We start from the raw sequence: 72,089 nt of genomic DNA on the forward strand, positions 1-72,089 counted from the left end.
AAAATATTACCATTTTATAAAACACTTCAAATGACTAAATAATAAGCATTAAATATATTTTATATTCTTTATATTCTCAACCTTTGTTCCCTTATTGTATTTTTTTCTCAACATGTTATCAAAAATAGCTTATGCCAAAAACAATGACTAATCTTTATCGAAAACTATAAATATATATAAAGTAAATATTTTTCCTTTAACAAGATTTATTTCATATTCAAGAATAAATTAGAATTCAAACTTTGAACCACTTAATTAAATAACACAAATCACTATCACTTATATCAATTATTAATTTTCTCCTAATTATATGTTTATAGATATACAAAATAGTGTTAGCACCCTCTTAATAATCTTTCTATTACTTTATAAAAAAAGATATTAAATAAAGTTAGATACAAATGATAATAGCTGATTTAAATAATCACGTGAAAAATTTAGATATATCATTAAATGATAATAAAGATTTTTTTAAAAAAATATATGAAGACTAAAACAAACAACAAATATATTAAAGGGTTAAAATCAAAATATCTTCATGATAAATAAAAGAGATAGAAACATATTAAGAAATTATAAATGGTTTTAATAAAACAAGATTAATTGTTTTCTTAATCTACATATTATAATCTTAATTAAATAATAAATAAATAGAAATAGATGAAGTACAAGAATATAATTAAATAAAAAAGAATGGTGAAAGATGAAAGAATACATTACATTATCATTCCTTGAGTTTTTCTCGTATTGCATGCGATACCTTAATTTTTTTAACTTTTAAGCAAGTTAGTATATATGTATAAAAGTTGTCAGTTTATAATTTTTTAAATAATAAAAATATTTAATTTAAGGACTACAGAAAAAGAAAAAAAAATATTGTGTGCAATCTAAAAAAAAAATCTCAGGATGTTAGCTAGTATAATTTACTAAATATGAAATCATTGCCCTTAAATTTTTCAACTGTAAGAAATCTGTATCCATCATCTAATTTGACTGCTTGTGTTCAATTTCAAGCATATTACTCTGCCAACACAAAAGAACTGTACCAACTAACAATTATCTGATTATTACTATTTCAAACTGCTTTTTTGTTTTTTGATACATCTGAACCACGTTTTAAATTGATCGATGATCTTAGTTTGCATGGATTAATTTATACGTTGTTGTCGAGTAAGGTGCAGCAATACCTTCAAATAAAAAATGGAAGAGATAAGTTGAGGTTTTTACGTAATTAAAAAGCCTTATATTTTTTAGGGCATTAAGAATGGGAAAAAGGACCAAATAGTAATGATGCATAATTAAATATAACTGATACTGAATCTGAATCTATCTCGATTATTCAGGATTTCAGGTATTAATGTATTGTAGTGGCTGTTCTTTATTTGGTAAAAGAGACTTTGATATTGTTATTTAACTGCTCAAAATTTTGGATCACATTTCGGTGATGAATATTAAAATGTAAATTTAGGTTTAACTCAACTCCGATTTTTATTTACTATTTTTTTTCTTGTTTGGTATGTCATAAGATGGATAATATGGTGGATAATTCTTTTAATAGATCTAGTTTAATATAAATTCTATTCCACTTTAAAATGTGAGTTTGTGTTTAACATAATCCTATAAAATCAGATAAAGGTTATTTTTCACTTATATATTATATTGATCGTCACACTATCTCTAGTCCATGTGAGATTTGAGTTTAATAAAATGACATTAAAATATGAAATAAATCATGTTGAGAAAAAAAATATATACATTATGTGTGTTCACAATTTTCAATAAAGATTAATCACACTTCTAACTCAAATTACTTTATTTTTTTATTGACAAATATTAATTATTAATCTTTTCTAATCAAGAGAGGTCAAACACGACATTTTATTTCCTTTTCTTCCTTCTTAACTACTCAATCAATTTTATATCTCTATATATCTATTTCATAAAAATACCATAGTCAGGCAAGAAATTATTATTGTTTAATATATCAGAGCAAGCTGTTTTTGGTTAACATTATATATGTGTGTTACTATTATTGAATATCTAAGAGCAAGCTGTTTTTTTTTTTTTTTTTTTGCATTATATGTGTGCGTATGTCCAAAGCTATTGCTTTTGTCTCTACTCTCTAGTCTATTAATCCTACAAAGAACTAGGTTAGTTTGGTTTGGTTGCTAACTTAAGCAGACACATCTTTGGATAATATTCTTAATGTGTATTTTCAAACAAATTCCACTGTTTTGGGAAAAACAATATAAGTATTTAATAATATATCATGCACATTCTGCATATATAATTTGGATTAAATAGGTTATATACTCTTATACGTACATTGTTATCTATATATCTATAAAAATCATTCAGCCATCATTTTTTCAATTGACACATGTCACTTGGTGTTGGTGGTGTACAAATCAGGCCGGTCATGCCTAATTTAATTATAAACGGTTACATGTGATAAATTTATTAATTTTTAAATAATAATTTTAAAAGTTATTATTACTATCATTTCCGATTATTATATAATAAGTTTATTATTTTTTAATAATTATTTTAAAAATTATTATTATAATTTCTAATTAATAGATAATATAAAAATTCAGATGCATAAAAATTAAACTCTATATCATCTTTTCCTCGTTTTGAATAATAATAATGTTAGGAAACGATTTGTTGTCTGATGGAGCAATATTGTCTCTTGTAATGTCTTTTGATAATCATTCCACGCAACGGGATGATTATTTTTTAATGCAATTACTATATATAGTTAGATTAATTATTAATTAATTTAGATCACATTCCTTCATTGCATGTAGGGTGGAAATAAGCTGAGCAGCTTGTCGAGGGCCTCCAGCTCGGACTATGTAAGGCTCGGCTCGACTTGACTTGTTTATTATAAAGATCAAGTTCAAACTTTTTAAAAAGTTTTTTTAGATAAAAAGGCCAAACTCAAACCATAAAAAAAACTTGTTAAGCTTGACAAGCCGGCTTGTCTAACTAATAATAATAATAATAATAATAATAATAACTTTATTTCATCAAATTTTATCTTATCCAGATTTTATTCTATCTAGATTTTATTTTATTCAGATTTTATTCTATCTAGATTTTATTTCGTCCAGATTTTATTTCATCCCATCTTATCTTGTCCAGACTTTATTTTATTTCGTTTATGGCCTTGGACTTAAAATAGATTTGTAAGTTTTGGGACTCACAACCTATATAACAGCACCAAGTTTTTAGCGAAGTTTTTAGTTAAGGGAGTTTTTTTTTTCGGAGAGGAGAATAATTCAAGGATTTTAGAATTTCAGTTTTTATTACTGTTCATGCATACTGTTCACGTAGAATAAAATTCATTTTCTGCAAATCATCTCTAATCCATACATTTTTTTAATATTATGCTATTTTTATTTTTTTTATATACTTTGTGCTTTAACGACTTGACTTCAATATGATTTTGTTTATCAATTATTGTTGGATTTGTACATTACTTATACGAAATTTTATAAGTTTCTTTTTTTAGTTAGTATTTCATTAGGTTTTAAAATAATTAATTAATCAAAGACGTCTTTAAGCAGACTTTTAAATAGGCTCGTGGGTCAAACCAGACTTTTATATAAGCCGAGCTGAGCCTTAAAAAAAGCCTATAACAGATAATGAGTTAAGCTCAAGCTTTACTTATTCAACTCAGGCCGAGCTCAAGCCTAGTAAAGTTTGGCTTGACTTATTTCCACCCCTAATTGCAGGTAGCCAAAAATAGTTTTTTTATAATTATTTTGTCCTCATATTTTTTTTAATATTTATGTAGAAGAAGAGTACAGTCTTGATATAACAGTTAAATTGTCGTCACCTGATATACATAGAGAGTTTCGTTTTACCTTTTTTTTTTATGCATTTCGTTTTACGTGATTGTTCATTTCATTTTCTTTGTTTAATTACTTGGTGTTTCATAGAGTTAAATGCACGTTTATAAGAATATATTAATGGAATGTCAATTTTCCCTCTAATTAAAATGTAGAATATAATATAATTAAAATGTACCAACTTCAGTCACATGTATGTTAAGATTATTAAATGTTGTAATAACTATTTAAAATCATATTTAAAATAATTTCTAACTATTTGATAAAAAAATTGATACTAATTAACATGTATAAGAATATATTTATTATGTTTGTAACCTCTGTAGTTTGGAATAAATTCGTTTTTGTTCATTAAAAAAACATTTTAAATATATATATAAAGTTTTTACAGAGGTTAAAACCGTATTTCTTACCACCTCTGCTGGTGCTATCTTAAATGCTCCAAGAACTAAAACCGTATTTCTTTTTAAATTTGAAATGTTAGAATTTTTTTTCAAATTTGAGAGACTAAAATCAGATTTTAGAGACTAGTTAAAAACATGATTAAGTTTATATACAATGGCAGACCTTTATATAGAGGGGGCATGGGCACCCCAAATATTTTTCCTCCTTTTTGGTAGGTTTATAAGATTTTATATAAATTAGGTGTGACCCCATAGCACAATTTTTTTAAAAAAATAATCCATGAAATTTTTTATAAAGAATTTAAAAAATGATTTTTTTACTATTCAGCACTCCGTAACCAGCACGTGACATGATACTGGATAGATTATATAAATATATAAATAAGATTGTAAATGAATTGAAATGTATATAAATATTCAATTCTTAAAATAAAAAAATAAATTAAAATGTATTTGTTTAGTTATTTGGTCCACCCAAACATTTTGGACAAGATCCACCTCTGTTTGTATATAATTATAAATTAATAATGAATTTAATTAGAATGTACTTATCATTCATTAAAAAACTATTATGTATAGTAAAATTAATTACTTTTGTAATAATTAATTTATAATTATATTTAATATCACTTTTAATTAATTTACCTATAAAAATTAGACTCGTCAGTAATATATATTATTGTTCAGCCACCAAAAAATTACACTTGTCAAGAAGTGTTTTTTTTTTTTTTTTTTTTACTTTTTTTATTTTTTACATTTAAAAAAAAATACGGAACATCATTTTTTTTTCTGCAAAGCGGGGAAATTGCTCTAGTCAATTTTAAACTCTTCTGTATTTTTGTTCTGTTCTTTAAAGGATAGCTTAAATACATAGCCAACTATTTTGATACTGATTAAAAAAAACGTAGTCCACACGTTTTCAAATTTATTTTTTCTCTTAATTGATATAATCATTCTGAAACATATAATTTTTTTTTGGTAGTGTATACAAATAATTGCAAACAAGATTAATTAAGTATATTAATTATATTAGTAAAAAAATATAGTAATCATATAACAAATAATAGCTGCTTTATTACATGGATCGGAATAGTATAATAAATTTAATTAGTTTTTAAAATAAATGTATTGTTATCTGATACCTAGAAAGCATACATGACAACAAATATATGTTAATTAAGTAATAGTTAAATTTGTAAAATGACTGTATATGCAATGCTGTTTTTTCTATGCGCATATGGGAGCACAACAAACACTCCCGAGTCAACCAAACCTATTAAAACAAATACCAGCAGATTCTGCTAACAAATACAAGGAAATAAAACTGAGTTGAACATCAAACAACCTCATGTCCACCGAAATGGCAAGACCATGCTTGGCCAATGCATTCGCCACATTCATTATTGGCTTCTCAAAATACATGAGAAAAAGATATAGAGAACCTGATCCAAGCAAGATTCATAATCTTTAGTAACTAAGTTAAAATGAGCATGGATCTGGATACACCAATCCACAATTAACGACACAACATTTCGAGAGTCACCTTCCACCTCAATCTGCACAAACCCTCTATCACAAAGCAAGTTGCAAGCCTTTATAATAATTAGCCCATGATTCAACTGCTAAAACTGAACACAACCTAATATTAGTCGCGAAACCAACCACAAAATGAGCATCATGATCCCTTAACAACCCTCCACAAGCAGCTCTTCCATACATTGTGCACAGTGCAGCATCAATGTTTACCTAAATATAGCCTACTCGCGATAGATTCCAACCAATACAATCACTGGATTCACTTCCTCCAGATTGACCTCCTACCTTCTTGAATAATTCGAGACTCTCTAGTACTTGTTCAATCTTCATCTGAATTTCACCGACCAAGCCCGCAGCTTCCTCTTGTCTGTTGTTGAAAATAAAATCATTCCTACTCCTCCATATAGAGTCCAAAGCAACTGCAAAAGTGCTTGTCCAATGAATTGGAAAACCTTGCCATCCATGCACCCCACTCGCCTAAGAAGAAATTGTTGATATCAGACCCAATTAACAAAGATATCTACACTTCTTGACTTCACTCCTTGCCAAAGGTTTGAATCAACTCTGGCTTGGACCTAACAGTCTTCACCCAAAGATCCTCTTTATTGCTTATTAATTTCCAAACCACCCTCATCATATCCACTTGATTCACCTTCCTCATCTCTCTGAGTCGCAATCCACCTTGATCATTCGGCAAACACAATGACGGCCCGAACGTTGTATTAATCCGCCTTCTTTGGCTAGTACCACCGGACACAAACTCCCTCCACCTTCGATCAATTGTATCACAAACAGCTTTTGGAATCACAGTTGTTTGCATAACATACGATGACAATGCTTGAAGGACAAATTTTGTGCTACTCTACTTGCGAAGGACAATAGCCTCGCCTTCCAATTTGACACACGTTGGTATACCTTATCAACTGCAAACTGGTAAGTATTGTGATTAACATTTTTATGTAGGATAGGACAATAGCCTCGCCTTACAATAGCCTCGCCTTCCGTGTACAGACATTTTGGGACCTAAGACGAAAATGTTAAATGAAATTTTTTTTTACAAGAATTTTAAAGAGACTTAGTATATTATATAAAATATCAATTTTTATATTAATCTTCTAGCTTTTTTAGCTGTTGTTTAGATGTTGTGTCAGACGCAAGGGTGCTACGTGATACGTGTTGTATTGCTGCGTACCCAGAGTCATGCTCGTGAAATGAATCGTTCCACCAATCCACTGAGATGGAGATGAAAGACTTCGTACGTGGGACGCCGGGATGTATGCGGTTTATAGGCGTTCAGAATCCAGACGATGTCAAATCCAGAGAGATTGAGCCGCGGAAACAAAGTTTGATCAATAGACAATAAGTTTCATTCAAGGGAAGGAGAAGAATAGATTTTTTTTTTTATGAACAGAAGATGAAGAGATGAAAAAACGTGAAGAATGAAGTCTGGAGAGTGAGATACGTTAGTTAGGGAATTGGGATGAGTTAAAGGAAAGTTAATAGGGATTTACTTTTTTGGGATAAATAAAATACTTTAAATGACATTAATTGTGATATTGATTAATTTTTAAAAAGATGATATTGATTGACTAATTTTTAGGGAAGAGAGAGATTCTAAATTATTTTATTTTGGTCAGTTAAAATTTGTTAATAGTTAGTAATAAAAACATTTTAGGGGCCTAAAAAAAATTTTTTTTGGGGCCTTAGGCTGATGTCTAATTTGCCTTGCGTCTTGCACAGCCCTGGATAGGAATCCCAAGGTACTTCCCCATATCCTCCGTCTTTTGAAATCCCAAAGCCTGACTAAGCTCTTCCTTAACCTGGCTAGGAACATTTGCAGAGAAGTAAACTCTTGTCTTTGCTTCGTTAACCTTCTGCCCCCCTAGCTCTCACCAAAGGTACTAAGGGTTGCTCACCTAATCCAAATCTGCCTTCGTAAACAAGAGCAAATCATCCGTAAATGCAAGGTGAGTAAGCTTTGGACCTTCTCTAGCCAATTGAATCGGTTGCCAAAACCCATTATCAACGACCACATTAATCACATGTAAAAGTCTCTCAAAGCAAAGAACAAATAAATAAGGGGACAATGAATCACCTTGACAAATTCCCCTAGCTTGTAAAAATTCCTCTAATGCTTTGCCATTTTGCAACACCTTCATTTTAGGGGAAGATATGCAATACCACACTAGCTCAACAAAACTCGTCGAAAGCCCAATATCAATAAGAATATCTTGGATGAAAGACCAACTCAATCTATCATAAGCCTCTTCTAAATCAATCTTTATAGTCATCCAACCCACCTTCCTTTTCTTGCTCCTCATGGAATTAAACACCTCTTGAGCAATGATGATGTTTTCAGAGTTGTGTATTCGGGACAAAGCTACTCTGACAAGGAGATACAAGCTTTTGGATTACTCCCATAAGCTTCCTAGCTAGAATCTTGGTTACCGTCTTATAAGCCACATTATAGAGGCTAATGGGCCTAAATTTCTTCATGATCTTTGCTCCTTCCACTTTGGAGATCAAGGATATCAAGGTTTCGTTTACGGCTCTAACCTTTGAAGGATAAAAAACATGTTCACAACCAGTCTAGTAAGAGTGTCCCCTACTACCTCCCATTGGTTTTGGTAAAACCAGGCTTGAAATCCATTAGGACCTAAAGCCTTAAACGCTCTGATTACTTCTTTGTTGGGCCACAAATCTAATCCATAGAGGGGAATGGTCATACTTTAGTAGTGTAAGGTGGTGAACACTAGCTTCTTAAAAATGTAGCCTCCATGAGAGACTTATGAGAATCTTGTCCAATCTATCCTTTTGATCCCCTTGTTGCCAAGTGAAGGGGTACCCTTGGAAGCCTACATCAATAAGGTCACATTCCTACACAAAACAACAAAAACTATTTAGACTGTGAAAGGAAGGATATGGGGAGCCCCCTTCCCTTTCATGCTTCGCCATAACAGAGTTGAAATCCCTAGCCATTGCCCAGGCTTTATCAATCTCACTAGTTATTTTTGCAAATTCCTTCAAAAGGGATTGTCTACGGGAAAAGTAAAGGGATCCAAAGACAATAGTGAGGAACCAAGGTATGTCCTGCCCTCTAGCAACCTTGATATCAACGAATTGAGAGGATGAGGTGGTCACCTCAACCTCCCAATGTCTCTCATTCCAAAGATACCAAATCCCCCCTAGAACCTCCTTCAACATCTTTGATAAAATGCTTATCAAACTTGAAACTTCTGGTAATTCCTTCTGCTCTGTTGCCATTGGAATGTGTCTCCATGAGTACCAAAAGACCTACATCATGTTTCTTAACCAAGTCATGAATCAACATCATAAACCTTTTCTTGGAGGTACCTCTACATATCAAAGTCACTACTACAAAATATAGGCTTAACATCACTACATTAACATCGATGATATTACAAGTTCCATCAAGTTATTACCTCGTATGGTTTTGAGGCAAATGCAGTTGATGATTGTGTATACCACAAGTTTAGTGGGAGTAAATACTCATTCTTGGTGTTATATGTCGATGATATACTACTTGCTAGCAATGATATAAGCTTCTTACAATAGACTAATAAATTTCTGACGAAAAATTTTGAGATGAAAGATCTTGGGGAAGCCTCTTTAGTATTAGAAATCAAGATACTAAGATATCGCTCTCAAGATATCCTAAGGTTGTCGCAAGAGAGTTATATCGATAAGGTCCTAGATATATAGATTCGGCATGAAAGATAGTAAACCAGGAGATACCCCGATAGCTAAAGGAGACAAATTTAGTCTTAAACAATGCCCCAATAATGACCTTGAAAGAATAAAGATGCAAAAGATTCCTTATGCATCAGAAGTAGGAAATCTAATGTACGCTCAAGTTTGCACTCATCCTGATATAACATTTGTAGTAGGAGTTCTGGGTAGATATTTGAGTAATCCTGAAATGCAGCATTGGAAAGCAGCAAAATGTGTGATACGTTACCTAAAGAAAACAAAAGGATACATGATCACTTGTCAGAAGTCTAAGAATTTGGAGATCATTGAGTACTCAGACTCTGATTTTGCTGGATGTCAAGATAGCAAACACTCCACATCTGGATACATATTTATGCTGGCTAGAGGAGCTATCTCTTGGAAGTCTGCTAAACAGACTCTCATAGCTTCTTCTACCATGGCCACAGAGTTCATTGCTTGTTTTGAGGCATCCAACCATGGGATATGGCTAAGAAATTTTTTCACTAGTTTGCATGTGGTTGGCGGCATTGAAAGACCATTAAATATTTATTGTGACAATAACTCAACAGTTCTTTACTCCAACAACAATAGGAGTGCAACCAAATCAAATTTTATTGACATCAAGTTTTTGGTTGTTAAAGGAAGAGTTCAGAATAGACAGATTTTCATAGAACATTTAAGGAATAATGATATGCTAGCTGACCCACTTATGAAAGGTTTGATACCTAAAGTTTTTCATGAGCACACTGCTCATATGGGAGTGACTCCTTATAGTACCTTAGTTTAGTGGGAGTCCCATTTATGTTCTATATATGCCTTATGTTTTTCAAATATTTGTATAGATTTATTTTCTATAAAATAAAGTCGAAGGTTATCATTTCATTCTGAGCTTGTTTTGTTTGCAATATTTATATTGTGTTTGGATTGATCTCTATAAAGAATAAAGTTTGGACTAGTTGGAAATGAACACGAATGAGATCACGTTGCATGTTATTTTCATGCCGCTTATCCATATTTGATCTATGTCATCAAGTATATGTGACATTGGTGATTATTGTGGCTCAATCACGTTGGATTGTGAGGAAAACTGCAATGGTTCTGTGTTACTATATAAGATGGACCAGATTGTTTAAGGAAAGTCTAAAAGTAAATAACATACGGTTGCGCGCCTAAAGAATTTTGTAATATAAATGATTAAGGTTAATATGAAGCTCAAGAGGGAGATTGTTAGGAATTTTATAATTCCTAAATAATTAATTAGTGTGTGCTACATATTATATTTATCATTTATATTAGTTATTTACATTTATGGGCTCAATAAAAGTGATATAATTTGGTGAGCCTATTGGACTATCATAAAAAATTAATATGGGCTTGATAAGCGGGAACCAATTTGGCCCGTTAGGGAATAATGAGAACTCTAACAGGTTAAAACCTAGAGCAAGGTTGTGGTCCCTAATACCCCAAAATCAGAAATTGTATTATCTTCTCCCCATCTAACGAGAAACCTAAGGTCCCAAAAGGAAAATGGTGATTTGGTTGAGGAAGAACACAAAACCAACAGTTCCTCAAACTCATCAATTTCGTTGCTTATCATGGATTCAAGTATTTTTCACAACCCCTCTTGATAAGCTAACGTAATGTGTTTCCGCTGATTATTGGTATTTTATTAAGATCCCTAAAATTACAAACATGACCTAGCAACGATTGTTTCCAATCAGAGTCAAAAACAACACACACAATGCGACTCCTTCTTCAATTCACATGAAACAACAAAAAAGCACAACACCGAAGCAATCCTTAGTAAGGAAAACAAGAAAGGCATCCTCATCAAAGAAGGCGAAAGCTAACAATACTAAATGTGAGCCTATTGTCAATGAGGTCAGTCTGAAGAAGGAGTTGTTTGAGCATATTATTGTTGGCAAGGATTTTGGACTATTTTCAAATGTAGAGCCTCTTCACTATGCAACATATGATGGAATGACTACTACTATAGACATTCCAATGGTACATTTATAATTTATCGCATGCTTTAAAAAAAAATTATCCTTACAATGAAAATTGTAATCAAAACTAAAACAAACTATATGTGGCCTTTGTAGTGGCTTCCAATGACTTTTAGGTCTCCACCAAAGATGATTTTGGATGAGGTTCACTCACTTGTAGCTATCTACATCTTCGGTAGGAACAAGGATGACAAAGATAGTGGGTATGATATGCCACTCACCTTATGTAACTAACACGTAATACCATAAAAAAGAACCTACCTATCCTTCTTGACCAATTTATCTTTCTTGTTGCAGGAAGGAAATCTTGGTAATGACCATGGCTAAAACATTTGCAGACATGAAAGCATTAAGGAGTCTTGAGCCTAAGGGTTAGGTTGATTAAGAGGTACCTTTTCGCAACAATTTTTTTTACATAACTGCATTTGCAAATTATTTACCAAAATATTATCATGCAATACTTATTTCAACACAAAAATAAAAAGTATTTATCGTTTATTAATCTAGACCAATTGTGTGTTTACTTAGGTGATCAACTTAGTAGCTTGTATACTTACTGTCAAACAACGGTCTATTAATGGGATTTCTGGATTTTGGTTCTTTCCGACAACAATTGCGGTAATACATGTTAAAACTATGTTTTTTTTCCTTGTATTTTTTACTTATTTCATATGCTATGTGACTTATTATTGTTACCTATCAACTTATCTCTGCCATTTGAAAAACTAGTAATATGCCTTAAGCTAGGCCACAACTCCTTTGACTATCATCTAGAATTTTCAAGCTATATATATGGGCAAACTTGACTACCTGGAAAAGGTCACCTTAAATTATTATTTTCAAGCCATTCTTCACGGTTGTAATATATATATCATCATGCAGTTAATCAATATTTCAATGATGATAGATTTCAGATTTTTGTTCCCATAAATGACAATAACAACCATTGGTTTCTTCTTGTTATTGATGTCTTGATCCACAAACTTATAATGTTGGACTCCAACCCAGACCCACACAAATACAATGCATGCAAGCTATAATGCAAAAAGTTGGTAAGTCGTAGTGAATATGAAATATATAACCTACCTTATGTGTTATGAAGCAGCCTTCAGACAAGCCAAACCAGGAAGAGGCAAGCACTAACCTGAGAAGCAAGAGGCAGAGCGTGCACCCTCAGCACTTAAGGGATTTCATCACAGAATATGAGCAAACATGCTGAGCTGGCAGTGTGGGATTGGGCACCTAAATGATCCTGTCGGGAATATACTTTTTCTGTTAGGATATTTTTGCAATTCTGTTATTGTTGGCTCCCTTTAGAACCTGCAAAAGGAACAAATAATTAACAAATTGAGCCTATAAATAGCTAATCCATGTAATGAATTTGCAAGCAGAAATAAAAGTTCCTTCTCTTATCTTGTTTTCTGGAGGATCCTTAGGCCTCAAACTCTAAGGAAATTCACTACCCATAACAGCTTGGTGCTTTCATTAAGCCTCCACCATGGCTGAATCCACTCGCTCAAAGACAAGCCTGGAACATATGGAGGAAGCCACAACTAAGCTTGCCTCCAATCAGCTTCATACCACCACAAACTTTGATGAACTCCTCCAATGCATCACAGCGTTGGAAACCAACTACCAAAATCCACCCACCCCCTCTTCTTCCTCAGCCAACCCTCAACCATCTTCCCCTCACCCATCATTACCTCGCATGAAGCTCGAAGTCCCTCGATTTGACGGCTCTAACCCTTCTGGGTGGACCTTCAAAATCAGTCAATTCTTCGACTACCACGCCACGCCAGAACCCGACCGTCTAGTCATCGCCTCCTTCACCATGGAAGGACCTGCGCTTGCATGGTTCCAATGGCTTACGCGCAATGGCCAAATCTCCTCCTGGTCTGCTCTTCTCCATGCTCTGGAAGCGCAATTTTCCCCTTCTCAGTATAAGGATTCCACGAGGTCCTGTGCAAATTAACACAACAAGGTTCAGTCAGCAGTTACCTTTCTCAGTTTAAGATGCTAGCCAATTGTATTATTGGCTTACCGGCACCATTTCTTCTCAGATGTTTCGTCTCGGGGTTGGCTTCGGAAATTCGCAGGGAGGTTCAGGCGCTTCACCCTTTGACCCTGGTCCAAGCTGTAGGGCTCGCGCGCCTTCAGGAGGAAAAGCTAGCCGATCAATGTCGCGGTGTCTCCAGGGGTTTCCGTAGCCGCGCCCAACTCGCCCTTGGCTTTTCCCTACCACCAGCACCACTGCCGCCACCTATTCCACCTTTATTGCCTTCCCCAGCAAAGCCACCACCTCTGAATGTTCGTCGCTTGTCCCCAGAGGAGATAACAATGCGTCGAGAAAAAGGACTTTGTTTCAATTGCAACAAGAGGTTTTCACGAGGGCATAAGTGCTCCTCTCGCTTCTCCCTTCTCTTCGCAGCTGCTGAGGAAGAGGATGAACCCTCCTGCACCAACCCTAATATTACCCCCAATATTTCAGACCCACCCGACCCAGGCCCAAATAAGCCTCTATGCTCTTGTGCGTCATTTGGCGCCCGAAACGCTGCGTTTGATGGGCCGTGTCACCCAACATTGTGTTTTCATCCTCATTGACGGAGGAAGCACACACAATTTTGTGCAAGAGAGATTGGTCCGTTCACTTGGACTCCAGGCCCAACCTACACACCCTCTCTAGGTTGTCGTCGGCAATGGCAATGAACTAGCTTGTCATCAACTCTGTCCAGGTGTTGAGCTTCACATTCAGGACCAGACGTTCATAGTTGATCTTCACGTCCTTCCTCTTTGCGGTGTCGATTTGGTCCTTGGCGTTCAATGGCTAAAATCTTTAGGGCCCGATCTCACAGATTATAATGATCTCACCTTCAAATTTTTTCATCATGGAAAAATAATTGAATTAAAAGGTCACTCTGATAGTGACCTTCATACCGTTACCCCCAACCAGCTTCGTCGCATAACTCAGACTGACAGTGCTAGTGTTTTCCTCCATATTCGTGTCCTTCACCTTGCCTCCACCACACCAGCAACTTCCCAATACCTAGAAATAGCCACCTTTCTGACCCAATTCTCCACCCTTTTCCAAACACCAACATCCCTTCCTCCCTCATGACCCACCAACCATGCTATCCACCTCCTACCTAACTCAGAGCCAATTAATGTTTGTCCCTATCGCTCTCCTTATTTTCAGAAACAAGAAATTGAAGCTCAGGTCAAGGCAATGCTTTAGAATGGGATCATACGACCAAGCACGAGCCTCTTTTCATCCCCTGTTCTCTTGGTTAAGAAACGCGACGGCCCCTGGCGTTTCTGTGTTGACTACAGAGCTTTAAACACCATCACAGTCAAGGATCAATTCCCAATCCCAACTATTGATGAATTACTTGATGAACTAGGTGGTGCATGTTGGTTTTCTACGCTTGATCTTTTGCAGGGGTATCATCAAATTCACATGAAGGAGGAAGACATTGGAAAAAATGCATTCTGCATGCATCACGGTCACTATGAATTCTGTGTGATGCCATTCGGCTTATGCAATGCCCCGTCATCATTCCAAGCTACTATGAACTGCATTTTTGGCCCTTATCTATGCAAGTTCATTATCGTCTTCTTCGACAATATACTGATTTACAATAAGACCTTTCCAGAGCATCTAGATCACCTTGCAAAAGATTTCACAGTTTTGCTCGAAGGAAACTTCTTCCTTAAGTTGTCTAAATGCACTTTTGCCCAACAACAAGTTGAGTATCTCGGACATATGGTATCTCCCATGGAGTGGCACCTGTTCCCACAAAGGTCGAGGCAATACAGGCGTGGCCAATTCCGAATTCTACACAAGGATTAAGGGGGTTCCTCAGATTTTCTGGGTTCTATCGTTGCTTTATTAAGGGCTATGCTTCCATTGTTGCTCCTTTGACTCGCCTCTTAGTCAAGGACCAATTTCAGTGGTCGCCGGAGGCACAAATAGCCTTTGACACTCTTAAAGACACAATCTACAGAGCTTCAGTTTTGAGGCTGCCGGATTTCTCTCAAACATTTATTGTTGAGACTGATGCTTCAGGCGTGGGTATGGGGGCAGTCCTCACCCAACAAAACCACCCTATAGCATTCTTCAGTAAACCCTTCTGCAATAAACTGCTCCATTCTTCAACATATGTCTGGGAACTAGCAGCGAGCACTACAACAATAAAGAAATGGCACCATTATTTGTAGGGGCACCATTTTATCATTTTAACCGATCATAGAAGCTTAAAGGAGCTCATGTCTCAAGTGATTCAGACGCCAGAACAACAAATTTATTTGGCTCGCCTTCTGGGCTTTGATTATTCTATTTAGTATCGTTCCGGCAAAACTAACTCCGTTGCTGATGCCCTATCGCGAGTCCATGAAACCTCCCAGGTCAATTACTATCATTGATTGTTCCTCATTTCACCTTCTTGCAGGATTTGAAAGCAGAGTTGTAGAATCACCCTACCTATCAGGAACTCTGACGAACTATCGAGACCAACTCCTCTACTCATTCGACCTTTGTGCTTACCCCGAACTTCATCCTACAGCAAAATCATATTTGGCTCCCACAAGGGTGTAATTTTATCCCTTTAATCATGTCCGAATTCCACTCTACGCCGACAGGAGGACATATGGGGATTTCCAAGACCTTGGCTCGCATTAACCAGAATTTCATGTGGCACGGGATGAGAGATGATGTTTGCCACTTTGTGACCACTTGTCTTCAATGCCAGTAAACTAAATATTACCACTGCAAAAGTCCAGGCTTATTGTGTCCTCTGTCGGTACCATCACGACCATGGGAGGACTTGTCGCTTGATTTCATTGGTGGCCTCCTGGCTTTCCAAGGTCACACCGTTATTCTAGTGGTGGTTGACCGCTTCTCAAAGGGAGTCCATTTGGGTATGCTCCGACCCAATTACACCGCGGTAACAATGGCCAAATTGTTCATGGAGATAGTGGGCAAACTCCATGGGATGCCAAGGAGTCTAGTTTCGGACCGCGACCCATTGTTCGTGAGTCGCTTCTGACAAGAATTATTCAAACTTTCCGACACAAAGCTTTGTATGACCTCTGCATACCACTCCCAATCAGACGGACAAACTAAGGTTCTCAACCGCGTCATCGAGCAGTATCTTCGATCATTTGTGCATCAGTAACCAGCTTCGTGGGGAAAATTCCTCACTTGGGCAAAATGATCTTATAACACGTCTGTTCATTCAGCAACAGGGCTTACTCCATTTGAGATTACTTTTGGGAAGAAGCCCCCCACCATCCCTCATTATCTCACCGACACTTCCACCATTGATGTTGTTGATGATTTTCTGGTGCATCGTGACGCAGCCTTCATCAGCTTCAAGAAGAAATTACTAAAAGCTCAGCAAACCATGAAGAAGTTTGCAAACAACAACAGGCGCGAAGTCCACTTTCAAGAAGGTGACTAGGTCCTGGTCAAGTTGCGACCTCGCCGGCAAATGTCCGTCGTCGGATGTACACCTTCTAAGCTAGCCAAACGATACTATGGGCTATTTTAGATTTTACAGAGGATTGGGCTAGTTGCATATCGCCTCAAGCTCCCTCCAGACTCAAAGATACACCCAATTTTTCATTGTGCGCTCCTTAAGCCATTTCACCACTCCTCTGACACAGATACATGTGCAGTTGACTTACCGCCGCAGTCAAAGGACAATGATCCGCTAATTACACCCCTTGTGATTCTTAACACGAAGTGGGCCACAACTGACACAGGCCCTGAATTACAAGTTGTAGTCCAGTGGCAGGGATTGCCACCTGAGGACACATCGTGGGAGCCTTGGACCGAACTGAAAGAAGCCTATCACCTTGAGGACAAGGTGCTTCTTAATGTGCAGGGGGATGTTATGAAGCAGCCTTCAGACAAGCCAAACCAAGAAGAGACAAGCACTAACCTGAGAAGCAAGAGGCAGAGCGTGCGCCCTCAGCACTTGAGGGATTTCATCACAGAATAGGAGCAAACATGCTAAGCTGGCAGTGTGGGATTGGGCACCTAAATGATCCTGTCGGGAATATACTTTCTCTGTTAGGATATTTTTGCAATTTTGTTATTGTTGGCTCCCATTAGAACCTGCAAAAGGAACAAATAATTTGCAAATTGAGCCTATAAATAGCCAATCCATGTAATGAATTTGCAAGCAGAAATAAAATTTCATTCTCTTATCTTGTTTTCTGGAGGATCCTTAGGCCTCGAACTCTAAGGAAATTCACTACCCATAACATTATGAATCCATAATATTGACACTGCAATAATTATATAAACTGATTGTATTTGTTGAAGAATTGTTGTTGCATGGTTCTTTTTTTAGTCTCAGAATCCTATAATTCACCCTCAACTTTCTGACTATCAGCTTAGTGTGCCTCATGATATTGGGGAACAATCTCCTTACTCGTAAAATGCAATGCAAAACACTTCAAAAGTTGTTTCATTTTAGTAACCTCGATATCAAAATTTAAATAAGCTGAACTTCTTATTTTACATTTGTAACATGATAGCAATGACTGTGGTGTGTGGATCTCCAAGTGGATGATGGATTCTAGTTGGTCCAATGATTATGCGATCACTATAAATCCTCAAATTATGTGTTCAATTGTGTTGCTCATCTACCTGCTTATTAAAATACTTTACCTAATTTGTGATTTTAACGGTGCCAGGTTGACAATTAGACCAAAATGAAAATTGCACTAGATCCTTTGACATCTTACAACATGACGAAAGATGAAGTTGTTTGCCATGCAGGGGAAAACCGGAAGCATTTGGAGGAAAAACACAGAGAGCTACTTCTTAATTGAAATGCTGCTTGGAGGGGGAAGACTTTGTCATGTGTGAAAATGACATGTTTCTGGTGTTGGTTGTTGCTTTTGGGACGTTGACTTGGTGCTGCTTTTGGGTTTTCTCAGTATTTATTACAATCCACTCTTCTGATTTGTAACTTTTAATTGTAGACAATTTTAATGGCACTTTTAAATTTATCAGGCAATCAGTATGTCATATTGACATATTCTGGCTCAACTGCTTTATTATTTTTTATTTTTTATATTTAATCTATTGTCCATTTCAATTCAAATAGTAGTATGCCACATAAACTTGAGGCTTAAACTTGGCTTAATATTCTTCACTTTCTGATTACCATTTTCAAACAATTACGCCATTTTTTTTAATATTCATATACAATATGCCAAATACACATAGCACACAAACTTACAACAAAACTTATATAACATAGCATACAAACTTGCAACTATAATAGGCATATTTAATTAACAACACAATTCATATACACATAGCAGGCATATTTAATTAACATACAATTCATATACACATAGCACTATTAGTTGCAACACTTCTACAATTGGTAACTCATGCAAAGAAATGTACCTACTATTCACCACCATCACACCAAAGAAATGTCCCAATTTGAATGCTCCTCTGTTGTCCACCGAAATGTCCTTGATCCTTAATATTACCCATTCATGCAAAGCCAAACATAACCCCTATCTTAATGTTTAGTTGAGCCTCAATTGAGTACCTTATCGACCCAAGTAGTCATCTTTATTTATGACTTGTACATACATAGATCATGACTATAATTTTTATTTTAGTGAACAAGTTAATGATTGATGACATACCATCTTTTTTTCTTTAATTTACTTCATGTATCCAAAAGTATAACTTTATAATTAGTTCATTGCCATCAATAAAAATAATTTTTAATAAACAAAAATGATAATTTTTATACTTAATTAAATTATTTTTCTCTTAAAATTGTTCCCAAACTATCTTACAAAATCATTTTATACATCTAAAATTAAAATTGTTGCCTTAAAAGGAAAATATATTGTTTAATCCCAAACAAAAGAAAAATATTTTCTACATCTATAATTGATAATAACAAACAATTATATGTGTGTTGTTTGACAGTATGTTATTATAAAATTGTTGTTGTAGAACATTAAAATAATCATTCTTTATGGCATTCATTGCTACAATTTTTTATGGTTGCCTTTTGCTGCAACGGTTTTTTTTTTGGGAAAAATGTAAATTATATTAAACCCAAAATGATACAATAATAAACGGGGCATACCCCGCAGTTAAAGAAAATCAAAAGCCTCCCTAATACAAGAAGACCTATATCAAGATGCTAAAACAAATGCAACAGGTGCACTTGTCTATACATAAGAAACTTAATCTTACTAATAACCTCTATTACAGAAAATTGATAATCTTCAAAAATCAGCTTGTTCCTAGACAGCCAGATGCAGTAAACTGTAATTGCTATAGCCAGACAACGTAATTTTCCTTGAACACCTGATGTGGATCTGCCCCTAATTAAAGAGTCAGTAATGCGCTGTAAAGAAGTGAAACGCCTGCGGAAAGGAGCCAAATCACGAATGTGAGCCCAAACTTGGAGAGATTTCCTGCAAGAAAAGAATAAATGAGCATTTGACTCAGCCTCATTTGAGCATAAAGGGCAAAGGGAACCCTTGTTCAAAAAAGCAACTTTGTCAAGAGTAAGCAGCCGGTTCCTTTTAGCAAGCTACAAAATGAAAGACATCTTAGGGGGGATTGCTGGATTCCATATAACAGAACACCAACTAACAGTAGGCTTGACACCTCTAATGTATTCATAGACTTTGCCAACAAGCAATTGTTCATTGGTGCTCCAAGATTGAATCCTCTTTTTGGCCTCTTCCGTACTTAGCTCTTTGGAGATAATAAAGTCCCTTATTTGAATGATTTTCTTTATCAAAACTGAATTTGATGAAGAAGTATTGTAATTTCACACATCGCTCCCTCTGAAATAGTAATGGTGAACCCACCGAACCCATAGAGAATCTTTCTTACAATGAAAGTCCCACAGGATACGGGAAAGAAGCGCAAGGTTCCAGTCCTTGAGATTAAAAAGGCCTAAACCCCCTTCTTTTTTCGGAGAACAAACTACTGACCAAGCAACCAAGGGCTTGTTTTTGCCAATATCCGCTTTGCCCCACAGAAAATTATGGCATGAAGCGTTGATCCGGTCCAGAACAGATTGCAGCAAAGGAAAAATCCCCATCCAGAAATTCACAATTCCTTGAATAACTGCTCTGATCAACTCTAACTTACCTGCATAAGATAAAGACTTCTTGCTCCATCCCTGAATCAGGCCAGTAATCTTGGAAAGCAAGGGAGCATAATGACATACATTTAATCTAGATGATAAAAGGGGAAAACCCAAGTATCTAAAAGGGAAGTCATCCAAGCTAAATCCTGTAAGCTGCTGAATATGAGAAAGCTCATGAGGCCTAATACCGGCTGAGTATATGGCAGATTTATCAGAGCTGATGGAAAGCCCTGAAACCCTACAGAAGTGCTGAAGCTTGGCAAACATAGTTGACACAGAAGGGATATCTCCTCTAGATAGAAGCATAATATCATCTGCAAAAGCCAAATGAGATAGCTGAATACTTGCACAATAGGGATGAAATTTAAAATTGGCATCATCCTTGAGGCTGCTCATATCTCTGGAAAAGTACTCCAAACAGAGCACAAACAGATAAGGGGAGAGAGGATCCCCTTGTCTAAGACCCCGCTGCCCTTTGAAGTGACCATAAATGAATCCATTGACTGCCACACTAAAGGAAGTGGAAGAAACACATTCCATGATCCAAGTAGAAAACTAGGCTGGGAAGCCAATGGACTTAAGCATCCAATCCAAGAATTCCCAAGAAATGGAATCATAAGCTTTATGCAAGTCAATTTTTAGGAGGCATCTCGGAGAGGATCTTTTCCGAGCATATTTGCGCAAAATCTCTTGAACTAGGAAGATGTTGTCCATCATCTTTCTGTTCTTAATGAAAGTAGTTTGAGTTTCCCCAATAATAGTCTCAAGCACTGGGGCTATGCGGTTGGCCAAAATTTTAGATACAATCTTGTATAATAAATTACAACAAGATATGGGTCTAAAATGGTTAACCTGGGAGGCCTGATCATGCTTAGGAATAAGCGCAATAATAGCATGGTTAAGCTGCTTTAAAATTTTTCCAATTGTAAAGAATTCATTAATCGCTGCAAAGATATCATCACCAATGATATTCCAAGCCTTCTTGAAGAATAAAACATTGAAACCATTTGGCCCAGGAGCTTTATTGTTATCCATCACAGAAATAACGTTTCAAACCTCTTGCTTAGAAGTAGAACAAAGTAAGGCTGGAAAGCTATCGGTGGGAACCATAGGACCCCTGTTGCAGATCAAAATGGAAGGAGTTTGGGTCTTACTGTAACGGTTTTTGCTATTGCCTTTCATTGCAATGGTGTAAAATTGTTGTTGCATGTCACTTAAAAAAATTGTTATCTTTATCATACCAAAGACTACAATTTTTTCGACAGTGTTGTCCTTGTTGAAAAAGGGTTCCCAAAGGCTAAGGCAATGCCTTAGTTTACCACAGTTTAAAAATCGTTCTCTAAGAAAAATACAATAGTTTTTTTTTTTTTTTTTTTGTAATAGAAAACGTGTAGCATTAGTCAGAAAATGTAGTAGTGAGTTAAGCCTCGCCAAAAATGGAGTCAACTCAAATTGCTTTCTCACGGACATTGACAAAGAGAAAGACTCCATTGAGTTCAGCCTCACCAAGCTGTGCTTCGAGAGGAACATTCCGTATTTTGGAATCTGAAAAGGCTCACAAATCCTTAATGTTGCATGGGGGGTACCTTTTACCAGAACATAAGGAAACAATTTTCAATTAAGTGCCCCAAGAGCCAACGAGTTATGCACATAAACTATGATTATTATGATGGGCATAGCCACGATGTAGAAGTGGTTGAAAACACTGTCTTTTTCGTTACTTTGCCAAAAGATCGCACTACCAAAATCGGATCTTTACGGTTCCCTCTCCTTCGATGACCAACACCAAAGGCAGAAATGAGGTGCAAAAGCCTCCACGACTTTCTTAATTATCAACTACAAAACTGTGAAAAATAGGAGACTTAGGGTTCAGTCTCCATCATTGGGCTAAACCCATGACGAAACAGGCAAATACTCAACTTAAGCAACTCGAGAACTGCAAAAAATCAAACACAATGGGTTCCCTCTCCTTCACTGGCAAACACTCGCACATGGAAGACATAGGGTTCCTGGTTCACTCTCCTTTAATAACAACACTCATCGCCGAAAATGGGGTCACAAGAAAAGGGATTGTCGGAAATGGGGGCACATGAAAAGGGGTCACACAAAGGCTAACTTAACATTTAAAAATAAATAATAATTAAAACAACGATGTTTCCATTCCATCAGAAATATTTTGTTACAAAATTCAAAGAAAATAAGAAAAACATATGAAAATTACAAATCTACCCCATGGCTGGAAATGACACTCCTTTCTGATGTGGACAACGACCACACGTGACTACTTCTCATTGGACATACTAAGAGAGGGCACTACAACCCCTAAGACAAGGTTGTGCCAAATAATTCACCAATAGAATATTATGTTTACAATTGGAAATTTAAAAGATATCCTGCTTTTTCTTGTCGTCTAAATTACTATTTTAATTACATATATAATGTATTATATGATACCAGATCGAAAATATACATTGCATGATTTTTGCATTTTTAATGAGAAATTGTATTTCTATTTTGTATAAAATATGTAGAAAAAAATACAGCGTGTGAATTAAATATTAATGAAATGAATTAAAACAAAAAGTATTATACAAGTATATAAATTTATTATGTATGTAAATAACATGTTTAATTTTTTAATATTATTAGTATACACATTTTTATATTATTAATCAATAAAAATTATCACAAATATAATTTTTAAAATAATTATTATAAAACTTAATAAATTATATAATCAATGTAAGAAACTTTAACACTATTAATACATTTTAATTTAATTCATAAATAATATTTTTTTATTATTATTTTTGGATGCAGATAATTGTCGATTGACTAAAGTTTCACAAAGCAAAAGTTGGAACTTTGGATGGGCAAAAAGAATTGAAGTACGGTTTCTGTCTATGAATAATATGAATAATGCACGACTTCGATAATATTATGTTGACAATAAATTTGTATGCACACGATTTAAATCATCATATAATTAATTTTAATTTTAATAATAAAGTATTATTTTATTTTCATTATCATATTTCACTATTTGATTAAATGGTCCATTTAATAATGTCTTTGATTAAAATTAAAGACTTGTTATTATAATAGAGATTATGATAATGAGAAACAAATTTATTCTAATTTTAATCTAAACTATTCTTGATCATGATTCATAGGATTATTGTAAATAGGATATCAGTAATCTGGATAGATTAATATATGTGATAGTATTTATTGGATAAATATTAATAGATCTCATTTATTAATTTGCATATATAGATGAGTCACATGTTGATGTGATCATTGAACTTACTCAATTCAAATTTTCTAATGGTTAAAATTTTTCATAAACTGTCAATAGAAAATTCTCAATAAGAGGTATAATAGTTTTCTTTGTCCTGAGATTGTCATACTAATTAACAGGTTATTTGTTGTATTTTGGTTCCGGACACCTAATGTTTTAGAGCATTTGTTGAATGGATATTAGATATAATTAAATACATATAGAATTAATGATTAATCAAGAAGGAATCCATCAACTCTTGGTAATGAGTTTGAGCTTTATGAGTTTCTTAAGTTATTATGAGTTTACTCAAAAGGATTTGACAATAATACCATACTCTAGAGTTAACTCAGAGCTGTAAGGATGGAAGAAATTATTACACTACTATTCTAATAGTTTTTGAAAGTAAAATGATATTTCATGTTATCTGGATGTTAAGGAGTGTTGTTAGACGCCTACCTTGATTAGTATATTAATTTGATTAATATATTATCGGCTTAGTATTGAACTTACAGGGTCACACACAAACGAGTGTGCTAATCTCTGTTAAAGAAATTATTTTAATATTTGATGATTAATTAAATTAGAGAATTTAATAAGATCAAATGATTAATTGATTTCAAAAAGATGGAATATTATTATATTTTTATTAGCATTGAAAATATAAATAATATCAAAGATTTGGTGAAAGAATAGAAACAAACATGTATGATTTTGTATTTGGAATTTGGGTTGAAAAGGCGGCTAGATACAAGTTTAACTTGGTCAATTATTATTTCAATTTTAATTGCTAAATGGTTAGCAATAAAAGATAATAAGAAATAATATAGCTTAAAAAAAGATACTATTAATAATGATTTTGATTCGATAAAAAATTTGGTTACATAGAGCCTTAGGCTGCACGTTGAAATTATCCCAATATCACTTCTCTATTCTTATTTTTCCACTTGTTCAAAGTTGTTGATGAATAGAGGTCAGTCTCGGTGTGAATACACGTAGAGTATTCACAGAAGAATTTTATGCTTCAAGAACTCATTGACAGATATACTTTTTAATATGTCATTTGTTTATAATATAATTTAAATACAAAATAGGTCCTTTTATTCCACAATGTGTGTTTTTTGAACACTTTTTTTCCTACAATTGGTATTAGAGTCATGGGTCTTTTGTATTGAAATTATATTTAACAAAAATTTGAAAAAGTTTCAATTTTTATTTACTTACACATAATGCTGCTTGTTATGATCGCATGATTACATTGTCAAATCAAATTAATTTTTTTTGTGCAATTTGTAATCTTGTTACGTGGATGTTGTTTTGAATCAGTGAAATGTTTGCAATTAGTTGTTAATACGGTGTTTGATTTGTTGGAGATGTTCCATATCATATACGTTGGTATTTTTATATAAAGGAGAATAAATATTTTTTATTTTATTTGGATTCCTTTTAAAAGATTAAACCTTTCCTTCAATTTTGAGCAATTTGTTATTAATTCTTTTATTTTCAAATTGCTGGATAATAATTCAATGGAAAGATGCTGCATCAGGATATGTGATATCAAAGAGGTATGCGCTTCAAGCATTGTATCTCGTTCAATTATTTGAGAGAAATTTTTTTATGCTATGTGTGTAAATTATATAATTGTTATATATCTAAAAGATAAATAGGTTTGTCATCTGATTTATCTTACATATTAAATTGTTTAATCATAAGGAACGACCTAATTACTAGGGGACTTATACAAAAAAGACAAATTGAGACATGTGATGTAATTTTTTTTATTAATAATAAGGAACGACCTGACGAACAGGAGACTTATAATTAATATTTTTTTTTCTCGCATAAGATGCATGTTTTTGAAATTAATTATACTGAGCGCCTAGACAACCTAGGGAAGTATTAAAATTAATTTATTGATATCAATAGGATTGGCCTGACAACTAGGAACTTATGTGATATGATATTTCTTATTTTGATTTGAAAATGTATATAATACATTGTCTTAGAATGTGTATGAGAAATGAATTGATAACCAAGTGGCTTGCTCACAATTTTTAAGAGGCTTTATGTGATCCACTTAAAAGAAATAAGTATTTCTTACATTACTATATTATTATTGTAATTAGTGGAAATATCATTAATATTTTTATATTTTTTAAAAGGTTTAAAAAATTATGCTCTGACATAACTATATTTTGTTGTATGCTTAATCAACAGTATGTCTTCTCTATCGCTTCGTGGTATTCTTGAATCTGGAAAACTAGTCAAAGCCAATTATGATGATTGGTACTGCAACTTGAGAATTGTTCTCATGCATGAGAAGCTTATTGGCACTATTGATAAGCCTCCCATGGAAGCACCTGATCTGAGTGATGCTAAAGCAACCAAGGTTTTTCAAAAGTACCTAGATGAGTGCCTCACTACTAAGTGCGTTATCTTGGCATCAATGAGTTCAGAACTCCAGAGGCAACATCAAGACATGGACCCATATGAGATCGTCGAACATCTTAACAAGATGTATGGTGGTCAAAGTAGAATGGCTAGATTTCAGTCATCTAAGGCCCTGTTTAGATCCTTACTTGCTGCAAATGAAAAGGTTGGACCCCATGTTCTTAAGATGATTGATCTTATAGAACAACTTGAGAAGTTGGGGTGCACTCTTGGGAAAGAGCTTTCTCAAGATTTGATTCTGCAATCACTTTCTGATTCATTTTCATAATTTATTGTGAATTTCAACATGAATAAGATAAGTTGTGACTTGCATGAGATGCTTAATCTGCTAATTGATTATGAGAATCAAATTGCTTCTGAGAAGAAGAAATGAACTATCATGGTAGTTGACAAGAGCTCCAAGAAGAAAGGCAAAGTACCAAAAAGGAAGCATCTTGCAAGAAGTATCTTGATTCTTTGAAAAACTAGAAACAAGGTAAGACATTAATGAAAAATGTTTTCATGATTTCTTTAACTGTCATTGATTCTTCAATGTGGGTATTAGATACAGGCAGTAGTTTTAATATTTGCAATACGTTGTAGGGACTACAAATAACTAGATGGTTGAAGAAAGGAGAAATAAATCTACAAGTAGGGAATGGAGCAAATTTTGTCGCCTTAGCTTCAGGATCAATTTCTTTAATAATGCCTATTGGCAAAGTACTAGTATTGGAATATTGTTATTATGTTCCGAAATTTGTTTCAAACATTATTTCAATTTCCATGTTGGACATGCGAGGTTTTCACATTATCTTTAATAATAACATTTGCTCAATTTATCATGATGATGATTTATATGTGAATGGTTATCTCCAACGCGGCATTTATGTCTTACTCGATGTGAATCATAACTCAATTATGCATGTTTCTTCTAGTTTCAAAAGAAAAAAGAGATAATCAAGTAAATAAAACATATCTTTGGTATTGTAGGCTAGGTCACATTGGCGAGAAAAGAATTAACAAGTTGCACAAGGAAGGTTACCTTGATAATTATGATTATGAATCATATGAAACTTGTGAATCTTGTCTCAAAGGAAAAATGACTAAATCTCCATTTTTTGGAAGTGGAGAAAGAGCTTTTGAGTTATTGGGACTAATTCATACTGATGTTTGTGGGCCTATGAAGATTCAAGCCAAAAGAGGATATTCTTATTTTATCACCTTCAATGACGATATGTCTAGATATGAATTTTTGTATCTTATGAAACATAAATCTGAATCATTTGAAATGTTTAAAAGATTTCGTAGTGAAGTTGAAAAGTTAACTGGTAAGAGTATCAAAATGCTTAGATCTGATAGAGGAGGAGAATATCTTAGTGATAACTTTATTGACTATTTAAAGGAGAATGAGATTCTATCTCAGTGGACACCTCCGGGAACACCACAACACAATGGTGTATCTGAAAGAAGAAATCGAACCTTATTAGATATGGTTAGATCCATGATGGGGTTCACCGATCTTCCATTAAACTTATGGGGATATGCTTTAGAAGCAGCAGCCTACTTGCTAAATAAAGTTCCTACAAAAGAAGTCTCTACAACTCCATATGAGATATGGAAAGGAAAGAAATCAAGTCTTAAACACATCAAGGTCTGGGGTTTCCTTGCTTATGTTAAAAGATTGCAAACCGATAAACTTGAGGCAAGGTCTGATAAGTGTAGATTCATTGGTTATCCCAAAGAAAAAATGAGATATTATTTCTACCAACCTTCTAACCATAAAGTGTTTGTGGCAAAAGGAGCAACCTTTTTTGGAAAGAGAGTTTCTTGTAGAAGGAAACCATGGTAAAGAAATTGAGCTTGATGAGACTCAAGTCACTAATGATAACATAACTCAAGAACATGAGATGGAAACTGAGAGACATTTCTTTGATGTTTTGAAATTAGGACAAAGCTCTTCAACTCAAACGATTATGGCTCAAGAACCAGCTATTGTTCAAGAACAAGTTGTTGTTCAAGAAGAAGTTAATGAACCAATCTTAGAACAATTGCAACAACCTTTGAACCCAACATAAGAACCTCTTAGAAGATCTACTTGAATGCATCGTGCACCTGATAAATTAAACTTAATGGTGCAAGATGACATGTCAAATGAGGTTTATCATAATGATGATGACCCTAAGAGCTATGAAGAGGCCATGAGAAGCTCGGATTGCAACAAATGGCAAAAAGCCATGGAATCTGAAATAGAATCAATGAAGATCAACAAAGTATGGACTTTAGTTAAAGCTTCAAAGGATATAAAACCAATTGGTTGTAAATGGGTTTACAAGAAAAAGATTGGAGCAGATGGAAAGATCGAGACCTATAAAGCTCGCCTTGTTACTAAAGGATATCATCAACATGAAGGAATAGATTATGACGAAACATTTTCTCTTGTGACAATGCTCAAATCAATTCAGATTCTACGTGCCATAGTAGCGTACTATGATTATGAGATATGGAAAATGGATGTGAAAACAACTTTCCTTAATGGTGAGTTGAAAGAGGAAGTATACACGACACAACCTGAAGGATTCACATCATTGGCTAGTTGTAATGAAGTTTGCAAGTTGCAACGATCTATATATGGATTGAAACAAGCTTCTAGAAGTTGGAACATTCATTTTAATAAGACAATTGAAAAGTTCGAGTTTGTTAAATGTGAGGAAGAGCCATGTGTTTACAAAAAGGTCAGTGGGAGTGCAATTATTTTCTTAATGTTATATGTAGATGACATATTACTAATTGGAAATGACATACCAACATTGCAAGGCACAAAGATTTGGCTATCAGAACCATTCTCCATGAAGGATTTGGGAGAAGCAGTCTATATTCTAGGTATAAAGATTTATAGAGATAGATCTAAAAGGTTGCTTGGACTCTCCCAATCTATGTACATTGATACTATCTTAAAGAGATATAACATGGATAATTCCAAATGAGGCTATTTGCCTGTACGTGTTGGAATTACTCTTAGTAGAGAAAATTTTCCAACAACTCCTGAAGAAAGAGAACGCATGAGTAGAGTACCATATGCTAGTGCAGTGGGAGCTATCATGTACACCATGACTTGTACATGTCCTGATGTCGCTAATGCACTAGGTGTAACTAGTCAATATCAAGCAAACCCTGGTGAGGAACATTGGAAAGTGGTTAAGACCATACTTAAGTACTTAAGAAGAATTAAAGACCAATTCCTCATTTATGGAGACTCTGAATTGAAACTGAAGGGTTATACTGATGCAAGCTTTGCATAAGACAAAGATGATAGCAAATCCATTTCAGGATATATTTTCACTTTAAATGGTGGTGCAGTAAGTTGGAAAAGTTCCAAGTAAGCTACGGTAGCAGATTCAACTACTAAAGCAGAATATATAGCGGCAAGTGAGGTCGTTCAAGAAGCTGTTTGGATGAAAAAGTTCATATTTGAACTAGGTGTGGTTCCTTCAATAGAAGAGTCAGTCCCATTATTGTGCGATAATAATAGGGCTATTGCTCAAGCAAAGGAACCAAGATAACACCAGAAGTCCAAACATATTTTGTGAAGGTATCACTTGATTAGAGAGATAATAGAACGTGGTGACGTTAAGATTGAAAAGGTAGATGGAAAGGAGAATGCAATAGATCCCTTCACAAAGGCGCTTGGCATAAAAGAGTTTGACAAACACAAATGGAAATTAAGAATGAAGTTCATAAATGATTGGCCCTAGGCAAGTGGGAGATTGTTGGGAATAAATTTGTATGTCCACGATCCAAATCATCATGTAATTAATTCTAATTTTAATAATAAAGTATTATTCTATTTTCATTGTCATATTTCACTATTTGATTAAATGGTCCATTTGATAATGTCCTTGATTAAAATTAAAGACTTGTTATTATAATAGAGATTATGATAATGAGAAACAAGTTTATTCTAATTTTAATCTAAACCGTTCTTGATCATGAGATTATTGTAAATAGGATATCAATAATCCAGATAGATTAATATATATATGATAGTATTTATTGGATAAGTATTAATAGATCTCATTTATTAATTTGCATATATAGATGAGCCACATGTTGATGTAATCATTGAACTGACTCAGTTGAAATTTTCTAATGGTTAAAATTTACCATAAACGGTCAATAGAAAATTCTCAAGAAGAGGTATAATAGTTTTCTTTGACCTGATATTGTCATAGTAATTAACAGGTTATTTGTTGTATTTTGATTTCGGACACCTAATGCTTTAGAGCACTTGTTGAATGGATATTGGATATGATTAAATACCTGTAGAATTAATGATTAATCAAGAAGGAATCCATCAACTCTTGGTAATGAGTTTGAGCTCTATGAATAAAATTATATCCTGGCCAGGAAAATTAAATGAAAGAAGAAATGAGTTTCTTAAGTTATTATGAGTTAACTCAAAATGGTTTGACAGTAATACCATACTCTAAAGTTAATCCAGAGCTGTAAAGATGGAAGAAATTATTACACTACTCTTCTAATGGTTCTTGAAAGTAAAATGATATTTCATGCTATCTGGACGTTAAGGAGTGTTGCTAGACGCCTACCTTGATTAGTATATTAATTTGATTAATATATTACCTGCTTAGTATTGAACCTACGGGGTCACACACAAACGAGTGTGCTAATCTCTGTTAAAGAAATTATTTTAATATTTGATGATTAATTAAATTAGAGAATTTAATATGATCAAATGATTAATTGATTTCAAAAAGGCGAAATATTATTATATTTTTGCTAGCACTAAAAATATAAATAATATGAAAGATTTGGTGAAAGAAGAGAAACAAACATGTATGATTTTGTATTTGGAATTTGGGTTGAAAAGGCGGCTAGATACAAGTTTGACTTGGTCAATTATTATTTCAATTTTAATTGCTAAATGGTTAGCAATAAAAGGTAACAAGAAATAATATAGCTTAAAAAAGGATATTATCAATAATGATTTTGATTTGATCAGAAATTTGATATCCTTAGCGTGCTATAAATAGAGCCTTAGGCTGCACATTGAAATCATCCCAATATCACTTCTCTATTTTTATTTTTTCACTTGTCAAAGTTGTTGACGAATAGAGGTCAGTCTCGGTGTGGATACACGTAGAGTCTTCACACTATTGAAGAATTTTATATATGCTTCAAGAGCTCATCAACATGTACACTTTTTAATATGTCATCCGTTTATAATATAATTTGAATACAAAATAGATATTTTTATTCCGTAATGTGTGTTTTTTGAACACATTTTTCTTACACATCGATGCACCCTTGTTATACACGTCACAAGTGTCATCTTTTTGGACAAAGGGTTAATGGGAGACTTAATCATGTGCAACTAGAGATAAAATAGAAGGATCAATTAGAACAAACTTAAAATTTAAGGTGTTTATTTATAAATTGAATCAATTTTAAAGATTAATTAAAATAAAACTAAAATTTAGGGTGTTTATTTGAAAAAGGTCCAAGTTTAAAAGAGTAACATCGTCCTTTTATTGTGCTTTAGTGTTAGTAGAGTAATAATCCATCAAGAAAGAAATTTAACTATGAATTAACAAAGATATCTTAAATTAGATTATATTTGAGAAGATATTTCAATTAGTATTTATTTTTTTAATTAAAAAAAATTATTTGATTGTTCAGTAAATAATTTTTTTTTAGTAACTTCTAGTGATTTTTGAGACTCTAGTTGAAATAACATTTTTTAAAATGTTATCCGCTAACTTTTTATATTTTTTCACTTTTATCCTTAATATATTTATTCATTTTCCTTATTACCTTTTTAAAATAAATCATTTTAGTTATTTCAACATCTAATTTTATTAAATACTTATGATTTAACAGGTTAATTTTTTCAGTTTCTAGCTACCAATAACTTGTATCTATCAGGACTAGTTTTTTAATTTCCAACTAGCTTTTAAGTTAGTTTTACCAAACATGGTCCTAGAGATGTCAATTTAAATGTGGTAAGAAGTGTCAACTTTAACACTAGGGATTTTTATTTTGGCCAAATTGATGACTCAAGTCAAACAAAATTTTAGAAATGGGAATGAATCGAATTTGTATATATTTTTTTCTCGAACTCAATCCAACTCAAATTAATTCGTTAGTAAATGAATTGATTTAGATTGGATCAACAGATTAGAGAAATTAAATTTGTTTTAAACTTTAAAATAATTTAAAAAATTATATAAAAGCAAACAATTATACATAAAGAATCAGGTTCACATTCTATTACATTTTGCGCCTAAGAATCCAACATGAACTTAATTAATTTGTAGCATAATGAACAACATGAACTTTCATTTTATCCTTAAAATATTTTTTAACCTTACAGAAGCCATACTTAAAGACTACTACACTATTACTAGAATTTGGGTCATCTCAGTTTCTTAGTTTAACCTACAAGAGTGGTGACACAATTTGTCAGGTTCTACTTACTATTTTTGTTTGCTTTTATTTAGTAATTTTAAAGAATTTTTTATTATCTTTTATTTGAATATTTAAAAATATTATTAATTACTATGTTTTGAAAAAAAATAAAAAAATAATAGTGTATGAAATGTCTCATACTAAAAGATAGGTATAGATTTTAATAAAAATAGAATATTAATATTACTTTTTAATTTATGTGATATAACATAAATGACAAACAAAAAGAAACATAAAAAAGAAAATAATAATAAAATTAAAAAATCAATGTAAAAGTAAGCTAATGCCATCAATAGATTGTAGAAAACATAATCTAGCAAATCAACGTCACCACCATATATATCACCAATTACCAAAAGTCTTGGACGATGCAACTAGGGCTATATATATTGCCATTGGCAAGAAAAAATATTAAACTGTGGCTATGAGCAACTGGGCATAATGCCAGGTACACAACAGACAAAATAAAAATATCCTCAACAGTGAATTGAAAATTCAATGCCAATAAATACAACACAGAAAACAAAAGAAAATATCTCTTCATGACTCATAAGCCGCCAACCGGTCAAACCACACAACTTTGACCCATATAAAAACTTTATACTATTTTTCTTCTTCTTAATTTAAATAGTAGTAATGAAAATTAAAATTAAAATACACACACTTTGGGATAGCTAGCTTCCGAGAAGTCTCTTCTCAATTCTCATCCTTTTGTCATTCAACACGTAACAATTTTTCTTCCTCTCTCTTTCTATTCACTTTCATGTTAGTATTAACTATTAAGCCAAACGCTTCCTATATTTCATCTCTCTTTTATCTAAAAGCCTCTTCTTCTTCATCTCTTAACTTACCTTACACAACTCTGAAAATTTTCACCTATCTCATCAATTTCCATATTCATGACCACTTCTTTCTCTGACCTTCTTTCTTCTCCCACCTCCAATCACCACAATCTCGGAGGCTTCGAAAGACCTCATCATGAGTCCTACTCGTCGGATCAAACAGGTTCTTCAGGCGGTGTGCCAAAATTCAAGTCCACACCCCCTCCTTCTCTCCCTCTTAGCCATAATCATCCTCAAACACCAATATTTTCTCCTTCTTCTTACTTTAACATCCCTCATGGGTTAAGCCTCGCTGAACTTCTTGACTCCCCCGTTCTCCTTAACTCTTCCAACGTAAGTCAACCTACTTGGATCTCTTTTATTTTTATTTTTATTTGCTTTTGGTTCATTGCACAATACATCCTTGAACAAAAAGTGTATTAGAATTAATATAATGGAAAAAAAATGCTAAAACTGTTTTCTTCTTGAGACTTTGGTTGACTACCTGATTATTCGCGTGTTTAGAAACCTGTTGAGAAGTAAAAAATCACGTTTCGAATGAATATAATGTAAAAGTTATAACTATTAGTTTCTTCTTAGTAAACATAGTAACTATTAACTTCTTAATAAACGTGGAAAATCACATGAAATATGGAACCAAATAGGCTATATATATTTCATCTTGTTTAAATCTTCATTGGTTTGGTTAAGGTGTTGAGTGTTACACAAGTGATGATCTACCCTAAACATGGTTTTTTATTTTGGAGGCCGGTTTACTCTTTTTTTTGTTACATTGTGTGGCTTGTGTTTTGTGAATATTGCATATGCATGATATAACTTTGTGTTGTTATTGGAATAATGGGTATGGTGGTGTGTTCCTTTTTTTTTTTTTTGTGAATTCAGGTTCTGCCATCTCCAACAGCTGGATCATTTGGTGGTCAAGGCTTCAATTGGAAGAGCAGTTATGGGGAAAGCCAGCAGCATATCAAAGAAGAAGACAAAAGCTTCTCTAGTTTCTCCTTCCCAACACAAACACACCCTCCTCTTCCATCTTCAACTGGATTTCAATCTTCAACCGGCATAGTTCAAACCGTGCGTGACTAACATTCTAACAAAAAACTAATAATTAACATTGGCTGATAAAAAAAACTTCACTAATATGCAAATTCTATGCTTAATTTGCAGAATAAGTTCAATTCTCTGCGATGTTTTGACCTCTTTTTTGTTGATCAACAGGGATGGAGTTTTCCAGAAACTGCTAAACAGGATGGTTTTGCTTCAAGAATAAGTATGAGCATGGTGAAAACTGAAACCACTTCTGCCATGCAGAGTTTGACCCCTGAGAATAATAACCACAGGAATGGTTTTCAATCAGATCATAAAAACTACCAACCACAACAAGTTCAGACCTTGAGCAGAAGATCAGATGATGGGTACAATTGGAGGAAATATGGGCAAAAGCAAGTGAAAGGAAGTGAAAATCCAAGAAGCTACTACAAGTGCACATACCCCAATTGTCCAACAAAGAAAAAAGTTGAGAAATCCTTAGATGGACAAATTACCGAGATAGTTTACAAAGGCACTCATAACCATCCCAAGCCTCAAGCTGCCAAGAGGAACTCATTGTCTGCCTCATCATCACTTGCAATTCCTCATTCAAATCATGGCAGCAATGAACTACCACATCATCAAATGGATTCGGTTGCCACTCCTGAAAATTCATCAATTTCAATGGATGATGATGATTTTGATCATACTAAATCAGGAGGAGATGAGTTTGATAATGATGAACCTGATGCCAAAAGATGGTGAGCTTTATTTATTACATCCCTTTCTATGTTGATGACTAATTTTAACATATTAAAAAAATTGGTTAATTTAAATAATTTTAATAAAAAAATTAATACAAAGACAATTGAAATGAAATCTTATAAAAAGAGATAATGTTTCTTTAAAATTATATGACATTTAAATAGAGACGGATATTTTTTAATGCGATTCATTTCCTTAATGTTATAGTCCCTCCAATAAAGTGTAATTGAATTAATATTTTTTATCAATATTATTGCAGGAGAATAGAAGGTGAAAATGAGGGTATATCAGCTGTAGGAAGTAGAACAGTGAGAGAACCCAGAGTTGTGGTTCAGACAACCAGTGACATCGATATTCTAGATGATGGATACAGGTGGAGGAAATATGGACAGAAAGTGGTCAAGGGAAATCCAAATCCAAGGTAAAAGAAAGCACTTTTTAATCTCTTTCTTTAATTGATAAAATTAATTATGCATCCAACTTTTATAAAGTTGTTCTACTTTAACCTTTTATTAAGAATGGTATTAAGAATCACATCATAGAGTTCTCAATTCTAATACTAGTAGTAATATACAATCATTACACTCCTTGACCATTCAAATGTGGCATACACAGACTCATCATATATGCATGATAAGTGCCATCAAAATATCTAACTACATACCGTATTAGGTACGTTAGCAATAGTGGCTGTTTCTTGGAATATATTCTAAAGCATGCATGCACCTGTAACTCTCTTGCTTTTGCATTGTCTTAAACTCTTTTCTTTGGTCAAATTTTTGCAACCATCGTTTCACTCACGTGTGCATGTGGGAATCAAATTAACCTTTTGTACCATGTGCTGTCTATTTCCATTAAAATTAATAAATCGTGATCGCAATTACGATTGCGTTACGATTAGTCAGAAAATTTTTATATTACGAGTAATTGTAACAAAATTTGACTGATACGGTTGTAATTGTGATTGAATTACATTACGGTAAGGAAAAATATCTTGATATTACTATGACAATTGCGATTGGGGAATACTATTTAAAACCATAATTCCAATATATTGTCTTTTCTGACAACTTAAATTGTGTTTAATCTGTGACTGGTATATATATAGGAGTTACTACAAGTGCACATTCCCAGGATGTCCAGTGAGGAAGCACGTAGAGAGAGCCTCACAAGACCTAAGGGCAGTGATCACAACCTATGAGGGAAAACACAACCATGACGTGCCTGCAGCACGTGGCAGTGGCAACAACTCTATCAGTAGATCATTGCCAATAATAACCAATACAACAAACAACACCACTAGTGTAGCAACTTCTATCAGCACTAATAACAATTCTCTTCAGAGTCTTAGACCACCAGCTCCACCAGAAAGGCCATCATTATCACACTTCAACCCTAATATGCAGCACAGTTCAGGAAGCTTTGGATTCTCAGGGTTTGGAAATCCATTAATGGGGTCTTACATGAATCAACAATCTTACAATAATGTTTTCACCACCACTAGAGACAAGGAGGAGCCTGGAGATGACTCGTTTCTTGACTCTTTGCTATGTTAAAGGAATATTAATTTGCTTTTGCATAGATTTGGATATGGTTGGAGTTCTTGGAAGGGGTTGGTTTAGGATTTTACTTGACTAATAAGATACAGTTCATTCCATTTATTTTAACTTAGATGCAGTTGTTTAAGTATTTTTATGTCTGTTTGTCGGTTAGAGTTAGAGTTTCACCTCGCTAATTTATGGACAAAAAATTTGCATTAGAATTCAACATGAGTTATTAAGGTGAAATTCTAATTCTAACTAAAGAACAACACGGAAATTACTTTAAAAAATTGCATGCAAGTTTCATCCATTTTTTTATTTTGTATTATTATTGTATAATTCCACACCCACACAGATTGGTATGGTATATACTGTATATTTCATAATTGTTGTATGTTACACAGGTGTTTGTAAAAATAGTTTTTATCATTATTTTAGTAATCATGTGGCTTCAGTTGGGAGCTAGAAACTCATTTTCAGGATCCTTTAAATTTCTCTTTGCATACGAAATGTGCTGTCTTAAACTATTTATGCTATGTATTATATATAGTATGACATACTATATATTTCAATTATTTCACATTTTTTTGTGTGCTATCTCTTGTCATCTTAATTAGAAACTTAATATGGAGTGGCTTTGGTCCCTACCAATCTTACTGGAAATTAAAAAAATATCTTGAAGAGATAGTTTAGCTGATTGGAGAAGCGGCTATCACACGGGTTTTTGTAGTATTATATTTGATTAGGGCCATACTCAGTCAAAGATAGGGAGCTGAGAATTAATTACTTGGTGGGTAAGGTAGCTAGTGAACTTCAACTTAATTAATTGTATTTTTTATTTCCTCTTAATCAAATAGCTGTCATCTTATCTAAGTGGGGCCATGACATCTCACAATAGGATTTTGGGGGGTGATGAGAGCAAGCAGTGTTCCTACGAGGCTGAGCTTATAATAAAGGACGTGCAAGTTACCCATTCTTCAATAATAAATGAGATGTAATTTCCAAATATATATTAGTGTTGCTTCCTATGAAGCTTGAAGTGTTTTTTTTTCTTTCACATTGCACTTGTTAATTCTGTCGTAATTACCATTGAATCGAAAACAAAAGGCAGCAATCTGATCATGCTATGCTCTATCTATTTTATGCTTTATGTCCTCTTTCATATCAGCATATTTAAAATTTGAATCTGAAATTACGAATTAAGTTAAAATAATGTCATGTGAATTCATACACTTAGTGGTCTTTTCATAACGGCTAACACAGATGTTATAAACATATATAAGTCATGTAATTTTTTAAATATTAAAAATTGTATTTATAAATGTTTCGTTAAAATATAAAATTAAATAAATGAGATATAAACTATTAAAAAAAAGTCTTGATACAATAGATTATTATATTTGCAAGCTATATCAGTATAAGAATTTCATGATTTTTCTATAATAATATTTAGTATTATGTTTGAGTATTTTTCGAAGGAGTAAATTCTGTAAGGAGTAAATTCTGTTCTGCTATTGACTAATATTTTCATGCAATTAGAAATTATATCTTACCTTAGTCACGATTTGATGGATAAGGGGTTTATATTTCTTCCCTACCACTCGTTCGATGAAATGTCAGATAGGTTCAAAAAAGTACCATGATTTATTTTCTTAAAGTTGGAAGTAAGGAATCCTTATTTTCAACTTTAAGAGAAAATATGTCTGTATGAAAATGATTTTCAAAAGAGATGATGATTTTTTTGATAAATTTTTTTATTTATTTTTACACCAAGATGATGAAAATATTAAGAATCGAGAATCCTTAAATTATCAGCTGGGTATAGAGGCAAACCAGACTACCCGGTCTAACATATGGACTGACCCAATTCGAATTATGGGCTATGACAGGTCTCAATATATAAAGAGACTATGAAAATAATAAAATAACGTAATACAGTTTTCTATTTTGTATTTTTCTAAAAACGAAGTATAAAAATATCTTTTAAAAAGAAAAATCCAAACTACAGTTCTTCAATGCAAAAATTGACCTGTGGAAAATATAAACTACAAAGTTTCAGTTTATGTATTTATGAGGAGCTAAGCTAATGTTGTTGCTCACTATTTTTGAGTAACAACATATTATGGCTAGTCTCAAGATTTTTCATCATATATCCTTATGTATCTTCCAAATTATCGTGAATGAAATACTATGATTTAGTTCCGTGTAAAAAAAATCACATTCATATTCATACTTTTTATTAAAGGAAACTTTATGTCAAGATTCGGATTAATCGATTGTTATTTCTTTTTTATTTCTAACATAAATTCTAGATAAAAAAAACAGATAAAATTAAGTAATACTGGTATCATATTTTTAATCCTAACAGTAATTAAGTATCATAAAACCTACTCTATATATATATATATATATATATAATAATGGCAGTTTCGTTATTCCACATAAATTAAGTGGTACTTTGGCAGAACAACAATCAGCCTCTGGTGCGTACCGCTGAACGGTTTTTCGACGTCGTTTCTCAAAACCAGTGGCGCGAAGTGAAACATATGAGTTTCCCGCTTAACCCTCGAAACCAGAGTCAATTTTCAAACCATACCCCTCTCTCAGTCTCACTCTTTCTTTCTTTCTTCTTCTTCTGCTTCTGTGGTTACATCGCAGCAATCCATGGAGCCACCCGCAGCGAAACACGGCTCCCTGTGGAACATTCTAGTTCGTCTCTTCTCCTTCGCCGTCCTCATCTTCGCCGCGAGATTCGCCATCATCGTCACCGTCCGCGGCGGAACCTGCGACTCCGCCGATTTCTGCTTCTTCTCCGACAACCTCACTCTCTCCGCCACCTCCCGCATCTCCGACGCCGAAGATCCGTATTCCGGCATGAACTGGCGCCGCTCCGTCGAGCACTACGCCGCCGTCTTCCAGGACCTCATCGCCGAGGGCTTCCTCTCCCCGAACTCCCGCGCTCTCTGCATCGACACTCCCTCCGGCGAGGACGTCCTCGCGCTGAAAGAGGTCGGCGTCATCGACTCCGTCGGAATCTTCAAGAAACCGTCGCCGCCGCTAATCCTCCACGGCGACCCCCGCCGACATCCGTTCTCCGGCGACGCCTTCGACTTCGAGTTTTCCGGCAACGGCGGCCTGGAGCGGTCACCTCGGCCAGCCGAATTCGCCGCCGAGGTCTGCCGCACGCTCCGTCCCGGCGGCTTCGCAGCAGTCCACGCGGCGGTGAGAGATGCTTACAGCTTCGACTCTTTCCTTGAACTGTTCAATTGCTTTGAACTGATCAGAACACGAGAAATCAACAGTGTTGATTCATCTCCGGTTCTTGAAATTTTGATGAAGAAGAAAAACAAAAACCCTAATTTCGAAATCAAAACCCTAATCAGTGGCAATTTCGTGAAAAAGTGCTCTGTTAAGGGTTACAAACGTGAAATAATTGAAAATGCAGAGGCATTGATAGAGGAAGAGCCATTGAAACCTTGGATTATACTGAAGAAAATTGTGAAGAACATAAAGTACTTAACTTCTTTGGTTGACATAAGCTTTAAGAATAGGTATGTGTATGTTGATGTTGGAGCTAGAAGCTATGGTTCAAGCATTGGAAGTTGGTTTAGGAAACAGTACCCAAAGCAGAATAGAACCTTTGAGGTTTATGCAATTGAGGCTGATAAGTCATTTCATGAAGATTATAGGGAAAAGAGAGGGGTCACATTGTTGCCCTATGCAGCATGGGTGAGGAATGAGACATTGTTCTTTGAGATCACCAGAGACCCAATCAAGAATGTGATGATGAGAGGGAGAGGAATGGGGAGGATCAACCCTGTGCAAACCTCTTCTAGCCATATGGGTGATAAGGACAAGATTCAGGGTTTTGATTTTGCAGAGTGGCTCATGAGCACTGTTACAAAGAGGGATTTTGTGGTGGTGAAGATGGATGTGGAAGGGACCGAGTTTCATCTCATACCAAGGTTGATTCAGACTGGGGCTATTTGTTTGATTGATGAGCTTTTTCTTGAGTGCCATTACAATAGGTGGCAGAGATGCTGCCCTGGTCAGAGAAGTGCAAAGTATCACAAGACCTATTCTCAGTGCTTGGATCTGTTTACTTCACTTAGAAATTATGGAGTTCTTGTACATCAATGGTGGTGATAACTGATAACTGATAACCCACTACAAACATAGTATTTTTTTCACTGCTGTTCTATCATTCTTTGTATAGATATAGACATTCTTTTTTATTGTTCTGCACGGTGTAGGTAGGATCTTACACAATTAAATTGGTTCTTTCTTATTCTTTTCCGTCCATAGTCATGCCTGCAAATGAAGGTTTGAGTAATGAGTTAACGAAAGATTTTGTATATTCTCTTCATATCTTCAATTATTGCATTTGTTGTTGGTGATTTCTGTCTTTATGAAGCTTCTTGAGGTAATGTTTTTGCTCAGTTGCAGCTTGAGTGACAGGTTAAAGATATTAATATTACATTTAACTATTTTAAGTATACAATAATGGATGTTGAAGTTTGAGTGTTTGACATTGTTTCATCACCTAATTATCCTCTGTAAATGTAGACAGAACTCCTAAGTCATGGGAGCATAATCCTCTTTCAATATGGTCATTGATAAGTAACTTCGCATTAGGGAAAGCTACCTTGCATTCAGATTTGCCCAGGTAAGAATGAAAAGCAATTTGCAAATACAGATGTGATCAATTTCTATAAGTAGGCAACATTTTTTGAAGTGTCATGACTATCATTTCATTTGAATTATATGATCATTAGTACTAGATATAGTCAAGTACGCAAGGAACTGACAATGAGATTCTGCCCATATACATCTTCATCGCCACAACCGAAGTATCACTCAACTCCCCTTGAAACACAATCCCAAACCTTCCCAAACACCTTCAAATTCAACACAGACACAAACCCATCTTCCTCCTCCTCCAACCCCTTTCTTCCACCACCTCTGTTCTTCTTCACCATCACCAACAAAGTCATCACCACCACCACCCCCAAAACCACAACAACCCCTAATCACAACCCCACTCCAAGCCATCTTTGGAGAAACATCCAAGCTCAAAATACCCATCATCAACAACAAAACCTGATGAAGGTCATAGGTTGTCGCGAGGCTCGTCGAGGGCAACGACGATGAGGAGAACGCGTGGTGTATCACCGACGAGAACGAGGTCATGCGGTTTCATTGCTTGGGTTTCGTTGAGGACGGTGGGCCCTACAATGGTGGTGGTTGTGCATGGTCTTTGTAGAGAAGAAGGGGGTGGCGATTTGAACTTTCTCCAGTGTTCCCCTCCCTTGCCTCCGATGAACACTTCCAGGTTATTTCGCATCCCAAAACCCAAACCTCACTTCTAGGTTATTTTGCCTTTGAGAAGAAGAGGTGGTGTTGGTTGTGGAGCTAGCGGTGGTGGTCTAAACCCAACGACTATGACTTCCACTGCCACCGTAGCTGTGAAACCCAACGAGCTCCACCATGAACTCACGACAAAACCCCATCATGAAACCCCCCATGAAATCCAACTACGAACCCAGTGAAGCTCACCAAACAAAATCGGTTTTGTTTTTCTTGCTTTCATATTTAGATTTGTTTTTACTATTGATGTGGTTTGATGTTTTTTGGGGGGGGATTTTGGATTTTTTTGTGGAGATATGTTCAAATTGGTGTTTTTGTTTTCTCGATTTTGTGGTTTGATGTTTTGTTGTTAAGATTTTGCTGGTTCATATCTATTCTTTCATCCAACTTGTTTTCATTTAGTCCAGAAAAAAAATATATGAAACACCATTGGTGGCACAATGGTGGGATATGAGGAAGATAAGGGGTGATGTAGACAAATAGGAGAAAGAAGAAAGGGACAAAACAAGAAAGGAAGGAAAACAATAAGAAAATGAACAAGAAAAAATCTTAATCGTCATTTTAAAAGATAAAAAATCTAACGAAGAAGAAACACGAAAATAATACGACATTGTTTTTACTTAAAAAAAAAATTTCTTATGCATAATTTCACTCAGACAAAGATTACATGTGACATTACACGTTACATGCCTACATGTCCGTTAACAGTCACGTAAGTAGATAACAGATTCTAACTAACGACAGAGACCTTAGATAAAACTTTTCAAATATTAGAAACCCGATTTGAAATATTTTTTTAATCAAAGATCAGATGCAAAAGTCGGATATATATATCAGGAACAAAAACATATTTAAGCTTTTTTTTTTTTGTTAAAATATGAGGTTAAACTCTAAGTGGATATGCACCAAATAGCTCTCGATTGGGAAATTCTTATCATTTCAGTTAATGTATATTATAGCTCTCGATGTGCCATCCAACGTGTTGTCATTTACTATCTTGTGAATTCATTTATGGTCCAGTTAGTTTTATGTCTTGCTTTGATTTGGTATTCTCAATTTAATCTGATAAAAAAAAATCCTCTCTAGAGAAAATCGATTAAAAAATGTGGCTAAAGATGTGCGTAACTAAAAATTAATTACATGTTTTATTTTTGGTGATTAAGAAATAAGAAACGATGCTGTAAAAATTATAGAATTATTAAGATTTAATGACAATTAAAATGGTTATTTCGAAAGTGAAGTTAGAAAAATATACTCTCAATTATGAGTAAGCTAAAATGTTGACGGTAAAATTGCATCGTTAAATATTACTTATTTTTACATATTATAAATAGATAGATAAATAAATTAGTCACTATTTTCTTAAAAATATCCCTTAATGGATAAAAAAAGACAAGATAATTAGTATATGATTATGTTTCGTCAACACAAGGTTAAGGTAACGTATAAAAGAGAACCTTTAGCTCTTACATTGATTCTCTCTCTCTCTATATTGTCCATCCATGATCACAATTCTCTCCCAAATGGGTTCTCTCATCATCACATTCATGTGTTTTTCAAACTTTTCTAATTCCCTTCAATGTCTCTTAACTCTTCATGCATCTTCAATATCGATGAAGGTAAGCCAGGACGACAGCCTCATTCACAATGTCATGCATGCTGGAATTACCAAGGCAGACACGTTGGTTCTTTCATATGCCACAGCACAGTTAATCAAATAAACTCCAAGGGAATTTGGTTTGGAGATGACCCACTTGCATATTATCTCCCTGTCTTCTTGCTCCAAGTTTTCCTCATGTTCATCTTTTCCCGTTTCATTCACCTTATTCTCAATCCATCTGGTCAACCGTCTTTTGTTTCTCAGATTATTGTAAGCATGCAAGCTTTAATTTTCATGTATTTTATCTTTATGTTCAAGTTCCTTTTGGTGTCGAGTTTTTGGTTTATCTTCTGTTGGCTATTATGATTAGTGTAGATAATTTGGATTTGTTTGAAAAGCTGAAAACTTATTATGTAGAGTTCTTAGAAGAGATTTTGTGAGAAATTATTGTGTCCAATTTGCCAATGTGACAATTACCTTTTTCAAAAGCATCAAATGGTGTACTTTGTCGATAGATAATTTCATTTTTTTATTGATCATTGGTAACCTAGCTGTATTTATTGTAATATATAGAAACACTTCTTTTTGCTTATTTTTGGTTTATTGAAACTTGGAGGCTAACGAGATGTATCTGATTCATTTCTTTAATGCTTTTGTGTTAACCAGGGTGGGCTGACTTTAGGTTCTTCTATTCTTGGGCACAACACAGCATTCATGACAAGGTTTTCCCATCAAAAGGAAGAAATGTGATTGATACCATGGCCTTTTTTGGTTTTATGATATTCATCTTCTTAACTAGGGTATCCAACAATCACTTTTAGATCAAGTAAAAGGACTTTTGCCATAGGAATTTTAGGCTACCTTGTTCCTTTTGCTTTTGCCAAAATGGTTGTCTTTATCCTCGGCAAAATCACCAAATTGGGTTCCTTTTACAAATTAATTACCAAAATGAGTCTGTTTCATTTTTATTTACCAAGGGGGTCTGTTATTTTACTACAAAGCGCCTACCTGAGGGGCGCGTTCCACCAGAACGCGACACGTGGCGTGACTTGACAGGACGATGGGACAGGGGTGGAAGTGGTGGCCTGCCAGGCGCGACCACTAGTGGTGGCCTGCCAGGCGCTATCAGTAGTGGTGGGGCCCCAGGCGCGATCACTAGTGGTAGCCTGTCAGGCGCGTCCACTAGTGGTGGGCCCCCTGGCACGTCCCTCTTTCCTATAAAACCTCTTGCCCTCCGTTTCATTTTCACACGAAAACGTTGAAGCTGAGTTGAAAACGTTGAAGCTGAGTTGAAACATGTTGAAGCACTTTATACCGGTTAGAAATTTTGCTCAAAACTAGTAAATATTTTTTATCTTCGATACATTATAGCATTAATTAATATTTATTTTGTTGATGATAATAATGATTATATTTTGTAGGTGCATAAACAAATTGACACGAATTATAAAATGAAATAATAATTTTGTTTATATTTTTTGTGTGATAATTAGTAATTTTTGGTAACTTAATAATTTAATTTTTGGTTATAATTATGTTATATCTGTTTGTTGATGACAATAATTATTTATTGTAGTAGTTTTTATGTCTAGCACATTATTATTATTATTAGTTAAGCTCATAATTATTGATGTTGTTGGTATATTTTTTTAATAGCCAAAATTTATACATAGACATTAAAAATAAATGCCGATTGTTTTGCGTCATGAGTGTGCGAAGTAGGAAATTGTTGTGACAATAATTTAATTTATTTAGAGTAATTTGTTGTTGTTAATTTATTTTAGGCTAATAATTTATGTTATGTTAATATATTTTTTATATTATTGTTTGTTGACGACATTAATTATTTATTGTAGGTATATTTTTGAAAAATGAATTCAATTATTACACTCGTCTATTTAAATGGTAAGATGTATGAAACTGATGATGATATCACATTTGAAGGCCCTAAAAAAGCTATTCAAATAAAGCGTGGTATTAATTTTGAGAGTTTTAAAAAAAGGATACACGACAAGGTAAAATTACAAAAACATGAAAGTATATCTACTATCACTTGTAGATTTTTAGTTGCAGGTAAATATATTGCACTGCAAATTTGTAACGATGAAGATGTTGAAACAATGATTCAAAGTTTTGAACAACAACAAGAAATGTCTGTCATAGAATTATGTGTTGAAGTTGATGTTACGGGTGCTTTTGCAATTAATTTGACAAATTCATTGTTATCATGCGAAAATAATATGTCTCACAATGAATCGGGTAGTGCAACAGTTGGAACAAATTCAGAAGAAGATTTTGATGATGATGATTATTTAATATCTAATTCATACGTTGAGGACTCATTAGATGAGGATGAGGATATTGATGAAATGTTTGACACAGATGATGAAGCTGCCTGTTTGATCGAACCACTTATAGTTGTGCAATCGGGATAAGGTATATTTATTGTTATATATAAATAAATATTATAATATTTAAATAATTCACTACCTTTGAATTATAAATTTTTGGTATATTGTTTTTGTAGGTGGAAGTCAGACTCCATTTTGGGATTCTGCTTCTCACTATAGTAATATTAATTGGAGTCATCCTGACCAAGAAGAAATTTGCGGTTTAGATATGGGATCAAATTTTAATATGGGTCAAGAATTATATGTTGGTATGGAATTTGATACCAAAAGCGCAGTAAAAAATGCATTACAACAATATGTAATGAAAGTGCATCAAAGTTTCAAAGTTGTTGAATCTAAATCATAGAAATATGTCGTCTGTTGTGGAAATAGAAGCGATGACATCCCATGCCCTTTTTATATGAGGGCAATTTTATAAAAAAAAAACTAATACATGGAAAGTTACGCAATGGGGAGGACCACACAGTTGCTTGAATATGAGTATAACTCAAGACCATGATAAATTGGATTCTGATTTGATTGCCACTTGTGTACTAGGTATGATTATAAATTTTCATTCTTATTTATCCTTTTTTTTGCGTTTGTTGGTGTGGTGTACAATAATTTTTCGTACTTATTTTTATAGGGATGATCAAAGAAGATCCGTCACTCAAGATTTCTTTGATTCAAGAGAGGATCAATGGAATATTTAATTACAACATTTCTTACAGGAAAGCGTGGAAGGCAAAGCAAAAGGCAATAACAATTGAATATGGCGACTGGGATGAGTCTTATGTCGTTCTTCCGTCATGGCTGAAACACATGCAAAATCATTCGCCAGGATCGTATTATCAAATTTGTGATGATGATTTTGTTGTTGGCAATACTGTCAGTCGTGAACACCGACAGTTCCATCGAGTCTTTTGGACCTTCGGTCAATGCAAAGAGGCTTTTAAATATTGCAAACCAGTCATACAAGTTGATGGTACATTCATGTATGGGAAGTATCGCGGTACGCTGTTAATTGCAACAACACAAGATGGAAATAGTCATGTTCTTCCGCTTGCATTCGCTGTGGTTGAGGGAGAAACATTAACAACGTGGTCATGATTTTTGGCACACTTGCGTGAACATGTCACAGATAAAGATGGTATCTGTCTCATTTCTGATCGTCATGCAAGTATAAAGTCAGCTGTTGCGAATGAAGCACTCGGGTGGCAACCTCCTCATGCGTATTACGTGTATTGTGTGCGCCACATTGCAAGCAATTTTAATCACAAGTTTAAGAATGAGAAACAAAAAGAAATGTTAAAAAAATTAGGTAACATTTCATATCTAACATATATTATTTCATATATAACATATGTTATTTTTTATGCAAATTTGACTAATGTGGATAATTTATTATGTGCAGGATACACCCCGTGTAAGCATATTTTTGATAGAAATTTTGATAAATTTTGTGAGCTGAGTCCCCCAGTAAAAACATGGATTGGGAAGATCTCAAAAGAAAAATGGACAATGGCATATGACAAAGAAGGCCATAGATACGGTCATATGACAACCAATCTATCGGAATGTGTAAATAAAGTTTTTAAGGGATGTCGCAATGTACCAATAACTGCCCTTGTGAAGTCAACATACAGTAGGTGTTGAAAGTATTTTGTTGATCGTGGTCGTCAAGCACAAAGGGAAATACGCGATGGTCAAATATATTGCTCACACGTCATGAAAAAACTTCGGGAAAATCAAGAAAAGGCTTGTTCTCACATTGTTCGGACATATGATATTCAGAGAACAATATTTGAGGTTGAGGAGGCTTTCGACCCTATGACTCAACGAGGTGGACATCAATGGGCAGTTAACTTGAATGAGCGCTACTGTCAATGTGGACAATTTACTACTTACCACTATCCGTGCTCTCATATCATTGCTGCGTGTGGTACTGTTAGCATCAACTTTTATCAATATATAGATGTTGTGTACACAAATGACTACATATTACGTGCTTACTCCGCACAATGATGGCCTCTTGGGAATGACGATGCGATTGTCCCATCTGATGAGCCGTGGACACTTGTGCCTGATCCAAGTTTTATCCGTGACAAAAAAGGAAGGCCAAGATCAACACGATTAAGAAATGAAATGGATTGGAGGGAGCCATCGCAAAGTCGATACAAGTGTGGCAGATGTGGGACAGTAGGACACAATCGGCGTAATTGTCCATTGCAATCTCAACAAGGCAGTTGTTGATGTCATGTATTAGATCATATGATAATGAAATGCTTACTTCTTTTTTTGTTATTCTTAAACACATTTATGTGTCAGTGACATTATCGTAATTTATTTTAAAAGCATTGCACGATAAGATTGAAATGTTAAAGTGACAATAATATAAAATTAACATGGAAACAACCATACAAAGTACATGACATTGTTAAAACATGAAAAAAAAAACAATACAAAGTACATGGAAAAAAAACAATACAATGTAAACCCATTATTAATCAATCATCACTATGTCTGTGATGCCGCGACGATGTCCCACATGGCCGATCCCAATTCCTAGCTGCCCTATCAGGGTTTCTTCTTCTACGATTCCCCTTTTCATCCACTTCGTCGGCCTCGACAGAGAAATTATGACGTAAATCGACCCCCAATAAGTCATTCATGTCGGGTATATTTCCAGGTACATTCCACAGACCACCAAGTGGGGCATTTGGGGTCGGTAGTTCATTATTTTGGGTGAATGAAGGAGTCCCCCCTGAAGGAGGAGAGGATTCAAATATGCCTGTCATACTGTACCCTGGTTGGAAATCATGTGGGTATGAATACATCGGCGCCATCTGCGATGGTTCTTGGGCGGCGGTGTGTAATACATTCCATGTTCTCGTTCTGGCATCGGAGGCAAACTGTACGGTGCTGCATCAACAGTTTGCCGACGTCGCCCTAAGCCTCGAGTCTCCACACTTCGCTGTAGTATATTAAACTGCTGATGTTCAAATTGTGGCTGAGAAGGGGGAGCATCTTGATGTGCCTCAAGTATCCTATCCTCTTCTTCAGATAGAAGAGTGATCTTCTCGATACATGGTAGTAAATCGTCAAAAGTACAAACCCTTCTCCCAACAGGCGACACCATAAAATGTAGTGTTTCTGCGATTTCACCCTGCATAAAAAATAAAGGAATAGTTATTAAAATAATCTTCAACGCAACATTATTTCCTAAATTATAATGAACAATTTATACCAATAGTCCTCTTCTTGCATGTTTTGGGTCGACATAAACTTTTGTCTTACGCCTGTACCACCTCATATATTCAGAGTTCAAACTAAGGGTCCCTGTTTGTGGCGGCGTTTGCTCTACTCTCCTTTCATAGCGACTATTCCATTCATTAAGCGCGGGTTGCATTAGTCGCATCCAATTTCTTCCTTCTTTTCCCTTTAAGGTCAAGTCATGTATGTTGTTGGGTTGCATTACTGGGCCCGGAATAGGTTGTTGCATTCCAAACTGTCGCATGACTATATCCGGGTGGTGCCATTCCACTTTTTGAAAACAAATAAGTGGTACGATACATGTCCATAATACAGACCCAATAAAACAAACTTGACTCAAATTCATTTCCACATGTCCAGCATAAGGGACCCAAACAAACTGCATATAAAAGTTAAATTTAATAAATTAAGTAACAATTACAACATCATTTGATAAACAAATGTCAAAATTATTACCTCATCGCATTTCATGACATCTAATTTACGACGAAACTCAAGTAAATTGTCATTGCCTATGTGATGCAATTCACCTCCCAACCATCTTCACAAAAAACCAAATAACAAAATAAGATGTTACGTATAATAATGATTAACATCAAGCAACCATATTTATTAATTATCAATTCAAAATATTAAAGGAAAGTATACCTGTATGCAAGTGGTGCGTTTTGTTGTTGTGGAGGAATAAACGACGGGGCTAACGTTGGGCATTGTTCCCATGCCCATAATTGAATCAAGAGAGTGAAACCGCCTATTGATTTAACATTATAATCAGTTGCGATGCACATCTCTTTATAAAGGTTACCCAAAAGAGCAGCTCCCCATGCATAAGTGTTGCACTCTCTAAGGTCTCTCAAAAATTGCAAATATCTCATTGGCACCTTTTTGCTGCTTTTGTCAACAAACATCACGCCTCCTATGAATCTTAAGATCCAAGCTCGAGCAAATCTTTCAAGCCCTTGTTGGTTGCCTATAAAATCATTAATATTTGCAAATTGAGAAGTCAGCCAACTCAATAAAAGTGAGTTCCCGTCAACTGCATCATCGTCAGGCATGACACCCAATAATTCATGGCACAACTCAAACCAGTCAATATTTGTATTGCCAGTTAAAGGTCTTCCATCCACAGAAATACCAAGTATCACAGAAACATCTTGAAGTGTAATAGTTGCCTCGCCACACTTCAAATGAAATGTATGTGTTTCTGGCCTCCACCTTTCAATAAAAGCATTAACTAATGCTCCATTTACCTTCAATTGCGGCAATTTCATTATCGGGTACAAACCCGAAACTTGTAATAAAGGAATAATTTCCTCGGGCGGTACTTCGCTATGATTATACAGTGGTGTAGCTCGTCGAATTTTTAACGTCCTTTGATTAGCACCATTCCAAATATGTTGTGATATATGGTTTTTTTGCATCCACAATAAATCATCCTCTAATGGTCTAGATGCCACGTCACACACACACACACAGTTTGATTTTAATTTTAAACTATTGATATATTGTATCAAACTCAATATGCCTTTCTTTTTTAAATACGCTCAATAGCAATATTATAGTAATATTTATTATTTACAATTGCAAATAACATCAATTATAGTTAATATAATTAAATATTAACAAAAATAATAATATAATATTTAAATAACAAATCATAAATAAGAATATTATTATCTATAATTATCTTCAACAATAATTAACAATTTTATATTATTATAAAATCAAAAAACAAAGCACTAAAAATATATATCAATTTAAACTGCCTATCTATCATAAAAAAATATATAACAAAGCATTAAAAATATAACACACTATCAAACTAATAATAATTATCTCTACAAATAAATCCACTAAAAAATATAAATTGCCTATATGCAATATATATATATATATATATATATATATATATATATATATATATATATATATTAAAATATAACAATTTATATAGTATTTAAATAACAATATTATTATCTATAATTATCTTCAACAATAATTAACAATTTTATATTATTATAAAATCAAAAAACAAAGCACTAAAAATGTAACACACTATCAAACTAATAATAATTACCTCTACAAATAAATCCACTAAAAAATATAAACTGCCTATCTGCAAAACAATATATATATATATATATAAATATTAAAATATAACAATTTATATAAATTAAATAAATTAAAAATACAAAAAACAAAAAAAAAAAAACAAAACCTGCTAGGGAGGGGGGAACTTCAGGGGAAGGGGACTGCTGGTGGGGGGGGGGAGGGGAGCAAAACGCGAAGGGGATGCTGGGGGGGGGGGGGATCTATTGGATCTTGCTTGTCCACCACGCTAATTATTACATTCATCATCTTTTTGTAGTTCACCTAGCTGCAATATGGGCAATTCAGCAATCACCAGAAGGGAAACCTATTCCGGAAATTTATATATGTGGGGTTCTTCTAACACTAATATTTCTTGGATTCTTAGGTGAAGTTTTTGGCCTAAATGCGCTTGTTGTATCTTTCTTTGTGGGGTTGGCTATACCAAATGGTCCACCATTAGGAGCAACATTGGTAAATAAGCTTGATTACTTTGTTTCAGTGGTGTTCGTGCCTATCCTTTTTATAATAGTTGGATTAAGGATAGATGTGTATGCAATACAGAAGATGAAGAACTTAGCTACAATTCAATTCGTTATTTGCATTGCTTTTTGTGGGAAAGTTATAGGGGCTTTATTACCTCTCTTCTTCCTTAGGATGCCATTTCGAGATGCCTTTGCTCTTGGTCTTATAATGAACTGCAAGGCACTGTTGAATTGGCCTTGTTGGTTAACTTGAGAATAGAAAAAGTAAACAAAACTTTTGATTCATGTGCACATTACAACTTGAGAGAGTTTTTGTTTTGTAAACTTATTTATTGAATGTTTCACTTCTATGAATTTTGCAGGTCATGAATGATGAATGCTTTGCAATTATGATTGTTACTTTAGTGTTTGTAACCAAGATTGTGTCACCTATTGTGAAAACTCTATATGATCCTTCTAAGAGGTTTCTTGCTTACAAAAGGTGGACAATTATGCATCACCAAAATAATGAAGAACTACACATACTAGCTTGAATTCATAAACATGAAAATGTTTTGGCTATGTTGAACCTCCTTGCAGCTTTCACTCCCACTGAAGCAAGCCCTATTGACTTAGTTGTGCTTCATCTTATTAAGCTTGTGGGAAGAGCTTCCTCTCTTGTTGCACACGTGCCGCAAAAGAAGCTTAGTCGACATCCTACTCAAACTGAAAGGATTTTCAACTCATTCAACAAGTTTGAAGATGCATACAAGGGCAAGGTCACACTACATTCCTATAAGGGCATTTCTCCCTATGTTACAATGCACAATGATGTGTGCTACTTGGCACTTGAAAAGAGAACAACTTTAATTATCGTACCTTTTCATAAGCAATGGATACTTGGATAGATAACTGAGTCATCTTTTGCTCTTAAGCAGCTCAACAAAAATGTTCTAGAGAAAGCTCCTTGCTCAGTTGGTGTCCTCATTGATCGTGGTAATCAAAAGATGTTTTGGTGTGGCTTCAGAATGGGATCAATATATCAAGTGGTTGTGCTCTTCTTTGATGGTGCAGATGATCGAGAGGCACTTTCATATGCGAGACGCATGTTAGATCAACCTTATGTACATATTACCCTTTTTCATTTCTCATCTTCAGCTAAGATTGTTGGAGGAACAAAATGTTGTAGTAATCCTGATCCATTTGTGGATAAATCAGTTAGTTTTCATTTGTTAGAAAGTTAGTTAATTGGTTAGTAGTTTGTTGCTAAAAAACAGAAAGTAATGTGTTGAGTTGTAATTTTCAGTTTTATCTTTTCAGCCTTTGACAATGATGTATAAATATAATTGATCATTCAATAAGATAGTTGAATGAGTTTATACATTTCAAGAAAGGAATACACTTGCAGAATAGAAACTCTCTCTCCTACCTCATACATTTCTCTCTTTTTTTGCAAGTGTGTGTCAAGGAACTCATATGTTCTTGACACTAACAGTGGTATCTAGAGCAAGGAACGATCAAGAAGGGATCTTTAAGCACAACCATGGCTTCCAATGGCCCTTTTCCAGCGAATCTCCCAGTTCTCATTGGCAAGAACTTCAGTAGGTGGCAAGTTCAGATGAAAGCCTTGTTTGGCTTCCAAGATTTAACTGATATTGTTGAGAATGGTGTAGAAGTTCCAAGAGACAATGCTCCTGATGCACAAAAGGCAGGATTCAAAGAATTAAAGAAATACGATTGCAAAGCATTGGTGATTCTTCATTAGTGTGTTGATGATAGCCACTTTGAGAAGATTGCAGGTGCAACTATTGCGAAAAAAGCCTGGGACACGTTGAACAAAGCCTATGTTGGTGTAGACAAAGTCAAGAAAGTGCGCTTACAAACCCTGAAGAGACAGTTTGAACTGCTGCAGATGGAAGAGAATGAAGGTATTGGAGATTTCTTTGGTAGATTACAAGTTCTTACTAATTCAATGAAAGGTTGTGGTCAGAAATTCACTGATCTAATACTGATTGAAAAAGTATCAAGATCATTGAATCCAAAATTCGACCACATTGTGGTTGCTATTGAGGAATCAAAGGATTTGGAATCCATGAGCATTGATGAATTACAAGGTTCCCTCGAAGCCCATGAGAAAAGATTGCAAGAAAGGAATAATTGTAATACAAATCCTGTTGAAACAGCTCTTCAAGCTCAACAAAACCCGAAGAACTCTGGAAATGAATCATCCAGAGGAAAGAAAGGCAGATTCAAGAACTCAAGAGGAAGAGGCAACCATGGATCAAGAGAGCACTTAGATCATAAAAATAATGGCAACCAAAGTTCCAACAGAGAAAGACATATTGGAAATCGAGGGAGAGGAGGAAAAAAGACTTGGGACAAGAAGAATGTAGATTGTTACAATTGTGGAAAGAAGGGACATTATGCTGCTGATTGCTGGTACAAGGATAAAAATCCTGCTGATGAGGCTCAACTTGCAGAAGAAGCAGATTTAGTTCCTGAACCTGTCCTGTTGATGGTGACAAATAAGACAACGCCTGATGACAAGGGTCAATGGTACTTAGACATAGGATGCTCTACACACATGACTGGTCACAAAGACTGGTTCGTGTGTCTAGATGAAAGGATGAAAAGCAAAGTGAGATTTGCAAATGACATCACCATGCTTGCTGAAGGAATTGGAAATGTCTTGATTCAGAGGAAAGATGGCAGAGAAACTTGCATAGAGGATGTACTTTATGTTCCAGGCCTAAGCAACAATCTTCTAAGTCTTTGCCAGTTACTTCAAAAAGGCTTTAAGATAACTATGGAGGACATGATGATGATGGTATATGACAAAACCAGAAATCTAATCATAAAAACACCATTGACCAGAAATAAAACTTTTAAAATTGGAACGCAAGCACTTGAGCACGAATGTCTTAGTGCTGTGAGCAACAAAGAAGAATGGCTTTGGCACTATAGGCTTGGACACTTGAATTTCAGAGATCTTGCTCAAATGCACAAGTTGGCACAAGGAATTCCTCAACTACAGCAATCACAGGAGAAATGCAGAAATTGCTTGGAATGCAAGCAGACAAAGAAGCCCTTCAAGAAGTTTATCCCAGTAAAATTAACTCAGAAGCTTGAAATCATCTATTCAGATGTTTGTGGCCCTATACAAGTAGAGTCCCTTGGAGGAAACATGTACTTTATATCCTTTATAGATGATTTCACTAGAAAGACCTGGATTTATATGATCAAAAGAAAGAGTGATGTGTTTAATATCTTTAAGAAGTACAAAGCTTATATTGAAAATCAAAGTTCTAGGAAGATTAAAGTGTTGAGAACTAATGGAGGTGGTGAATACACCTCAAAAGAATTCCTAGAATTTTGTGATGAAGCAGGAATTGTACATGAGTTCACACCACCCTACACTCCATAACAGAATGGGGTAGCAGAAAGGAAGAATAGAACAATTATGAACATGGTCAAGAGCATGCTCAAATGCAAGGATCTGCCATAAAACTTGTGGAGTGAAGCTGCTTCCATTGTTGCGTATGTGCTGAATAGAAGTCCTACAAAAAGACTAAATGGTGTGACTCCAGAAGAAGCTTGGTCAGGCATCAAACCCAATGTGAAACATTTGAGAATTTTAAGTGCTATCTGCTACAAACACATTTCTGACCAGTTGAGACAGAAACTGGATGACAAAGGTGAATTGATGGTATTTCTTGGATACCATGAGACAGGAGGGTACAAGCTATTTGATCCAAGGTCCAAGCAAATTGCAATTAGCAGGGATGTGGAATTTGATGAGTTTAAAAACTGGAGGCTAGAACTTGAGTCTACAAGCAGGAATGCAAGATTCTTGATTGAAGCAGATTACAGTGGTAATAATGTTGTTGTAACAGCTGTCACACCTGACCAAGGAATTCTGAGAAAGTCAACAAGAGTGACACAAGTTCCCCAGAGTTTGAGAGATTATGAAGTCTATAAAGATGATCAAATCACTGAAGGTGGTGACCTAGTGCACTTGGCCTTATATGATGGTGCTGAGCCAATAGATGTAGAGGAAGCATTGCAAGAACCTCAATGGATTCAAGCAATGAAGGAGGAATTGAGCTCAATTAAGAAGAACAACACATGGGATCTTGTGAACCTCCCAAAAGGGAAAATACCTATTGCAGTTAAGTGGGTCTTTAAAGTGAAGAAGAATCCCATAGGAGAGGTGGTTAAGCACAAGGCAAGACTAGTGGCAAAAGGTTTCCCGCAAAGAGAAGGTGTGGACTATGGTGAAATTTTTGCTCCAGTAGCAAGGATTGAGACAATAAGGCTTGTAGTTGCAATTGCAAGTATGAGAAGGTGGTCAATGCATCAATTGGATGTCAAGTCTGCTTTTCTAAATGGGCCTCTTGAAGAAGATGTGTTTGTTGATCAGCCTCCAGGTTTTTCAAGTTGATGGCCAAGAAGACAAAGTGTACAAACTAAAAAAGGCCCTGTATGGCTTAAAACAAGCTCCAAGAGCTTGGAACAGGAAGATTGATGGTGTTCTCAACCAGATTGGGTTTGAGAAATGTATTTCTAAACATGGTGTCTATATTAAAGGGGAGACTACTGCAGATTTAATCCTATTATGCCTCTATGTGGATGATTTGTTGATCACTGGGAGCAACATGTTAGAAATCAACAAAGTCAAGCAGTTGTTGATGAAGCAATTTGAAATGACTGAATTCAAGGAAACTGAAACAGGTGTGGAGATGCATCAACGTAAATATGCAGCTGATTTGCTTGTGAAGTTTCACATGAGCAATTGCAATCCAACTGCAACTCTAGCTGAAACTGGACTAATGATGAGCTTGAATGATGAAGGAGAACTAGCAGATGCTACTCTATACAGACAAATAGTTGGCTCACTCAGGTATTTGTATAATACAAGACCTGACATAGCTTATAGTGTTGGCATTATAAGCAGGTTTATGAAGGCACCTAAGATTTCTCACATGATGGCTGCAAAAAGGGTCTTAAGGTATATGAAGGGCACAAATGATTATGGAGTGTTGCTACCTTTTGGACAAAATGAATCAAATCAAAATATGTTTAGCTATACTGATTCAGATTGGAGGAGGGACAAGGATGACAGGAAGAGCACTGTAGCCTATGTGTTCATGTATGGTGGAGCTCTAATCTCCTGGAGCTTGAAGAAAGAAGATCCAGTAGCATTATCTACTTGTGAAGCTGAGTATATAGCAGCTTCCCTTGGAGCATGTCAAGGTCTGTGGTTGAGGAAAATGCTAAAAGAAATGAAGATTCAAAAGAAGGAACCAATTTGCTTACTGATTGATAATAAGTCAACAATCAATATTGCTAAGAACCCTGTAGATCATGGAACAACAAGCACATTGATACTAGGTATCATTTTATCAGGGACAAAGTTGACAAAGGAAAAATCAAGCTCACCTATTGCAAATCAAAAGATAATCTTGCTTATTTACTGACAAAACCATTGAAGAAAGCCAAGTTTGAAGAACTGAGAAGTAAACTGATGATAAAAGCTAATTAAGGATCAGAATTAAAGGAGGGTGTTGTAGTAATCCTGATCCATTTGTGGATAAATCAGTTAGTTTTCATTTGTTAGAAAGTTAGTTAATTGGTTAGTAGTTTGTTGCTGAAAAAATAGAAAGTAATGTGTTGAGTTGCAATTTTCAGTTTTATCTTTTCAGCCTTTGACAATGAAGTATAAATACAATTGATCATTCAATAAGATAGTTGAATAAGTTTATACATTTCAAGAAAGGAATACACTTGCAGAATAGAAACTCTCTCTCCTACCTCATACATTTCTCTCTTTTCCTGCAAGTGTGTGTCAAGGAACTCATATGTTCTTGACTCTAACACAGAAAAGAGCAAAAAGCTTGACACACAGATCTTGAGTGAGTTTAGGCTTAAGGAATTCTGGAATGAAAGAGTTTCTTACAAAAAGGAGATGATAATGGATGGAAGGGATGTACTTTAAGTTATTGAATACATGGAGAGTTGTTATGACCTTGTAATGGTTGGCAGGAGGCATGCAGATTCAAAATTAATGTCAGAAATTAGAAAATGGAAGCACGGAGAATTGGGAGTTATAGGAGAGATTCTTGCCTCTTTAAATATAAGAGCCAAAAGATCAATTTTGGTGGTGCAACAACAAATCAGATTTTGGGGATCACGTGATCCAGAAGAGTCCACACATTTGAGAAGAGTAGATATATAGCAAAATGTTAGGATTTGACATCACCAGCAATCATATGTATAAACTTAGTGTACTTTGGATATAGATAATGTACCATCTTTATGTGTTTCCAAATTTAATTTTGTCCCTTCTGTCTTCATTTTCTCCTCTTTCTTTTTTTTTTCCTTTACAATGTTTTTTGCTTATTCTTAAGTGACTTAATTCATGATCAACAATTTTTTATATGTATGTTCATTTTTCAAATTTATGTTCTAAAACTATTTTTTCTTGATTTAAAATTTTATTCATAGGATAAAACAATACATTAGTCAATACATCATTTTTTGTTCAAACAAGAAGCTTCTCAGCACACAAAAACTGTCATGACATAGATCATCAAACTCTTCCTAATGTAATGATTGGTGTTGCCACAAAAATCTCTACAATTTTAGTGTTGCATAAATGAGCCTCTATGTGACTTTTCCATAAATATGCATAAATCTAACAAGGTCATCTTTTTATTGTTAGTCACAATCTAATAAAATCAATACAATTATCTCTTTTTTTATTATTTGATTTCTGTTCCATTTAAAAAAAAAATCATTTATCTTTTATGTCCCAATTATCTCCAAATTTAGTTACAGTCCACCTTGAACCAAGTGCTTTTGGAAAGTAATTTGAGAATTCATTCCGGTTGAAAGACAAATTTTCCTTTCAATTTACAAATTGCTTGATTAAAATCTCAAATTTTAGAATCGTATTGAAGCAAACGTTAGCCGAAATTTCGGCCAGCCTTATTAATTTCGGCTAGCCTTGTTAGTTCACATGACAATACAAAGTGAGACTTGCTAGTTTTTTTTTTATTTTTAATTTGGGTTTAATATTAGATAATTGATAGACTGTAATTAAACTTGTATGTATACTGAGTATATATTTTTTAAAATGATTGAAATTATTGGGCTTTTTATCGATTAGGGTTTTTTTTTGCAATTTTTTCAAATGGGGTTGGTTTTAAATAGTTATCCAAAACGGGTAAGTGGTAACAAGTGACACGACTTCTGAGTTAAAAAGTCGTAACACCTATTATGACTTCCTATCTTTTAACTGAAGTCGTAAAATTATTTATGACTTCAGTTAATTTTTTTTCACGACTTTAAAGTCGTAACCATTTTCTTTTTTGCTTTTACAACTTTAGAGTCATAAAAGCTTTTTTTTTTGTTTTAGGACTTTGAAATCGTAAAACCCTTTTTTAAAAATAAAATTGTTTAAGTTTAAAGTGTTTTATTTAGTTTTAATTTTTTTTACGTTATTTTATTTTGTCTTCTAATTTTTTTAAATTGTAAAAAAAAATATTTATTTAAATGTTAAATAAATAATTTTAATTTTAATTATTAATATTTTTATTTAATATGGTGTATATTTTTTTATGGTTTTATTTTATATGTTATTAATTTATTTTAATGTTTTATTATTTAAAATATAATATATTTTTAATATTGTTTTATTTAAATGTTTTTTATTTAAAATTTAGATAATCTATTAATAAAAATACATAGTAAAATTAAAAGGAGATACTAAAAATTTAAAATACTTTAATTTAAAAATTGATGACATTTAAATTTAAATTACATGTTTTTTTTAAAAAATTAATAGAGATGATGTCCCACAACTAGTTATTCTAGACATGTGCCTCAGTCTCTCATCTTGTTGGACTAGATTTGCATGTGTTTGTTGTCTTCTTGTTCTACAACCTTTACCTCCTCTTGTTCTAGGATGTTCACAAATAATTGTGTGTTGTTGTTGAGAAACATGATCACCACCATTGTCATCATCATTATCATCATCGCCATTGTTGGTATTGTTGTTATCATCATCATTCTTCTCATCTTCATGACCCATGTCACACATTTGAGTAGGTAATGATGGACGGTAACAAGAGTTCAATGGTGGTGGATTATATGCAGATGGTGGAGTGTTAAAAGTGGTGCTAAATGTGACACCCTCTACCCCTCACATATATACTAATAAAGGAATAAAAATTCAAATATTAATTAAAAGTATTTTTAAAACATTTTTAAATACAAGTCTTTCAAAGGGGTAAAAGGCTCACATTCACTTTCTTCTACATCATATTCAAACTTGTGCAAATAAATAAATAAGTCATCTCGGCTCAAACAAAGCCATCTAAGCTTCATACAATTAATATAGAACCTATATCCTAATGTCACATCCTATCAGAGCGTTGTGTTCCTGTGTCCTCTAGCATGAGGTTTTTCATAGTCATCCACCTATTCATCTGCTCCCCCGAACACAAAGTTCAAGATCATCACAGGATCCAAACACAAACACCAAATCAGGAGTGAGTTATCACATTCCTAACTACTAGAGAGAAACAAGACAACATATAATAGTCAAATACAATTTACTTAGCATATCTCACATTATTTCATCACTTTGTCATTCAAAATTCACTTTTCAATCATCAATCACAATACACAAGAATTACACACTCCGATCAAGACATAATAACACATCAATTTCATAATAAACAATTAGCAAGTGTATGCAACAGTTATGCTAAGACTCAAGCCTATATACAATGTGGTACCATGTTAGTGAAAAACCTCGTCGGGCACCTAGGAGTACATGACAAGACAAACCACACACTAGCAAGTCAAGTCACTCTCACTAGGTAATATCATAGGGAGACCAGTCAGGGTCACAGTGTTTTGCGAGAATGCTCCAATCATATGGGATCAACATAGGCTTAAAGGAGCACTCAAACCATGTGACCCCCAAGACTTACACTCCGAAGAGTCCGTCAGGGTCTCTCCCTCTTGATTCAGGTTCAACCCAGAAAACATTTTAGCACACAGACTCTATCTATGAACTGTACAAAACACACGACTCCTCAATTGTTCTCAAAATAGTTTTAACTCGTCGCCATAAAAGGGACTTAACATTAACTCGTCTCCCTTAAAGGGACTTAACATTAACTCGTCGTCCAAAAAGGGACTTAACATTAACTCGTCGCCCTTAAAGGGACTTAACATTAACTCATCGCCCAAAAATGGACTTAACATTAACTCGTCGCCCTTAAAGAGACTTAGCATTAACTCGTCTCCCTTAAAGGGACTTATAGTCGTGCAATTGTACAATTCATAGTTAATACTCAATGCGAACAACATCTCAATTACATACATACACAATTTATCACATACACTCGATCTCAATCACAATGGTATAATCTCAAAATAGCATGTTATCACATCTCATGAATCATATTCACTTTACCTATGAACTATGCAATATACACAACTACTCAATTGTTTTCAAAATCATTTTAACTCGTCGGGTTCCCACAATTTATCCCATCACAATACTCGTCACCCTTAAAGGGTCTTACAATTGTGTGATTGCACAGTTAATAGTTCACAACTCTATACACACATCTCATCTCAATACACATGTATTTCATCATCCGTCATACGTTCAATTTATCATATAATCACAGTTCGAATCATCATTTCATAACCTCAACATAACAATTTATACAAAATATTTTATCACAACATGGGGTGTAAAATCCCTGAAATAGTTTCTCACAATTATATCAAAATCAAATAATCAAATTCATGGGTTAAACACAAAGGCATCAAGAGCACTCAAGTTTATCAATCAATTCTCATCAGGACATCAATTGGTACATAGAACACAATAATATTGTATTTATAATCATAAAGAGAAAATTATAATTCAATAAACATCCCAAAATAATCCCAAATTTAGTTCTCTAAGGATCCCTACACATGTTCATTCTAACCCCCAATTGCGATAAACTCATCCTTTACCTCTGAGCGAACTCACGTGTCTTCCGACAGCGATAGCGGCATCTCTAGCGGTTCCCTGAGATTCCTCCAGTTATTCCTCCGACTGCTCCAATAGAATTCCCAAACATCAGAGATACGAAAAAGAGATTGAAGCCTCCACTTGTGCTGTCTTCATGCGATTCCTTTTTCTCCCTCCACAAATATTATCTCGCAAATCCCAACGGTGAAAGTGCGTGAAATTGAATTTCAAACAACATATCCAAATTTCATGAAAATACAACGGTTAACGAAACCGGGATCATAGTTTTACTGAGACCGTTTTGGGTTTCTGTGGGAAAAGAGAAAGCTACGGTGCGAAGGGTATTTCTCTTAGCTCTGACATGTTTTTGCAATTCCCAACGGTGAGAATGCTTGAAATTGGGTTGCGAACGTGGTACTCAACTTTCACGAACCAACGGTGAATGAGTCCAAAATCATCGTTTTTCTAAGACAGGTTTTGTGGGCTGCGGGAAAAAGAAATGGTTTTGGAGAGGAGAAGAGAGATAACGAAAATGAAGGAAAGAGACATCGTCAGTCTAAAACTGACCTAACATCGCTATTTATACCTAGGGTACACACAACTTATTATTACTCTATTTATTTATTTTTAAGATTTTATAAAAAGAAACTCTATTTTATTCCCTATCAAATGAATAAATCAAATATCTTTTTTTTTTCTTCAAACCATTATTTCTCATTATTTATTTCTTTATAAAAACATGATCATTTTTTTTAAAACTCTATTTATTTATAAATAACAATTATTTTTAAATTAGTTTATGAAAAATGGGATGTTACACTAAACCTTTGTGAGGGTCCATAAAAAATATTTGAGGTAGAAGGAACTTGAAATGAGTATTGAGGCATATATGATGAGAACCCTATTGGTTGAAAACTTTGTTGACATCCTTGAGACGCGTATCCAGAGAAGGTTGTTGATTGATATTGTGCTTGTGATGGATGATGTTGGGGCATATATCTAGAAACATGCACTGGAGGTACATTGGGTTCAACATATGATTGATGTTGGTGATGACCAAGATAATGTTGTGATTCAAGATTTACAAAGTTAGAAATAATAATGATTAATAATATCAATAATTTTTTAAAATTGTAAATTAAACTTACAACCTCAGTAGATAGTGTCCCTTCACGCTTTGTCTAGTTCGATAGGGGATATGTTTCTTGCATTATTTGCAAAGATATGTTACACTGCAACCAAATTTGTGTATTATATCAGACAGGGTAACCCTGTTTGCTAGCAACTTTACAATCGGAAAGCGTTGGGTAGAATGGACCGGATGTTTCGTCTGTGTATTGCATTCGCCACATTGCATCAAATTTCAACAAAAAAATTTAAAAATGTTGACTTAAAAAAGAATTCATCAATATGGGTATGTTTCTTCCTATTTCATGCATCAGATTCTTGCTTTATTACATCTTCACTATATTTATTACTCATTGTTTTATCTTTTGACATAGGATACGAGATGAGGAAACCAAGTTTACTCAAACAGCAGATTGGTTGGATCAAATTTCCAAGAGTAAATGGACTCAGACCTACGGTGAAGGGAAATGGTATGACCATATGACTACCAACCTTGCCGAATATATGAATTCTATTTTGAAAGGAACCTGAGCATTACCTATTACTGCCTTAGTTAATGAAACATTTAATAAAATAAATTATTCATTTGTTACTAATGACATGAAAATCATGAATATGATAAAGGCGAGACATAGATACTCTGAAGACATATGTCATGATGCAAGAAAATCAACACATTTCTACCTCGCATTATGTTTGCATGCATGTTTAAGAAACAAGGGAGTTTGAGGTTCAAGAAATTGCAAACATGAGACTTGGTCAACGAGCAATGGCATGCTCTATCAAATTGAATGAATGGTCGTGTGATTATGGGCAATTTCAAGCACTTTGACTACCTTGCTCGCATGCCATTACAGGGTGTGCTTTTTGCAATTTAAATTATGATGACTTTATTGACCCTGTATACAAGTTGAAAAATATTTTCAAATTTTATTAGCATCACTTTCATTCCCTTGGAAGTGAAGACACATGGCCTCAATATCTAGGTCCACATTTTATGCTTGATCCTTCGAAACGACGACAGACATCGGAAAGATCAGCCACTACTTGAATACATAATGAAATGGACAAACCAATTTCAAATAGGCCTAAGAAATGCTCATTGTGTAGAAGCGAAGGTCATAATTGTACTAACTATCCATACAAACAAGTAAATGACTAATATAGTTTCTATTTTTTATGTTTTTCTTTAATTTGTATTGTTCATTTTATATTAATGTATAATGTTATTTTTAATTTTAGTATGTATTTTTATCAATAGATTATCCAAAATTTAAATAAACAAAAACATTTAAATAAAACAATATTAAAAATATATAATATATATTAAATAATAAAACATTAAAATAAATTAATAGCATATAAAATAAAACCATAAAAAATATACACAATATTAAATAAAACTATTAATAAGTAAAATTAAAATTATTTATTTGAAATTTAAATAAATAATTTTTTTTACAATTTTAAAAAATTAGAATACAAAGTAAAATAATGTAAAAAAATTAAATTTTTTTTAAAAAAAAACACTTTAAACTTAAACAATTTTATTTTTAAAAAAAAAATTTTACGACTTCAAAGTCATAAAACCAAAAGAAAAAGAAAATCTTTTACAACTTTGAAGTCATAAAAGCAAAAAAAATGGTTATGACTTTAAAATCGTAAAAAAATTTAAACTGAAGTCGTAAATAATTTTACGACTTCAATTCAAAAAATAGGAAGTCGCAACAGGTGTTACGACTTTTAACTCATAAGTCGTGTCACCTATCATGACTTATCCCCTTTTAGGTAATTATTTAAAGCCGACCCCCATTTAGAAAAATCGCAAAAAAAGCCCCTGATCAATAAAAAATCCAAATTATTGTTTATGCGATTCATAACTTTTTATTCTGGTTAAATTAGTTAGTTTTATTTTGGGTTCCTAATAAATAAATTTGCATTAATTCCCTAATAAAAAATATTTTTGATTCTTATTATTTTGTTTTAGTCCTTCTAATATATCTATATTTGTTTTTGTCCCTAAAATAAGTGGATAACTTGTTATTAGTCTCTATCAAATATTTTTCAAAGGGATTAATACAAAATGAACAAAATATTATACGAGCAAAAATAAAAAAAAAATAGATATACTAGAAGTACTAAAACAAAACAACAAGGACCAAAAATAAAAATTTTGTTTATAAGGAACTCAATACAAAAAAAAATTATTAGGAACTCAAAACAAAATTCACTAAATCATCAGGGATCAAAACACATAAGTAAGCCTTGTTTTTTTTATCTAAATATTTAATGACATTGGAAATATATCAACACTTTCTATAAACAGTGATATATTAAAGAACATGTTGGGTATTGCTCATTTTTGAGTAAATAGTTTATGCACAAATTAAAGACTTTTTACACTAGTCACTCAATCATAAACTAATATGCATAGTAAGTTTGTAAACTTTTATAATAACTTCCTTATAAATAATGAACAAAATGTGTTTTTAGTCCATAAACAAAATTTTGATCAATTTTAGTCACTATATTTTTCTGTTTATGTTTTTAGTCCCAACCGTTAAATCGTTAAATGATGACATGGAAGCCACATGTCAATTTTTTGAGTAAATTATGTTTTTAATTCTTCGTCTTTTTATGAAATTCACTTTTAGTTCCTCAATATTTTTTTTACCAGTCTTTGTTCCTTATCAATTTTTTTTACCAATTTTAGTCTCTCACCTTTTGTTTGTCATTGTTTTTAGTCTTTCTCATCAAGTATCATGGCTAAGCGATGATGTGGCAATCACATGACTTGACACGTAGATTGCTGGTATGATGTAATAGTCACTTGATACAATATTACTTGTTCAAGACATTTTCTAGTCATTCTAAGGCACTACAAAATTTCTTAAGTGCAAAAATGCTAAAAGGAGATATTGAAGAGTCTATACGTTAGGGGAGAAGGCCATGTGAGCGAACAAAAGAGGAGGGGCTAAAACATCAAAATATTTATAGTTCGTTAGAACCACTAGAAAATGTCTCGAACAAGAAACATTTTATCAAGTGACTATTAGATCATACTAGTAGTCCACATGGTAAGTCACGTTATCGCTTAATGGCGATATTTGATGAGAAACACTAAAAACAATGACAAAAAAATTTATGTAACTAAGACTAGTCAAACAAATTATTGATGGACTAATTAAGATCAGTCAAAAAATTGTTAAGAGACTAAATTCTGGAGAAGAAAAAGATCATTGAAGGACTAAAAGTGAATGTCATAAAAAGATGAAAGACTAAGAACACAATATACCTAAAAATTTAACATGTGATTGCCACCTCATATTAATATGTCACATGACTCTAACGTGGTTGACACGTCATCACTTAATAGTGATACTTAAGGACAGGAACTAAAAATGTAAACATTAAAAGTATAGGGATTAAGAACAATTAAAATTTTGTTTAGGGCCTAAAAATGAAAATCACTAAAGGTTGAGAGACCAAAAACATATTTTGCACAAAAATAATAGTTATTGTGATTTCTCATTTATGAATAGTGTAAAAAGATGTAAGTTAAGAATGCATAGAAAATTCATTCTATAAAAAAAAAATTCTAATCTTTATCAATATTGGGTGATATAATTAAACATGTTTGTGTTGAGAACTGAGGCCATTTGCTTTTGGTATATACATTTTGGTCACATAATTTGTTTCATATGAAAGCTACATCTACATGAAGGTGCATTTGCTTGACTCATTCTATGGTTTTACATTATTATATATTCTGGTGATAGTTTGTGGTTTCAGTTTGTGTTTAATCCATGAAAAAGAAATTAAGTTACAACTTGCTTAGCCAGTTAGTCTACTCTTGAAAACAAAAAGAATGTTGATTTTTTACAAAAATAAATTACCTAAGTTAATGGATGAATATGCCATTGTAGGTTTTTTTTTCATATTCATTAGTAGTATTTTAGACTAACAAAGTAGCATGTTATATTCAAAAATTGATATGCATCTAGTTTCAATTGAAAATTAATTTTCAATTGATATGCATCTAGTTTCAATTGAAAATTAACAAAGTAGCTTGTTATATTCAAAAATTGATATGCATCTACTTTGTTAAATTTAAAAGCATGTTACACAAACCTGTGTCAATTTGGATAGTTTGCTTTTAAATTTAACAATTCTTATTAAACTTTAATTCATTTAAATTGTAAACAAATTTGCCTCTTTATGTATGCAAATGTAACTAGTTCATAAAATAAACTTTAAATAAAAATAATAATATAAAAGGACGGTATCTTATAGACAACATATTTTAAGGAGACCAATATTATAAAAAATAAATAATTTTTAGTTAAAATATGTTTGTGGTCTATAATATATGCAAAATTTTGCATTAGAATCCCTACTAAATTTTCTCTTTATGTTTATTCATTCGTCAAATGACGTGTCCATTAAAAATTTAATATAATTTCTGACAGTTTTAAAAAATAGTTCTATTCACTTAAATTTCAAATTATAATTTGTGGTGGTTAAAAACTACCAAAATAAGTTAAAAAGGAATGTGTCACACGTAATGACCTTTTTATTTATTTTTTTTCCTTTTCATTTTCCCTTTCTACCCCTCCCTTTCCAAATTCTCTTATAGTAACCTTATTTTCTCCCTTTCCCATCTTCTACAGCCACACATGCACCACCACCACATCCTTCGTAACCATCGTCACACGCTGCCACCTCCTATGACCAAGATTTGCACACACGACCTATGTCATCACCTCCATGTTGTGCGTCGCCACCTCTTTCGACCAAGATTTGTGTGCGCGACCCACCCCATCACCTCCACATGCACGCCACTTCTACCTCTAGATTTGCACCTGCATGACTCTCATATGCACTGTCATGTCGTGCATGCCCTTTCACCATCTTGACCCAAACAACACCCCCATGACCTGCATCTCCTCTTCCACTTTAACCACTACCTCCACTGAAAAGCTCCTCAACCTCATCATGCAAATTAAATATGGTGTCATAGAACCTCATCCTCAAGGTTGCATTTCCATATTTGGGTTGTTGAGTTTATGGTGTTAGGGTTTGGTTCGAGGTTAGGGTGGCAGAATGGTGAGGTCGCACACTACCGATGGTAGTGATTTTGACTCCACTGTGGTCTGCGCACTAGCCGAAGGAAATTTAATTTATGCTTTGGTGTTGTAATTTTGGGGATTTTTTATTTGTGCTTTGATTTTGATTCTAAGGTCTTGTTCAAAATTTTGATTTCAATTTGGAATTGTTGTTTGAATTTTTTTATTTGAATATGAGATTAGATCTTGTTTTTGTGATTTGAAAGGCATCCTTTGGTGTTTTTCTTGTACTGGAATTTAATTTTTCTCCCTATTTTTTATATATTTAATTGGTTGTGACGTTTTTTTGCCTCCAAAAATTTCAATTCTAGTTTCAAAATAGATACTAGCAATTTTTAAAATTGTCACAAATCGTATTTAATGAACACATCATCACTTGATGAAGGAATTCTACCCGCATAGACCTAAAACAAAAAATTTCAAATAATAGAATCAAACGCAAAAAAAAAATATTAGGAACCTAATGCAAAATTTGGATATATATTAGGGATCACAAACATATTTTATCCTTAATTTTTTAGCATTTAAAATAGTCACCTTAAAATATATTATAAAATATTAAAAATTTGTAGAACTCAAAAAATATGTAGTACCTTTTACATAATCTATATATATATATATATATATATATATATATATATATATATATATATATATATATATATATATATATATAATGTGTCATTGGTGTGAGTGTAATTAGATTTAGATCCCTTAAGCATGATATTAAGTTTAAGATTTATGGATGAAAAAAATGTGGTTGAAAGAGGAAATCCCATTAATATTCAATCAATTTTTTTAACATAAATCCATCGATAAAGATAGTGAATACTTAGCACCTATAACATGATGACCCACAAATACCTTTAAAATATACGATTCATCTTCATATTTGGTGTTCTTATATTGTTACAAAACTTATGTATGCACAGATGCATATATGCGTTGAACATCTGGCTACATTCATGGGTCATTATCTTCCACATTTTGACTAAGGAGACCAAAAGTCTTAAATTATAGATACATATCTAGCATGGTACCTCATCTCATACCAAACAATAAGGATTTTTATTTTTTATTTTTAGTTACTATTTTTACTAACCAATTATATCGGATAACGGTCAACTAAATTGACACTTTTCAACCATTAAGCTTCTAACTTCCTTGTCCATCCATTATCTAAACTATCGTTTTAGTCTCTCTTTCCATCACCTTTCTCTCACATTTTTTGAAGTTTATTTGCCTTGTTCCTATCATTGGTATGAGTTTTGGCCATTGTTTTGGGTGCTTCTTTTGAAGTATTAACTTTTCTTAAATCTACTAAAATGGATATTGAAAGGAAAGATCAATTGAGTTCTTATGGAATGATTGGCAATGAGAAATTCGTATGCCAATATGTTTTGAAACACACAAGCAGAGGTGTTTGGTATGGAGACAATCCCCTTCATCATGACACATCTGTCTTATTTATCGAGATTATTGTTATGTATATTGTCGGTAGAATCACTTATCTCTTGTTAAGGCCTTGTCATCAAACCTTTCTTATTTCACAGATTGTGGTAAGTTATTTTTTTTCCTTTCATCACAATTAACAATTACTATTTGTTGGTCGATTGATTTGAATTGTAGCCATCAATTAGTAACCAAAGGGATTTAAGAACAAGATCAACCTTTCAATACAAAGATATCATTCATTTTATATTCGGCGTTGTATTATATAGGGATGCCATAGTTAATAAAAGTTTAAAAACGTTCATTGATATGAAGTTTAGCTTAAGCATTTGAAATAATTATACTAAGTTGTGTTTGTGAATTCGTTTTCCATAATCTTCTTTTTTTTAAGTACTCCTTGAAAGCTAATAAAATAAAGAGTTTAATAAATATGCATGGTTAGTACATTGTACTATCTAGAGAGACCATAGTTGCTAAAAGTTTAAAATCATTCATGGTCATGAAAATGCATTTTAACTTAAGCATTTGAAATAATTATTCTAAAGCCATGTTTTGGAATGAATTTGTTTTTAAGTTCTCCCACAAAGTTCATAAATAAAAAGTTTAATAGGCACACAATATTAATGTAAGAGTTTTTACATTGTAAATTAATATAAACTATTTTTTTATGACTTTTACCATAATTATTATAAAAGTTAACAAATTTACCATACATGATGGTTTGTCATTGGAAGACCGTGAATGCATGTATTATTTATTCTAAAATGAACAATCTTTTCTTTGACATGAGTATTCTATGGGATTTGATCTAATGGTTTATCATCTTGTGTTCCTTCTTCAATGGTCTCATCAGGCTGGAATCATACTGGGCCCTTTATTTCTAGGTCAACACAATTCAAGTTATGAGATGATATTTCCAACAGCAAGCAAAATGACACTCACAACATTTGCAGAATTTGGCATGATAATCCATTTCTTTCAAATAGGGGTGCAAATCAATCCCATGCTAATCTTAAAGATAGAAAAGCAAGCAATAGCAATTGGTCTAATAGGAAACATATCTTCTATAGCACTTGGTGGTATAATTTTCAATATTGTTAAAGGAATGTACCCTGAAGGGATGGAAAACACTGGTATTCATGTTTTAGTGATATCATCTTCAGTGTCTACATTTCCTGTTATTAGTGGCTTCCTTGCTGAGATGAACATTCTTAATTCAGAAATTGGACGCATGGCTATATCCATTTCCATGATTAGTGATTTATGCATGTGGGTAATGTATTTTGTGGTAATCAATAGTGCTAAAGCAGTGGAACAACAAACATATAAACCTATTACAGAAATAGCTGTGACAATTTGTTATTTCTCCATCTTATTCTTTTTTCTAAGGCCGTTGGTTATATGGATCTCCAACCGCAATCCACAAGGAAAGCCTATGACAGAAAGTCATTTCTTATCAATCATTTGTATATTACTATTTGTTGGATTCTCTGCAAGTATGTTAGGCCAACCTCCATTCCTTGTTGCGTTTTGTTTTGGCTTGATCTTACCGGATGGTCCCCCATTAGGTTCTGTCCTGGCAGAAAGACTTGACACTGTTGGTTCTACTTTTATGGTTCCATCTTATTGTACTATTACTGGCCTCAGGACTGATGTTCCTTCATTAGTAGAATCCAAGACAGTAACCATAGAGGTTATCTTAATTTCAACATACGTAGGAAAGTTTATGGGAACCATTTTACCATCGCTTCACTTTCATATTGAATTTTGGGATTCTTTTGCACTAGCTCTAATCATGTGTTGCAAAGGCCTTGTTGATCTTTGCGTCCTCAACATGTTATTGAATGTTAAGGTACGTTACCTCCTTTTTTATTATAAAATAATAAGGAAAAAACTATATAGAAAAAACATAAATATAATTTCTTAAGTGTTTTTTTGTTGTTCTTCAATCAAAATTATAGTTTTATCGTAGTAACATATGCTAACTTTCAATGCAAATCCATATTTTGTGAATTATTGATATGGAACTCCAAATTTGATTGGAACATAACACCAAAAACACCTACACAATCACATCTAAATTTTGTCCAAATACTTACATACATATA

At 33.8% G+C, this 72,089-nt stretch overlaps 5 protein-coding genes and 1 pseudogene across 5 annotated transcripts in view; all 6 read left to right on the top strand.

Annotated features, from left to right (window-relative positions):
• The first annotated feature begins 9,527 nt into the window (after positions 1–9,527).
• On the top strand, positions 9,528–10,316 carry LOC121173065 (secreted RxLR effector protein 161-like). Its single transcript, XM_041006832.1, has one exon. The coding sequence runs from the start codon at positions 9,528–9,530 to the stop codon at positions 10,314–10,316; it is 789 nt and encodes a 262-aa protein (XP_040862766.1).
• Positions 10,317–26,182: 15,866 nt separating this feature from the next.
• Positions 26,183–26,683, top strand: LOC102659671 (uncharacterized). Its single transcript, XM_006591655.1, has one exon. It carries the CDS (start codon positions 26,183–26,185, stop codon positions 26,681–26,683), a length of 501 nt encoding a protein of 166 aa, XP_006591718.1.
• A 7,031-nt stretch (positions 26,684–33,714) lies between these two features.
• WRKY19 (WRKY transcription factor 19) lies at positions 33,715–37,558 on the top strand. Its single transcript, NM_001361274.1, has 5 exons — positions 33,715–34,052; positions 34,602–34,790; positions 34,935–35,506; positions 35,770–35,931; positions 36,619–37,558. Exons 1-5 carry the CDS (start codon positions 33,777–33,779, stop codon positions 37,064–37,066), a joined length of 1,647 nt encoding a protein of 548 aa, NP_001348203.1. The 5' UTR covers positions 33,715–33,776; the 3' UTR covers positions 37,067–37,558.
• A 1,977-nt stretch (positions 37,559–39,535) lies between these two features.
• On the top strand, positions 39,536–41,547 carry LOC100788611 (uncharacterized). Its single transcript, XM_003537277.5, has one exon. The coding sequence runs from the start codon at positions 39,716–39,718 to the stop codon at positions 41,195–41,197; it is 1,482 nt and encodes a 493-aa protein (XP_003537325.1). The 5' UTR covers positions 39,536–39,715; the 3' UTR covers positions 41,198–41,547.
• A 2,450-nt stretch (positions 41,548–43,997) lies between these two features.
• LOC102659400 (cation/H(+) antiporter 15-like) lies at positions 43,998–58,468 on the top strand (annotated as a pseudogene).
• An 11,386-nt stretch (positions 58,469–69,854) lies between these two features.
• The window catches only part of LOC100787550 (cation/H(+) antiporter 14), a 3,543-nt gene continuing 1,308 nt past the window's right edge, over positions 69,855–72,089 (top strand). The window contains exons 1-2 of the mRNA XM_003537276.3: positions 69,855–70,088; positions 70,835–71,833. Of these exons, the coding sequence (XP_003537324.1) occupies positions 69,855–70,088; positions 70,835–71,833 (1,233 nt within the window). The remainder of the gene's footprint in view (positions 70,089–70,834; positions 71,834–72,089) is intronic.

Source organism: Glycine max, chromosome 11, assembly GCF_000004515.6.
Source record: "Glycine max cultivar Williams 82 chromosome 11, Glycine_max_v4.0, whole genome shotgun sequence".
NCBI classification, from domain to species: Eukaryota; Viridiplantae; Streptophyta; class Magnoliopsida; order Fabales; family Fabaceae; genus Glycine; species Glycine max.

Excerpts from the sequence above, each read along its gene's own strand:
- LOC100788611 (XM_003537277.5), top strand. The coding sequence starts at position 39,716 with ATGGAGCCACCCGCAGCGAAACACGGCTCCCTGTGGAACATTCTAGTT.
- WRKY19 (NM_001361274.1), top strand. The coding sequence starts at position 33,777 with ATGACCACTTCTTTCTCTGACCTTCTTTCTTCTCCCACCTCCAATCAC. Across the intron at positions 34,053-34,601 it reads TTCTCCTTAACTCTTCCAAC|GTTCTGCCATCTCCAACAGC; the intron begins GTAAGTCAACCT and ends TTGTGAATTCAG. Across the intron at positions 35,932-36,618 it reads AAGGGAAATCCAAATCCAAG|GAGTTACTACAAGTGCACAT; the intron begins GTAAAAGAAAGC and ends GTATATATATAG.
- LOC102659671 (XM_006591655.1), top strand. The coding sequence starts at position 26,183 with ATGTCTTCTCTATCGCTTCGTGGTATTCTTGAATCTGGAAAACTAGTC.
- LOC121173065 (XM_041006832.1), top strand. The coding sequence starts at position 9,528 with ATGAAAGATAGTAAACCAGGAGATACCCCGATAGCTAAAGGAGACAAA.